Source organism: Helianthus annuus, chromosome 10 (genome assembly GCF_002127325.2).
Source record: "Helianthus annuus cultivar XRQ/B chromosome 10, HanXRQr2.0-SUNRISE, whole genome shotgun sequence".
NCBI lineage: Eukaryota > Viridiplantae > Streptophyta > Magnoliopsida > Asterales > Asteraceae > Helianthus > Helianthus annuus.
Genome location: NC_035442.2, coordinates 111,809,339 through 111,881,427, shown reverse-complemented (window position 1 = coordinate 111,881,427; position 72,089 = coordinate 111,809,339). Strand labels below are relative to the sequence as shown.

General features: G+C 39.0%; 2 protein-coding genes and 1 long non-coding RNA gene across 3 annotated transcripts; 1 reads left to right on the top strand and 2 right to left on the bottom strand.

Moving 5' to 3' along the window:
• Positions 1-4,062: 4,062 nt before the first annotated feature.
• LOC110882113 (transcription factor mef2A-like) lies at positions 4,063-7,501 on the top strand. Its single transcript, XM_022130199.1, has 3 exons — positions 4,063-4,371; positions 6,569-6,798; positions 7,048-7,501. Exons 1-3 carry the CDS (start codon positions 4,063-4,065, stop codon positions 7,499-7,501), a joined length of 993 nt encoding a protein of 330 aa, XP_021985891.1.
• Positions 7,502-49,898: 42,397 nt separating this feature from the next.
• On the bottom strand, positions 49,899-50,828 carry LOC110882115. Its single transcript, XM_022130201.1, has one exon. It carries the CDS (start codon positions 50,826-50,828, stop codon positions 49,899-49,901), a length of 930 nt encoding a protein of 309 aa, XP_021985893.1.
• Positions 50,829-57,027: 6,199 nt separating this feature from the next.
• LOC110882171 lies at positions 57,028-57,504 on the bottom strand. Its single transcript, XR_002560012.2, has 2 exons — positions 57,368-57,504; positions 57,028-57,116 (listed from the first exon to the last, which is right to left on the bottom strand). It is a non-coding gene; the product is annotated as an uncharacterized LOC110882171 (long non-coding RNA).
• Positions 57,505-72,089: the final 14,585 nt, after the last annotated feature.

The following is a 72,089-nucleotide window of genomic DNA, read 5'->3' as shown; positions in this document are numbered from 1 at the left end:
CGATATACAAGATGATATCGGTAGCATCCGGGAGTACATGGCGAGGCAAGGGGGTGGAGGTGATGGTAGTGATGAAGACATGGAGTAGGAGGCTTGGAGGAACAAGGGGCTGGCTGGTGATGAGCCCACAGGTTTGAATGCCCTTCTTATCTATCAAACAATTCATGGCCTGCGTGCCATTTGTCGAACAATTTACTTTCCCTAACTATTTTTTATCTTTATTTTGTTTTACTTTATGTTTGGATAATGCTTGACAATGGTAATTTTAGGATGGTTTGTGCTTGGTTGGTTGGTATTGAGTGATTAAACAGGTGCAATGCAAGGGTTAGAGTGCTAAACATTAGCACTTGCAGCCCCAGGATGGAGAAACCGGGAGACAAAACCTAATTTTTTGGGCTAACAGACTGTCCACACGGGGACATGTCCAGCCGACACGCCCCCGTGTCCATCTCCCAGTTCTGCTGTTTGGCTACTGACCTGCAATTTTTTGCCAGACACGAGGTCGTGTTCAGCCGACACGCCCCGTGTTCAGCTTCTGTAAGTTATCGTTACTGGCAGTTCACCACGGGGTCGTGTCCAATGGGCACGGGGCCATGTCCAGACTGCCAGTAACACAAATCTTTGCTTTTTAACCCACTTTTATACATTCTAATCAACCAAAAACCTTATTTTTGGACACATTGAGGACAATGTGTAATTTAAGTGTGGGGGGATGCTAAAACCTTGAAATTTTGCGAAATCCTAAACACAAGCCTTACACAAAACTCTATTGGAACCGCTAAACACCCCAAATTTTTTCAAAAACTTTTTCATTTTTTATTTACTTGTCTTAGTTTAAGTTGGGAATAACAAGTTCTAAAAAGGTTATATTTTTACAAGTTTACAACCGATAGCGTCGTGATAAAAAAGGAACCAACATAAGAAAATTATGAAACGGTATAACAAGTCTAGTTTAAAATTCGATTATATATGCTTGGTCACATTAAAAACCCATTCCCACAAAAGTGAGTTTTGAGCCTTTATTGAGCATAAAAATACACATATTTAGATTAAATGCTCATTTTTTGTTTCTTGTGTGAATAGCCGCTCGGTCCTTACAAATCTAGAACTTGCCACGACGATACATTCCCGGTCCTTACCAACTTAAACCCAAGTAAGTAAATGATGGAGGCATTAGGACTAACCATTTTTTCTTTCAAAACCATTATTTTTCAGTTTTTTTTACCTACCCAAAATCCCCCTAGATAGCCCCTTTGAGCCTAAACCTTTCATTTCATTACCCCAAAAATTTTTTTTTTTACCCACCAAAAACTTTTTTATTTATTTTTTTTAGTAACAAGTTCGCTTTTTCGTAAACTCACCTTTTTATGTGACGATGAAAAAAAAATATATATATATATACGATGAAGTCAAAAACAAACAAAAGCTATAAAAGCTTGTTTGGAGAAATACTTCAAAATAAAAAAAGTCACTAAAAACAAGGTACTTCACGAAAACCGACGCTTGTTACGATTTTCGCCCTTTTTACTAACCACTAACCAACCACCCACCTTTAAACCCAAGCCTTCACCCAAAAAGTCCTCTTGATATTTACAAAGGTAAAAAGTTAAAAAGGAGGAGGATTGATTGCTTGGCAAGCCTATGGAAGACGTGAGTTCCGTGCCGCTCTCGAGTGATTCACTAAATATACACCTTCGGCCGAGTGTTGAGTGATCTCCCGTGAGGTATGTGAACTTGTATATAAATGGAATTTTAATAAGGCATGCTATGCCCAAATAAGTAATTCATCTTATGAAAAGTTCAAAATAAATCATAACGAATAGGATTGTAAATAAATAAAAATAAATCCTATAAAAACCTTGGATTCCCGACACTCTAGGACAAGCTAAAAAACTTCTCTTCTACCTATTCCATTTGGGAGTGTAAGCCACATTTAAAGAGTTTTGCTTGAGGACAAGCAAAAGTTCAAGTGTGGGGGTATTTGATGTGTGTAAAATGCAACATATAAATCACATCAATTAAGGCATAAAACTAACCCTTTTTAAGTACTAATGTTGGAAAAAGAGTGTTTTTGTCTTCCTTTTGTATTTTCAGGATGAAATGAGCTCAAAATCACAAAAGAAGCAAAAAGACAGCTAATTCTACCATAAATACAAGAAAAGGAACAAAAGTGGACTGCCCGGACCCTCAACGGCATCTCCCAAGGCAAAAGAGAAGAAACAGAGTCTGAACACGCCCCGTGTCTAGCGAACACGGGGGCGTGCCCAGGAAGCAGCAGAAAAGACAAACCAGTAGAAGCTTCCATTGCCCACCACGGGGCCGTGTCCAGCGGGCACGGGGGCGTGGTGAAAGTACAGCAGGCGCATTAATTGTAATTCGCAATTACAATTAATGAGGAGAGAGAGTGTCAGGCGGGCACGGGGCCGTGTCCAGCGGACACAGGGCCGTGTCCAGCCTTCTGTTCAGCCTATAAATAGAGGAGCTTGGCTTCATTCTCTCTCATCCCTTGGCACACCACCTCTCTCACACCTCATCCACCACCCACCACCACCATAACACCATCATCCACCACCATCATCCATTGTCCATCGTAGAGTGTGTGAGTCGTCTCGGGATCCAAGATTGATCGTAAGAGTTCTTAACAATCAAGGCCATGTTTGCCTAAGTCTCTTACATCACTTGGTGAAGACAAGTGTTTAGTATAATACTTTTTATTTTTAATCTTTTGCACTTTTTATTTGGTTTTGTATTAATGACTTTAATAACTAGTTACTTATGTTGAAGGTGATCTTTCCTTATCGTTTGTCCGTGGTGTCTTGGCATTATTTTACTGTCTATATAAAATAAAAGATTTTCACCATTCATATCTCCACGGTCTATATGGAGGTATGTTGGCTACCTGGTCGGGGGTTAAGGGAACGGTTTGGTAAGGGTCTTGCCCTTGTTCAGCGTTTAGAGGTCCTGCTTGGGACCTGGGTCAAATTTAGTAGGATCTCCTTCAATGCCCATAGGTATTGGATGGCGGGGATCCAAACTCTTTGACCCCCTCATAAGTTAACTACTATTAATACTATAACCCGGCTACTTAGGACTGTATCCCTGCTGACTCAGACTACTTAGCCGAGGGTAACGTCACCGCCAAAAGCGGGGCCTACCACAATTTGCATTAATAACTTAATTCATTATCTTTCAATAATCCGACCCTTTAGGATTGTATCCTTGCTGACTCAAACTACTGGGTTGAGGGTAACGTCGCCTTCAAAAGAGGGGCATACTACAATAACTAAGATAATCTCTTAAATAAGTGCAAAAGTGCGAAAATAATCAAAGGTTATACTAATACACGTGTCGGATCCAAGTGATTCATCTTGTCTATCTGTTTTTATTTTATTTTTATTTTCAGCATTTAGTTAGTTTTTATTTTTCTTAGTTTAAAACATTTTTCTAACCTTTTTGATTTGATTAGACGTTGAGGATAAACCGGTATTAAAAGCTCTTGTGTCCTTGGACGACCTCGGTATCTTACCAACACTATACTACGTCCACGATGGGTGCACTTGCCCATATGTGTGTTTAGTGTTAGTGAATATCGTGTTTTATAAATTTAAACTTTTCCCTCTTCTTATTTAGAATCATGTGTGGACGAGGACATGGACGTGGTCACATCGCTATGACTCAGGCTGAGTTGACAAATCTGATTAACACCCGTGTGGCTGAGGCATTAGCAGCCTATCAAGCTAGTACGATATGTGCCAAATCTTCTTTATTCTTGTGTCGCGTACATAACTCTTACCCTTGTGTTGTATTTCCTTTCGTCCATTAGGTCAGCAAGCGAATCAGAATCAAAACCATCTGCATGCTTGCACTTTCAAGACGTTATGGATTGTAAGCCACAGACCTTCAGTGGGACTGAAGGGGCTACTTCGATGGTTCGAGAAAGCTGAGTCAGTGTTCGCTATGTGTAACTGTCCCGTGGGGGACCAGGTGAAGTATGCTACTGGCACTTTGGAGGATGGTGCCTTAGCTTGGTGGAATGCCCAGGTGCAGATGTTGGGTATCGAGATGGCTAATGCAACGACTTGGGATGATTTTAAGGAGTTGATGCGGGAAGAGTACTATCCTCGTGATGAGGTTCGGAAGCTAGAGAACGAGTACTACGATTTGAAGATGGAAGGATTCGAGATCGAGGTTTACACGAAACGATCTCATGAACTAGCAATTTTGTGCCCTAACCTGTCTCGACCTCCACATCGACGAATTGAGTTGTATCTCAAGGGCTTAGCACCAGCTGTAAAGGGGTATGTCACTGCTGCAAACCTTAACAATCTACCTCAGATCATCCGTTTAGCACCCAAGATCACTGACCAAGAGGTCTGATGTGTGCAAAATGCAACATATAAATTACATCAAATATGGCATAAAACTAACCCTTTTTTAGTACTAATGTTGGAAAAAGTGTGTTTTTGTCTTTCTTTGTATTTTCAGGATTAAATGAGCTCAAATGAACAAAAGAAGCTAAAAGGCAGCTAAATATAACATAAATACAAGAAAAGGAATAAACGTGGCATGCCCGATCCCTCGACAGCATCTCCCCAAGCAAAAACAAGAGAACAGAAGGCTGAACACGCCCCGTGCTCACTGAGCACGGGGGCGTACCCAAGTGTCTGCAGAAAAGACAAAGTTGTAGAAGCTTCTATCAACCACCACGGGGGCGTGCCCAGCGGACACGGGGCCGTGGTCAACTCTAAGATTCGCAGAATCTGAGGAAATCTTGATAGTATAGATATGCTTCTGCACACGAGGTCGTGCCCAGCGGACAGGGGGGCGTGGTCAACTAATGCAGACAAACTGCAATTAATGAAGAAAGAGAAGATGGGTGGACACAGGGCCGTGCCCAATGGACACGTGTCCGGGCTTCTGTGCAGGCTATAAATAAGGGTGCTTGGCTCACATGCAAACCATCCCTTGGCAAACCACCTCTCTCCCATTTCACCCACACTCCACCACCACCACACACCATCATCCACACACCATCATCCACCACCATCATCCATCATCCATCATAGAGTGTGTGTAGTAGTCTCAGGATCCAAGATTGATCATAAGAGTTCTTGACAATCAAAGGCCATGTTTGCCTAAGTCTCTTACATCACTTGGTGAAGACAAGTGTCTAGTGTAATACTTTTTATTTTTAATCTTTTCGCACTTTTTATTTGGTTATGTATTAATGACTTTAATAACTTGTTTCTTATGTTGAAGGTGAGTCTTCCTTATCGTTTGTCTGTGGTGTCTTGGCATTATTTTACTGTCTATATAAAATAAAAGATTTTCACCATTCATATCTCTACGGTCTATATGGAGGTATGTTGGCTACCTGGTCGGGGGTTAAGGGAACAGTTTGGTAAGAGTCTTGCCTTGTTCAGGATATAGATCCTGCAAGGACCTGGGTCAACTTTAGTAGGACCTCCTTCAATACCCACTAGTATTGGATGGCGGGGGTCCGAACTCCTTGACCCCCTCATATGTAAAATACTATTAAAACTTTAACCCGACTACTTAGGACTGTATCCCTGCTGAGTCCGACTACTTAGCTGAGGGTAACGTCACCTCCAGAAGAGCGGCCTACCACAATATGCATTAATAACTTAATTAATTATCTTTCAATAATCCAACCCTTTAGGATTGTATCCTTGCTGACTCAAACTACTGGGTTGAGGGTAACGTCACCTTCAGAAGAGGGGCCTACTACAATAACTAAGATAATCTCTTAAAAAGTGCAAAAGTGCGGAAATAATCAAAGGTTACACTAAACACGAGTCGGATCCAAGTGATTCATCTTGTCTATCTGTTTTTTATTTTATTTTATTTTTCAGCATTTTAGTTAGTTTTATTTTTCTAGATTAAAAACCTTTTTCTAAACTTTTGATTTGATTAGACGTGGAGGATAAACCGGTATTAAAAGCTCTTGTGTCCTTGGACGACCTCGGTATCTTACCAACACTATACTACGCTCACGATGGGTGCACTTGCCCATATGTGTGTTTAGTGTTAGTAAATATTGTGTTTTATAAATTTAAAACTTGGCTAAAAAGTGTTAAAGGGCTTAAAATATACATTAAAAACTATATGACACTTCACAGTCATCAAGGTCGAACGTGGCTCATTGCCGCCACGTGTTTCTGCTACCACCTCTGCTGCTACAGCTACCACACCTGCTAGTGATAACAAGCGTAAGTGGAACGATGCTGACAAAGCAACCAGTGCAAGTCAATCTCAGAAGAAGCCTGACAACAACAACACCCGTAGTTTTAGCCAGTCGTCCTCTGTCAATCAGAATCAGAACCACAACCAGACTTCCGGTTATACAGGGAAACAGCCGAAGTGCAATAAGTGTGGTTACCATCACTATGGTCAGTGTAGTCGAGCATATCAAAGGTGTGACAAGCTGGGTCACATGGCGAAAGATTGTAGAGCTCCACACCCCAAGCAACAACAACAGCAATCTCAGCAACAGCAGTAGAGGCAGCAACCCTATCAGAATCGGGGCGACAATAGGGGATGCTATCAGTGCGGCAGTGAAGGGAACTTCAAGAAGGATTGCCCACAATTGAACCAAAATGCCAACAACAACAATGGGGGTAACCGCCAGAACAACAACAATGCTAGGAATAATAACAATGGGAATAACGGTGGGAATGGCGCTCGCGGTAGGGCGTTCACTATTGGGGCAGGCGATGCAAGGAACGATGGCAATGTCGTGACCGATACGTTCTCTGTTAATGGTATTATTGCTTCTGTGTTATTTGACTCTGGTGCCGACTGGAGTTATGTGTCTTTGGGGTTCAGTCGTCTGCTAGGGTTGACTCCCGTGTCTTTCGTGAATAAGCATGTAGTGGAATTAGCTGATGGCAAGTCGATAGAAGCCACACATGTATTCTTAGGGTGTAAACTCGATCTTCTAGGTTAAGTGTTCGACATTGACCCTCTTCCCATCACTCTTGGTAGTTTTGATATAGTCATTGGTATGGACTGGTTGTCCAAACACAGAGCAGACATACTTTACAAGGAGAAGATCGTGTGTGTACCACTCCTTGGCGGGGAATCGTTATCTGTTCAGGGTCATCGAAGCGGTGCAACCGTCAACATCATTTCATCCATGAAAGCCCAGAAATGTTTGCGAAAGGGCTACCCTGGTATTCTAGCACTTGTTACTGACACCTTTTCTAAAGAGAAGAAAATCGAAGATCTACCAGTCGTTCGAGAGTTTCCTGATGTTTTTCCCGAGGAACTTCCAGGCTTACCTCCGCATCGTCAAGTGGAATTCCAAATTGATCTTACACCAGGAGCAGCTCCGATTGCTCGCGCACCATATCGTCTTGCACCTGGGGAGTTGCAAGAGTTGTCAAACCAACTTCAAGAACTGTTGGATAGGGGTAGGGTTGTGCAATGGTTCAGAACCGGACCGAACCGAACCAAACCGGAACCGAATCGAAACCGTTAATTGCTAAATTTAAGAACCGGAACTGGACCGTATTATAACGGTTCCGATTCGGTTCCGAACCGGTTAAACGGTTCTCGTGTAAACGGTTCTCGCGGGAGCCGGTTGACTATTAAATCGTAAAATTAACAATTCAATAAAAACGAATCAAACCATTTAAAACATTAACTAAGAGTTGCAACATTCAAATTTCAAACCAACCAAAATAAAAGTAGCAAAACAACAATAAAAAATTTCAAGCCATAAAACAAACTCTAAATAAAACTATTACAACCATCGTGTTAACAATTAAAACAAACATCTTCAAACTTTATTCGATCTTCATCCTCTCAATCTTCTCATAAACTTCTAAATGAAACAAAGTGTTAGCAATAAAAAAATAAACGAATAATGCATCTACTATATTTGGTTCACGTGAATAGATTGATCAGTACTGCATTTACTGTATTTACCAAGCGATACACTATTTATATACACATTTACAATTTGATCAACATTGATTTGATTATTTTTGTTCAATTTTTATTTTCACATACAGAAAACTATATGTATCAGAAAGCAAACATTTAGAAAGAAAATATATGCAATCATAAAAAAAGGTCATGTAGAATAGCTTACCTGTATTTGCAGGGTGTTGATGGAGATAAACTTGTGTGATAGCAATTAGGGTTAGGGTTGAGAGATGGAGAAGAATTAGAAGATGAAAGATGAGATCGTGGAATGAATATAAGAGGAGGGAATAAGAATTAGGATGGTCGTATGATGTTGAAAAAGCCCATTAATAAAATAGAGTTTTAAATATTTATAATCCCAACTGGTTCTAGCGGTTCTTTAACCGGAACCGTGGTTTTAACCAGAACCGACCTGGGAACCATTTTTACCCAAATTTAAGATCCAGAACCAGACCCTATATACAAAAATACGGTTTAGATCTAGCGGTTCCGGTTCGGTTCCCCGGTTCTGGCGGTTCTGAACCGTATACTGCTCAGCCCTAGATAGGGGTTTTATCCGACCCAGTTCTTCGCCTTGGGGAGCCCCAGTTCTGTTTGTGAAGAAGAAGGACGGATCCTTTCGCATGTGTATTGATTATCGCGAACTCAATAAGGTGACGGTCAAGAATCGTTATCCTCTGCCACGTATCGACGACCTATTCGACCAGTTGCAAGGGTCGAGCTTCTACTCGAAGATTGATCTAAGATCGGGCTATCATCAGATGAGAGTCCGAGAGGAGGATGTCCCAAAAACAGCCTTTCGCACGCGTTATGGTCATTACGAGTTTCTGGACATGCCATTCGGGTTAACCAACGCACCAGCGGTGTTCATGGATCTCATGAACCGCGTATGTAAACCATATCTCGACGACTTTGTTATTGTGTTTATCGAGGACATTCTGATCTATTCTAAGAGCAAGGAGGATCACGAACGACATTTACGCCTTATCTTGGAGCTTCTGAGGAAGGAGCAGTTGTACGCCAAGTTTTCTAAGTGTGACTTCTGGATTCGAGAAGTACATTTCCTCGGACACATCATTAACGAAATGAGGATACATGTGGATCCTGCTAAGATTGACTCAATCAGGAATTAGGCAGCACCAAAGAATCCTTCGGAGGTGCGACAATTCCTTGGTCTCGCTGGGTACTATCGAAGATTCATCGAGGGTTTTTCGAAGATCGCTCAACCCCTCACTGCTCTAACTCAGAAGGGTGTAGTTTATACCTGGGGGACGAAACAGGAAGACGCTTTTCAACTTTTGAAGCAAAAGCTTTGCAGTGCATCGATTTTGTCTTTACCTGAGGGTACCGAAGATTTTGTAGTGTATTGTGACGCCTCTATCCAAGGTCTCGGTTACGTGTTGATGCAACGCGAGAAAGTTATAGCTTATGCCTCTCGGCAGTTGAAGGTCTATGAAAAGAATTACACGACTCACGACTTGGAGTTGGGAGTCGTGGTGTTTGCGCTCAAAACCTGGAGGCATTACTTGCATGGTACTAAATGCACTATTTATATCGACCACAAGAGCCTTCAGCATATTTTCGACCAGAAGGAATTGAATATGCGACAGCGTCGCTGGGTAGAACTCTTAAACGACTACGATTGTGCAATCAAGTATCATCCAGGGAAGGCTAACGTTGTAGCAGACGCCCTTAGTCGAAAGGAAACGAAACCCAAACGTGTTCGCGCCTTGCAGCTTACCATTCACTCAAACCTCCCAAATCAGATACGTTCTGCACAAACTGAAGCATTGAAAGAGGAAAACATTGAAGCAGAATACTTAAGGGACATGGAAAAACGACTTGTAGAGAGATTTCGTGATCCGCATTTCATATCCGATTTGTGGCAACGGTTTTCAATAAAACGTTAAGGTTGGATAATACACTCACTTCTATCACTTAAGTCCCATCATACTACCGGTTGTTACTTGTAGGGCAACGGGGTTATTAGTTGATAACGCTATTAGGTTTGGCACCCTCACGACGTACCTGGAAAGGACGGGCGTGAAGTAATAACTTTAAATCATGACCAATGTTTGATAGAGCATTGGGGAAGGGCAAAAAGGGCCGTCTGCGGTATCGAGTTATTATCAACTTAACAAATCATATCACACTACTTGGTATTAAACGGATAAAGCAAGCTGTGAACTCACCAGCCTGTCTGATACACTTTTTCTGCATGCTTGCAGGGCCTTAGGTACACGGTTATGGAACTTGCTGTCTGGGAAGCTGGAGTGCTCATGGGTCGTGGCATTTGGAAAACTTCTCAATCTTGCATTGTTAAACACTTTATTTAAACAAACTATTATGCTTCCGCTAAACATGTTGATTTTACTAAATGGTGTTTGAATGATGCATTTACATTTAATGAAAGGTTTTATTTTATCCTATATGTATATGGTTCAATGTGATTAGTGGCTAGATCCTGGTACGTCACACGCCTCGAGGGGGTTTCCGCTTGTGGTATTTTTTGGGGTGTGACAATAAGGATTCTCTAGAATTTCCCTAATGTATTGATCGTTATCATAGTAGGGATCTAGAGGGTCCAAGTCTGGGTAAGCTGCTAGGTTTGGCATGGGTTCATCTTCTGGTATTGGGTAGCGTTGTTGGTAATCCCTATGGTCATCCAACCACGGGTCGTAGTCTCGGTCTAAAGGATTGGGTGCTGGTACTCTAGGTATCTCAGTGGGGTCAAAATCAGGCATTGGGATTTGATTTTCTGAGTTGACTTCAATTTCCATTGGTTATGTGGGAAACAGTGGTAAGGGCTGGGGTGCTATGAGTTGCTCTAAATTAGGGTCTGCAGCTGTAGTTGCTAAAATATGGAAATTTGCTAGACTCCTATTGAGCATATCCTTGGTGTGAGCATCTGTTTCTCTCTTAACGGCTGCTAAAGCACGCTGTTGTTGTAACTTTTTCATTCTCTTCCTACGTTCATGCGCTCCTCTACTGAACCATCCTCTCTTCTTAGGAGGGAATGGCTCTTCAGACTAAGCCTTAAACATGAATATCTCATCTTCATTGTCAGCTGAATACCCTGAGAAGGTAGGCTATGAAGAGGTGCCTTCGCTCCTAGGTGAGCTGGACAACTGACGGTAAGCGTTGGAAGATCCTTGGTCGCTCATACTATAAACTAACAAATAGTCAAATAACACATAATAATAAAATACAGATATGCACGTAGTTTCGTAGTTAATTTCCTAACATTTTGAATAATATCTTGGTGTCAGCAGAAAATTTCTGTGGCTGAATCAGTGGCTTAGCTCTGATACCACCTTCTGTCGCAACCCCCGTCCCCTGATTACCCAAAAACGGGTGGTCGCGGCCATCTTTCGTGGTATCAGTGTTTATCAATTTGGCAGCGGAATTTGCATCAGGATCGTAGTTAGGAAATATTTTATCAGAGTAAAATACCACGTTTTTATAATATTAAACACATGGGAAAATCTCAAGTTTCAAGTACACACATTTTTATATGGATAAACCCTATTTTATTTAAATAAAAATCTCTTTATTTTAGGTAACTTTATAGCCACTTTTCCAAGTATTCAGTGTTATCCAGCTGGCTTTTATTTGGCTTTCACATTTTGTTACCTGAAACGCGTCTAAAACATTTTGTCAGTGGGAAATACTGGTGAGTGAATCCCAATTTAATGAAGATAAGTAAAAAAAACCGTTGTACAGTATTGAGGGCGATCTCGCAATTACATTTGTTTCCATCTACTTTAATTACCACCCACGGTATTGTCAACCTGACTTGTGGTCATGTTACTACTCACAATGTAGTAACAAATTTTGTATACAAAACCCCAACATACCGACGATAATTGTAGAATACAAATAGTCAATCATTGTTTAATATAATGTTAATCATATGAGGTTTTGTAAAAACAGTTTGCAAAAAGGAGATTACTCACATTGCTGTCTTAGGGTTTTCCTTAAAGATTTCCTGGTGATTATCTATTAATTACACAAATGCACACGCGTTAGTATAATAACCCAATATTTACATTAGTAATACCCTCCCCGAGACGACATTCCAACGACTACGTCGGGCAGAACCACGACAGCTGTCACACCCCGATTTCCACGTGTCTCACCGGTGGGCCCGGTGGGGGATTACCGTGACGTAGTTGGCAACAATATAGTCAAACCACGCAATTATATGAATGCACAGCGGAAGCATAAAGATAAATATAATTCAACCTTTTAAATGTAATATCAAGTGTATTACAGAAGTCGAATTGTATCCACAGGGGATCATAAATAAAATAAAGTATTGTTCAGTCAGATACAGCATCAAGTTTGCGAGACTATTCGTGATGCTAGGAAGCTATTACCAGCCAATTTCGTGTAGTACCTGCACTTAATCTTTTGGGGAAAATACGTCAGTTTACACTGGTAAATACGTTCAACTGACACATTTGAAAATGTTTATTTAAAATTGATTTGAATGCACGAGGCACAAACTCTTTTATAACTTGGGAAAATTATTAAAATCTTGTGAACGAATTACATGTCCTTTTATGCGTTCAGTAGCCCGGATCCTGTCCGGGTTAAAGATTAATAGACACACCACATTGCATAAAACCGTAGTATAAAAACCAACGGCTACGTCTTTTAATAATAATAATGTCGACATAATATACCGGGTGTACGCCTACACCGGGATGTCGAGGTCGTGGCCATTTCGTAAAATGATGCCAAGGATATCCGGGACAACGGTCATTAACCCCCCAAAGGCTTTTAAGTAACAAGACTGTTTAAATGAGCCGATCACATTATTCAATTAACCACCTAAGCGATGGAAGATATGATGCTCAATCAAGCGGTATTAATATACCGTATCCCAAGCCCGTATAAGGGAAAATAAGTTAAAGTATTTACCTTTGCAAGTATATTCCTTAATGGATTACGTCACAGATAGCTTTTACTGGGGCTCCTATTCTGGAACGAAGGTTTTAATTAACCTATTAGAATCCTAACGGGTCTTTATAATGGCCGTAGCCTAGACCGGTTGGTTCCGAAATATAAATACGGTTTAATCGCGCGAAAAGGCGAAAACCGAGAATGGAGTGTGATTCTGACCCAACAAGTTCAGAGACTTGTTTTATATGGGTTTAAGGTTCACACTCTGGATTTCGGGGTCAAAATAATATGGTTTGACCCATATCGGCTAATTTATGAAAACTAGTTTCATAAGCCGAATCGTGCGCGCAATAGGCGCAACGGTTAACCGTAGGTGTCCTACGCTTGTTTCCTAACTTAATATGCCTTAAAGAGGTTGTGGTATCAGTAGGATACCTTCCGTGATGCCCGTAACGAGTTTTAGTTTAATATATCGCCCCGTAGGGGCTTTTCGGTCATTTTAAAGACTTTTAAAGAGCTTTTCGAGTTCTACAGGAAATCTGAGTTTCCCGAACAGTTTATAGAGTCTAAAATACTTTATTTATTATTTAAAATCAGTAGCAACTGGAATCGGGTCAAAAGACCTTGTAGAACTCAAGTTTTGGCCGAAAAGGGCATATTCGGTATTTACCGAACCGTAGCCATAACCGCAGGTTATGAGCAAGGTAAAAATTATTAAAAATCTTTAAAATTCCAAAAATATTATTTTACAACAGTGGGTAAAAGTTTTTGGTGACGAAATCTTGGTTTAGATAGGCGTTATGCTAATTGCGCCGTTTATTACAAAAGTTTACTTTAATTGCGCTTTTTAGCATAACTCTCATTCTAAACCTCGGATTGACGTGAAACTTTAAGGACATGCTTATAATTTAGTAAGCAAGGTTATGGTCCGTTCACGCGTCCAAAATACTCGTTTTATTTTAAAAAGGCCGTTACGGTCAACTTTTAGGCGATTAACGGAAATGCGTAAAAGACTCGGACAAACAATGAACCGGTCACAGAGGGTTATACCATCATGTAACCTGGTCCTAAGAGAGTCCTAAGGCATATCTATACCTCACTAAAACGGGTCAGAACTGAAGTCAATGCAAAAGTCAAACTTTTGCGACATTCGGCTCCGAACCGGGTCAATATAGCAAATGGTCGATTCAAACGAGCGTAGACAAGTTTATATACTTAATATCATGTTTTATAAGTGTCAAAACAGGTTTCATATCATCTGCATTACAATTTATACAAGAATCGCTAATATAGCTTTCTGTTGACTTTTTGTGTGCACGTTTGACTCGACATTTGACATAGTTAGAGTGGTGATCAGGGGAAACCCTTTTAGGGGTTTATTACCCACATAAATACCAACTCATAACTACTTTTGATTCGATAATTCACTGGACCATTCGTGAATTATCGCTATGACAACCGTTAGTTACGACGGTTTGGTTTATAAGCTAAACTAAGCAAAGACAGAACTATGGAAGGTATGGTATACTTACAGAGACTTGTAGTAAGTTTCAGAACAAGAGAAGAGCACTTGAGAGCCTTAGAAATGATCAGAGATGAGTGTTTGAGGTGTGAGTTCACTTATGCACATAACATGCATATTTATAGTGCTCAACATGCCTCTAGATCATTACACATTGGTCTACACTGATCATGGATGATGGGCAGGTGTCCCATGGTGCTATGGGTTGAGTAGGGGGCGCCCATGCCTCATTTATTGGTTGTGTGATCGTTCACTAGCTCAAAAGGCATGAAAATCCAAAGTTTCTGCATCTGGGCGTCCCACGCGGCCCGCATGGAGGATCCATGCATTTTGTACGCGGGCCGCCTGATGTTTAAAAATCAGGCGCGTATCTTAGGGGGCTCGCGGCCCGCCTTCACTTAACCCAGAACATAACGCGGGTCGCGAGAGGTTATATTTTCAGGTTTTTTAAATCTTTTGTAATCATGACGAAATCCTGGTAATTAATAACGAAATCTTTCGTAATTATTAACCTGACCTTTCGGTTTTGAAGGGGTAACTTTGCGATTTGGCCCTCGATTATTTACAACTAAGGGCCTCGAGTTATTTACCCGCATTGTTAAGTCCCCGGTTAGTTTATTAATTATTCGGAAAGCCTTAACTTTCATTGTTGACGCTTTTAACCCTTCTCATACGAATTCGATCATAACTTTCTCGTTTTAAAACGGAACTTCGCAGAATTTATACAGTATATTCTAGTGAGCGTATAATACTGTTACAAAGCCTCGGGAGCGTTAAAGGGTCACTCAGAGGTATAATTAAACATGTTGACACAGTTAACCCCTATAGCTTGTAATCTCTCACTTTCTTCCGCGTTTCGCTTCCGTACGATCCATGATTTATTCGTTTGAAGGTACAAGCACCACTTAGGGTTACTATACAGTATATTTACCCTTGTTTGACATTTATAACCCTCGAATTTATATACTTTCAAGGTTTGTCAATATTAGTCCTTTATTTAATATCAATGCCACGTGTAAACAAATGACACGTGTTAACACATCATTGGACACAAAAATTCGAGGTGTAACATCCTCACCCCCTTAAAATAAATCTCGACCCGAGATTTACTCAAGTAAATAAGGGTATTTTTCTTTCATTGTGGCTTCGACTTCCCACGTATATTCGGGACCTCTACGAGCATCCCATTTGACCTTTACAATCGGTACGTGTTTTCTTCGAAGCTTTTTCAGGTGTCGATCTTCAATCGACAAAGGCTTCTCTACAAACTTTAAGCTCTCATCTATATGCACATCTGTGTGTGGGATCACCAATGATTCATCGGCAAAGCACTTCTTGAGATTGCAGATGTGGAACACATTGTGAATTCCATTGAGCTCTTCAGGCAAGTTCAACTTATAGGCAACTGACCCGACACGTTCAATGACCTCAAAAGGTCCTATGTATCTCGGACTCAGTTTGCCTTTCTTGCCGAAACGCATCACCCCCTTCCAGGGTGATACCTTTAGCAACACTTTTTCACCTACCTCAAAGTGAAAATCTTTACGCTTCGGATCAGCGTAACTTTTCTGCCTATCACGGGCAGCCTTGAGACGTTCCCGAATCTGGACAATCTTGTCCGTTGTCTGGAAAACTATCTCCGGTCCTGATAATTGGACCTCTCCCACTTCCGCCCAACAAACAGGCGATCTACATTTCCTGCCGTATAATGCCTCGAAAGGCGCAGCCTTTATGCTGGTATGGTAGCTGTTATTGTAGGAGAATTCGATTAGGGGTAGGTTCTTATCCCAGTTACCACCTAAATCGATCGCACATGCACGAAGCATGTCTTCTAACGTTTGGATAGTACGCTCACTCTGACCGTCCGTCTGTGGGTGGTAAGCCGTACTGAAGTTCAAACGCGTGCCCAAAGATTGCTGGAAACTCTTCCAGAAATGAGACGTGTATCTAGTATCCCTGTCGGAGATAATAGACACAGGTATGCCGTGTAAGGCTACAATCTTATCAACATAATGTTGGGCTAGCATATCGGAGCTATACGTCTCCTTGATGGGTAGAAAATGAGCTGATTTAGTCAGCCTATCGACTATGACCCATATTGTGTCGTTTCCTTTCCTTGTTTTGGGTAACTTGGTTATGAAGTCCATAGTTACGCATTCCCACTTCCACTCGGGAAGTTCAGGCTGTTGTAGCAAGCCAGACGGCTTTTGGTGCTCGGCTTTGACTTGAGCACAAGTCAAGCACTTTGCTACATGGGCGGCTACAGACTTTTTCAAGCCTATCCACCAATAGTTTGCCTTTAAGTCTTGATACATTTTATCTGCTCCTGGATGGACCGAATATTTGGAACTATGGGCTTCCTGGAGGATAACATCTCGTAGTCCTCCATAAATCGGAACCCATATTCGTCCGTTTAATCTAAGGATCCCATCCTTGCTAAGAGTCAACTGTTCTACAGTTACTCCTAACTTTTCCTTAGGATAATTAGCTTCCAACACAGCCTCTCGCTGTGCAGCTAATATCCTCTCAATCAAATTGTTCTTGACTTCAATGCTCTTGGCATTGATTCGAATAGGTTTTACCCTTTCTTTCCTGCTCAGGGCATCAGCGACTACATTCGCTTTGCCGGGATGGTACCTGATCTCACAATCATAATCATTCAATCTTTCCATCCAACGGCGTTGCCTCATGTTCAACTCTTTCTGGTTGAACAGATGTTGAAGGCTTTTGTGATCAGAATAAATCACAAATTTAATACCATAGAGGTAATGCCTCCACAATTTCAATGCAAATACAACGACACCCAACTCCAAGTCATGGGTGGTGTAATTCTTTTCGTGCACCTTTAATTGTCGTGAAGCGTAGGCAATAACCTTGCCCTTCTGCATAAGCACACACCCCATGCCTGTGTGTGATGCATCGCAGTAAACTACGAATTCTTCTGTACCCTCAGGTAAAGTCAACACAGGTGCGTTGCTCAGCTTTTGCTTCAGGATTTCGAAGGATTCTTGCTGCTTTGGGCCCCAAATGAACTTTTCTTTCTTCTTGGTTAGGGAGGTTAAGGGCGCAGCAATCCTCGAAAAATTCTCAATAAATCTCCTGTAGTATCCTGCTAACCCCAGGAAACTACGATTTTCGGTAGGCGTCTTTGGCTCTTGCCAGTTCATGACTGCCTCCACCTTAGCGGGATCCACCTGGATACCACGCTCACTTACAACGTGACCCAAAAATTGAACCTCTCGTAGCCAGAATTCGCATTTAGAGAATTTGGCGTAGAGTTTCTCACGTTGTAGCAACTCGAGAATACAAGGAGGTGATTCTCGTGGTCAGCTTGGCTTTTGGAATGTATAAGGATATCGTCGATGAAGACTATGACAAATTTGTCCAAGTACGGCTTGCAGACGCGATTCATGAGATCCATGAACGCAGCCGGTGCATTTGTGAGCCCAAAAGGCATCACTAGGAACTCGTAATGACCGTAGCGAGTCCTAAATGATGTCTTGTGCACGTCTTCATCTCTGACCTTTAGCTGATGATAGCCCGACCTTAAGTCGATCTTCGAAAAGTAGCTCGCTCCTTGCAGCTGATCGAACAGATCGTCGATCCTTGGCAAAGGATACCTATTCTTTATGGTAACTTTGTTCAGCTCACGGTAATCGATGCACAACCGCATCGATCCGTCCTTCTTCTTTACAAATAGGACAGGTGCTCCCCAGGGAGACGAACTAGGTCTGATAAAACCTTTTGCCAACAGTTCATCCAACTGGGTCCTTAATTCCTTCATTTCCGTCGGAGCAAGCCTGTAAGGCGCTCTAGCTATAGGAGCTGCTCCAGGTATGATATCTATTTTGAATTCCACTTGTCTATCTGGTGGTAAACCAGGTAGTTCTTTGGGGAAAACCTCAGAATATTCAGAAATAACAGGAAGGTCTTCTATCTTCGGCTTGGGCTCTACAATTATCACCTGAGCCATGTAAATGGCACAGCCTCTGTTCAAGCATCTAGAAGCCTTGAGCATAGATACGTCCTCGGGTAATCCATACTGCGTGTCTCCTCGAATGGTAAGCGATTCACCACTCGGAGTCTTTAGCACAATATGCCTTCTGTTGCAAATGATTTGGGCCTGATTGCGGGATAACCAGTCCATGCCCAGAACAATGTCAAAACCCGCCAGTTTGAAGGGAAGTAGAGATAGAGGAAAAGAGTGGTTCTTAATGGACATTTCACATCCCTCTAGAACAGTGGAGACGGTTTCTATCGTGCCGTCTGCTAACTCTACCTCGTATTTCACATCTAGGGTTTTGATAGGCATATTCAATAGTTTGCAAAATTTTTGGTCTACAAAGGATTTATCAGCGCCTGAATCGAAAAGTACTCTTGCAAATATATTATTTACGAGAAAAGTACCTGTAAGTACATTGTCGTTCAGCACAGCCTCCTTTGCATCCATACGGAAGACTCTCGCATTTGTCTTCTTGTTCTCTTCTGGTTTCCTGGCATTCTTAGGACAGTTACTCTTGATATGCCCCTTTTCGTTGCAACCATAGCATGTTGCATCCTTGATTTTCTTGCAGTCCACCGTCTTATGGTCCTTGGACTTGCATAGTCCACAGGCAAAAGACTTTGGCTGGGACTGTGAATTCGACCCAAACCTACATTTTCCAGAATGGGGTTTCTGGCAGATTTTGCATTTGGGCCTTTCTCCAGCTTGGCCATCTTTCTTTGCTTCCGCCCCTCTTTTGCCATCACCGTTTCCACGGTGTTTCTTTCCTGACCTTCGTGAGGTATCATCCTCACGTTTCCTCTTTTCTGCCTCCTTGCAACTTAGCGTCCTCAGACGGACAACATCTAAGGTGAGAGACAAGGAGAGGTCAGTTACTGACCTGAAGGTCGTCGGTCGAGAGGCCTTCATGCTAGCCTTTATCGCAGGCTCTAATCCCCCAATGAAACGAGCGATTCTTCTGGACTCTGGTGTCACAAGGTACGGAACCAGGCGAGACATCGTATTGAAGCTCGTCAAGTAGGCCTGGCAGTCCAGGTTTGTCATTACCAATGACACAAAATCAGACTCGATCTTCTCCACCTCATGCTGAGGGCAGTAGTTTTCTTTAATGAGAGCAATAAATTCCTCCCATGTCATCTTGTATAGAGCAGACTTACCCGATGCTTGTACCAACGCTCTCCACCATGCTAGGGCCTCGCCCTTAAATGATTGTGACACAAACTTCACCACATCCTTCTCCGCACACCCACTGATGTCCACAATAGTGTCCATCTCATCCAGCCAGGTGATACAATCAACAACACCCTTTTCCCCTGTGAATTCCCGGGGTTTACAAGACACGAAGTACTTGTAGGTGCAACCCTTGGCACCGGATGCATCAGTATATTCTCGATCACGATGAATACTATTCTCAGCGGACGAGTGATTATCGTCATCTTTCTTGGGTTTGGAGAGTGGTTTGGATTGTGACTTTGGTTTGGAGGGTGGTTTTGATACGGTTCTGCTATGAGACTCGGTGTATTGGCGATCAAGAGCTGCCTGAACAGCGTTGTCAATCAGAGCCTTTAGCTGTGCGCCTGTCAGATGCACTTGCGCATTATCGTAGTCATCTTCGTTTGTATGGCTGTTTTCTCCGTTGGGATCCACCATTGTAACTTGTATCTGTTACAGAAGATAACAAAATTTTATTTAGGAGTTTATTATAGGATTGTCTTTTATGACAATTTGTTAATCATGGTAACAGAGACCATATCTGATTAACTTATTACTCACTTAGTTTTAGGATCTGAATATATCCTATTTTAGCTATAACAATAATATCGGCGGCGTAAAGCCTAATCACGAGGATGTTTTATAATATTAGCCGAGATTTCAGAGAATCAAAGGCATAGAAGTTTGAACCGTAGTTATTTCACCCCTTTCTGACAGGGAGTCATAGACCACCACTGTCTTTTGTCATTATAAGACAATTATTATGGCCCATAGGCACTACATCACTAATGGATGTTTTAATATGGTTGGCCCGTAGGCACTACATCACTAATGGATGTTTTAATAAGGTTGGCCCGTAGGCACTACATCACTAATGGATGTTTTAATAAGGTTGGCCCGTAGGCACTACATAACTAATGGATGTTTTAGTAAGGTTGGCCCGTAGGCACTACATCACTAATGGATGTTTTAATAATTTGATCACCTTTATTGATGATCTAACCCATGATTTACAAATCATTTAGTTGGGTTTTTGAAATCCTATAAAGGATTATGGTGTAGGAATGACGTGTGCGATTTTGACGAACCACATCTGCCATGATTGTTAACATGCTTACAGAGGTTAACAGGGAATCAGAATCTTTTCAATTAGGTCTTACCATCTTGGCCGGATCTTAAAAGACACCTGGCTAGGTTTCACTCTAAGATTCTTTATTTAGGCAGATCAATTTAAAAGGAATGGTTTTGATTTATTTCATGTATAGTGATAACAAAATGAAATTCATAATATAACATTCCATAATTTTAATACGATTACATACCGCCCTAAACGGGTCTTTTAAATAGTACATACCTCCATAGAGGTTTAAAATAAGTGACAAGTCCACGCAGGGACTAATACAAGATAAGTGTCCATGCAAGGACTAAAAGATAAGTCCACGTAGGACTAAAACACGATAAGTGTCCACGCAGGGACTTATTTCAAAGTAGAAATTACATTAGTACAACTATTAAGGGCTAGTGGTCACATTTCTTCTTTTTGCCCTTTAGTAGGTTCGCCAAGCCTTTGAGAAATCCTCGGTGGCTCTTTTTCTCTTCCTCGAACTCTCTCTCCACATGATCCAGTCGGTGGAGTATCTCTTCATGCTCAGGAGGAGAGAAACGTGGTTGTGGCGCTTGTTGTGGAACTGGAGGTCTGGGAGGTATTGGATACCCATGAGCTGAGTAGTCCGGTGCTCCCATGTTCCCATGAGCTCCGTCAGGATAGTGTGCGTTATACTTGGCCGACACCACATATGGGTCGCGCTCATAATTGTAGTTGTAATGCGCTTGTGATGACGGTTCGAACGGGTTGTAGGCCGTTGGACCCGTGTAAGCAGGTATGGGTTGGTCATACCCAAATGGTGGCGAATTTGGTGCAGCTGGTGCGGAGTTCGCCTCCTGTATAGGACTTGAAGGTCCTTCTTCTTGTAGTGGCGGATAGTGGCTACTACTAGAGTGTCGAGGGGTGCTGAAGTGGAAATCCCCTCCTCCTCGTGTGGACATACGAGCATTTGTCCTCCTACGCCTTGGCGGATCAGGCATTACTGGCTGTACCGGTGGCGGAGGTGGTGGCGTAACTGCCACGAAGCGTGAATCCTCGGAAGGATCTTGCGGATGTCGCGGTTGTTGTGATGTCTGCTGAGGTGGTGTGTAGTACCACTCATGTCGGTCAAACAACGCTTGAAAGCTATCTGGTCCCTGATAGGGTGTGCCATGGAAGGATGACCCATCAGAGACTTCTATTGGGTGCGTGGGCGTACCACGAGCAGGTTCTGTCGGATTAGTATCTTCGTCCATATGATCTTCGGAGAAATGATCTTGTGGCCCTAATGGAACAAAACCTGAAGGTTCCTGGATGTAGTCAGCTGGATTGAACTGACCTCTGAAGTATGGAGTAGGGTCATCATAATTTCGATGCGATACCGAACGTTGTAGAGGTATGAAGGAGGGTTGCGGGTTGTTGGGGTCATTTTCTGAGTTTGGCCCGAATGAGTGCCGGTACGACGGCGTCGAGCTGTGCGAGGTGGAATGCCTCGCAGGTTCATAAAGGTCTCTTCGCCTCTGCGGTTATTCACTCCTTGTAGTTGAAGGAGCTCGCGTACCTGAAGGCCCGGCTTCGTGATCGTGGTGAGTAACGATCTCTCCTCTGCCTCTTCTCCCCCTTCCTCTTCCTCGGAATATCACTGGCGGCATATTTCCTGCTTTATAAAACTTTAAATACCAATAATAAAAGAAAAGACAAAATTGGAATAACAATTCGAATTTGTCCTAAGTTCTTGTCTAGACTCAAGTATGTGCAATTGTGTCACTGAGATTAAACACATTAGGATAGTGTTTAATTCACTCAATGTTGGCTCTGATACCAACCTGTCACACCCCGATTTCCACGTGTCTCACCGGTGGGCCCGGTTGGGGATTACCGTGACGTAGTTGGCAACAATATAGTCAAACCACACAATTATATGAATGCACAGCGGAAGCATAAAGATAAATATAATTCAACCTTTTGAATGTAATATCAAGTGTATTACAGAAGTCGAATTGTATCCACAGGGGATCATAAATAAAATAAAGTATTGTTCAGTCAGATACAGCATCAAGTTTGCGAGACTATTCGTGATGCTAGGAAGCTATTACCAGCCAATTTCGTGTAGTACCTGCACTTAATCTTTTGGGGAAAATACGTCAGTTTACACTGGTAAATACGTTCAACTGACACATTTGAAAATGTTTATTTAAAATTGATTTGAATGCACGAGGCACAAACTCTTTTATAACTTGGGAAAATTATTAAAATCTTGTGAACGAATTACATGTCCTTTTATGCGTTCAGTAGCCCGGATCCTGTCCGGGTTAAAGATTAATAGACACACCACATTGCGTAAAACCGTAGTATAAAAACCAACGGCTACGTCTTTTAATAATAATAATGTCGACATAATATACCGGGTGTACGCCTACACCGGGATGTCGAGGTCGTGGCCATTTCGTAAAATGATGCCAAGGATATCCGGGACAACGGTCATTAACCCCCCAAAGGCTTTTAAGTAACAAGACTGTTTAAATGAGCCGATCACATTATTCAATTAACCACCTAAGCGATGGAAGATATGATGCTCAATCAAGCGGTATTAATATACCGTATCCCAAGCCCGTATAAGGGAAAATAAGTTAAAGTATTTACCTTTGCAAGTATATTCCTTAATGGATTACGTCACAGATAGCTTTTACTGGGGCTCCTATTCTGGAACGAAGGTTTTAATTAACCTATTAGAATCCTAACGGGTCTTTATATTGGCCGTAGCCTAGACCGGTTGGTTCCGAAATATAAATACGGTTTAATCGCGCGAAAAGGCGAAAACCGAGAATGGAGTGTGATTCTGACCCAACAAGTTCAGAGACTTGTTTTATATGGGTTTAGGTTCACACTCTGGATTTCGGGGTCAAAATAATATGGTTTGACCCATATCGGCTAATTTATGAAAACTAGTTTCATAAGCCGAATCGTGCGCGCAATAGGCGCAACGGTTAACCGTAGGTGTCCTACGCTTGTTTCCTAAGTTAATATGCCTTAAAGAGGTTGTGGTATCAGTAGGATACCTTCCGTGATGCCCGTAACGAATTTTAGTTTAATATATCGCCCCGTAGGGGCTTTTCGGTCATTTTAAAGACTTTTAAAGAGCTTTTCGAGTTCTACAGGAAATCTGAGTTTCCCGAACAGTTTATAGAGTCTAAAATACTTTATTTATTATTTAAAATCAGTAGCAACTGGAATCGGGTCAAAAGACCTTGTAGAACTCAAGTTTTGGCCGAAAAGGGCATATTCGGTATTTACCGAACCGTAGCCATAACCGCAGGTTATGAGCAAGGTAAAAATTATTAAAAATCTTTAAAATTCCAAAAATATTATTTTACAACAGTGGGTAAAAGTTTTTGGTGACGAAATCTTGGTTTAGATAGGCGTTATGCTAATTGCGCCGTTTATTACAAAAGTTTACTTTAATTGCGCTTTTTAGCATAACTCTCATTCTAAACCTCGGATTGACGTGAAACTTTAAGGACATGCTTATAATTTAGTAAGCAAGGTTATGGTCCGTTCACGCGTCCGAAATACTCGTTTTATTTTAAAAACGCCGTTACGGTCAACTTTTAGGCGATTAACGGAAATGCGTAAAAGACTCGGACAAACAATGAACCGGTCACAGAGGGTTATACCATCATGTAACCTGGTCCTAAGAGAGTCCTAAGGCATATCTATACCTCACTAAAACGGGTCAGAACTGAAGTCAATGCAAAAGTCAAACTTTTGCGGCATTCGGCTCCGAACCGGGTCAATATAGCAAATGGTCGATTCAAACAAGCGTAGACAAGTTTATATACTTAATATCATGTTTTATAAGTGTCAAAACAGGTTTCATATCATCTGCATTACAATTTATACAAGAATCGCTAATATAGCTTTCTGTTGACTTTTTGTGTGCACGTTTGACTCGACATTTGACATAGTTAGAGTGGTGATCAGGGGAAACCCTTTTAGGGGTTTATTACCCACATAAATACCAACTCATAACTACTTTTGATTCGACAATTCACTGGACCATTCGTGAATTATCGCTATGACAACCGTTAGTTACGACGGTTTGGTTTATAAGCTAAACTAAGCAAAGACAGAACTATGGAAGGTATGGTATACTTACAGAGACTTGTAGTAAGTTTCAGAACAAGAGAAGAGCACTTGAGAGCCTTAGAAATGATCAGAGATGAGTGTTTGAGGTGTGAGTTCACTTATGCACATAACATGCCTATTTATAGTGCTCAACATGCCTCTAGATCATTACACATTGGTCTACACTGATCATGGATGATGGGCAGGTGTCCCATGGTGCTATGGGTTGAGTAGGGGGCGCCCATGCCTCATTTATTGGTTGTGTGATCGTTCACTAGCTCAAAAGGCATGAAAATCCAAAGTTTCTGCATCTGGGCGTCCCACGCGGCCCGCATGGAGGATCCATGCATTTTGTACGCGGGCCGCCTGATGTTTAAAAATCAGGCGCGTATCTTAGGGGGCTCGCGGCCCGCCTTCACTTAACCCAGAACATAACGCGGGTCGCGAGAGGTTAGATTTTCAGGTTTTTTAAATCTTTTGTAATCATGACGAAATCCTGGTAATTAATAACGAAATCTTTCGTAATTATTAACCTGACCTTTCGGTTTTGAAGGGGTAACTTTGCGATTTGGCCCTCGATTATTTACAACTAAGGGCCTCGAGTTATTTACCCGCATTGTTAAGTCCCCGGTTAGTTTATTAATTATTCGGAAAGCCTTAACTTTCATTGTTGACGCTTTTAACCCTTCTCATACGAATTCGATCATAACTTTCTCGTTTTAAAACGGAACTTCGCAGAATTTATACAGTATATTCTAGTGAGCGTATAATACTGTTACAAAGCCTCGGGAGCGTTAAAGGGTCACTCAGAGGTATAATTAAACATGTTGACACAGTTAACCCCTGTAGCTTGTAATCTCTCACTTTCTTCCGCGTTTCGCTTCCGTACGATCCATGATTTATTCGTTTGAAGGTACAAGCACCACTTAGGGTTACTATACAGTATATTTACCCTTGTTTGACATTTATAACCCTCGAATTTATATACTTTCAAGGTTTGTCAATATTAGTCCTTTATTTAATATCAATGCCACGTGTAAACAAATGACACGTGTTAACACATCATTGGACACAAAAATTCGAGGTGTTACAACAGCCGTTACGGAACCCTAGAACAATCGGGCAGTGTATCTAATACGTAACCGGGGTTATGATACTTACAACGAGGCAGGGCTTCGCTAATTAGTGGGTATAATATCCGATTATAGAGTTTACACTACAGAATTTTAGAAAGAATTCGAGGAAATGAGCGACGGACAATGACTGCCGAAGCTCCCAATTTATAGGAGCAGATTTGGGGTTCCTCGCGGCCCGTGTAGGAAACGGCAAGGGGCTTCGCGGCCCGCGACGTAGGCTGGGTAGGTCCTAGCCTGGCCCAGTCATTGATCTAGCTTTGACACGCGTTTGACACATGGCAGCACCGGGATGCACCCTGGTGACGAGCTGTCGCGCCCCGTGTAGGATCCCTAAGGGGTCTTTGCGGCCCGCCAGGGACCATTAATTTTTGTTTTTATTTAATTTTAATAAAAATAAAGGTATTCGGGGTATGTTTTCGTATACGGGGTATGTTTTACGACATATAGGGATATTTTAAATATTTTATGGGTGTCGGAAAAATTTTGGAGGGTTGTTATAGAAGAAGGGCAAGGAATTGTGCCATCGACATAACCAAATAGGTTGTTTGTAACAAGAAACGGTTGAATTAAGGCTTTCTAATATCCATTATTGGTTGCGGATAATGTAAAGCCAAACTTGTGGGTGGTTTTATTGGCCTGAAAGAAAGCTGCAATAAGTGCCATGCTTGGGATGTGGGTGATTATGAATAGCGTCGTGAAAAGTGCCGTGAATAGTGGCGATGAACAGTGACGTGAATAGTATGCTAAATAGTGTCGTGAATAGTGCTAGTGCGCTAATCAATTCCTAATAAGTTTTCGAAAAGTTTTAACATATTTACACACTGAAAATTAGTCACCAATAATTTCCTATATAAAAAGGTTTTCAAAACTGAATATCAGTCCCTAATTTGTCTGTCTTGAAAATATTAATAACTTGTATTCAGTCCCTAATATGTTCCAGATATATTGGAGACAAAATATTAGTCTCCAACATAGATGTGTCATTTTTCATTATAGAGGGAACATATTTGAGACTAAAATTTAGTTGTCAATAATCGTCCTTCGAAAACGTTATACCATGCAAACATAGTTGCGACTGAAATTCAGTCTCAAATAAGGTGTTTAGATATTAGAGACTGATTTCTAGTAACTAATATATGGTGTATAGAAATCAGTCCCTAATATTATCAGTGACTGATAAATCAGTCTCAAATATTATGTATTGGAGACTGATATATCAGTCCCTAGTAATTTAGTATCTAATGGTCACTTTTCTTGTAGTGTAATTAGAATAATTGTGATTGTATTATTGATTGTGTAAATAAGCCTAGGATACATGGGGATATATATATATATAATAAATATAAATACACTCTAATCCCTGATCTATAAAGTTTGTGACTAATACATATTGACTAATAAATAGATAGTTTTAAATAAAACTGCATAGAACATTGAATAAAGAATATAAAAATCTGTAATTAAAGTTAATAGTTATAAAACTAAAAATGTGAACGTGATTGATGTGAAAAATATAGTCTATGAAAACTAACTAATTTAACCCTAAACTAGACACTCTAAGTTTTATATTTATAACTAAGACTCTCTAAAACCTAGACCACACAACCGACAAGTGTACCGGTCAATGTAGTAAAGCTAAAGTAAGTTCGAGTATCGAACCCATTAGACTCGATTACTAATAACCAAACTGACCCGACTAATTTGTTTTGTTGTTTGGTTGGTTGGAGGGGGGGGGGGGTTCTAACAAACTACTAAAATTAATTAAATTAATAACTAAACTAACTAAGACACGAACTAAAGCTGAAGATGTAATCAGATGATGGGAGACACACTACCTAGGTCAGACTCCTACACATGTTTGATACTTTCTATCGGTTATGAAACTATTTATGGAAACCGGGATCTTAAAATACTAAACTTATAGGATAACCTAAAGGACCCTCGACCCTTCTCGAGAAGAAACCTATGGAAACCTATAAGTTGTTAAACTACCGGTTTATAGGACTCCCTCACAGGCTATCCTATTGTAATAATGAAGTACCCTTAGACACTCTACCTCACTGCCCGAAAGTCTAGGGAAACTAAGATTTATAATCGAACCCAGCTAGCAAACAGAGACCGTGAATTAGGGGATCTTCTCATGGAGAATCTAACCTAGAAACCTAATCACTCGAGACTAACTGACAACCTCTCATCTCACAGCTATTGAACCTGGTAGAACACTTAATCCTATTACTCATGCATAATTAACCGTAAACTAATCGCTAACACATAGTCTACGACCTAACTTGCATTCATACATAGAAGACATCCACAAAACGCAAGTGAAATATGTGATAAAGTTCAAATAAGATCAAGTACGCATATACGTTAAATCACTGAAACCAAAGCACACAAAACACACAAGACATGATAAAATACAAAACCAATGGTAAAAACGACACAAAACGACTCGAAATATTATACAAACTATACACAGAAACAGATGTAATTTGCATTACATTGGTAATTCATAAATCATAGTATGGTTGATTCCAAATTCATGATGACATAGATGAATAAAATAAATGTGGCCATAGTATAAGAAGCTTCCAATGACATTTTAAATATCTTATCATTCAGATTTCCAAATTGCAACCTTTATGAACCTTTCTTCAGTAGCACAAACTCTGAGCATACTGGTTGTATTGAAAGGCATGGTAACTTCACTTGTAGAAGATACACCTACCAAACCAGCGGTTCATTTGGTGTAACCTCATCAACAAGACACACAACCACTTCTTTCGGTCTTAACCCTTTGTATTCCATAACTGCAGCTACGTCTCTAACCATGGTCTCACAAATTATGGCTTCACCTCTGCCAGTTACAGAGATGGCACAGGCACAAAACTTATTGTCATATTTCCCTGCACCAATAATCAGTGTGTAACCTTCCTACCATTTTGTTAACCAAACCACCCGTTGAAGTTGCAGCCACAAACTTGCCAAGACTGTCTACAACCACACATCCAACAGTTCCAAGTTTCATTTTCTCATTCATTCAATTAGCTCATACGAAACAGACCCTTAAAGTTGGTGCCCTGAACATGCCCTCAACACAACCTCATTCTACAAAAGATAACAACCTTATATCATTTCAAATACCTAATATCAAAGAACAATTTATCAAAACACATAATAAACAATTTACCCATGGTAGCAAATCAACATTCTTCTCAAAAAAATCTAATACGCTTACACTACTTAAATCATGCAACCACCAGTCTAAGACATAAGTTTTGCTTAATGTAACTTGTAAAAAAAGCCCTCAAACATATAAGAAAGTGTGAACGGCATGTCTTACAACACAAAATTAAATAATTTCGCTATTGGCTAAAAATTTTAAATATATATTTAATTACCTTTTTGAATCTTGTTATTGAGTAAGTAGGTATGGTGGTTGTTGTTGTTATTGAGTAAGTGGAAATTCATATACCTCAGAACAAATTTATTCATAGGCTATCACAATTTGCAAGAACACTTTATTTACTTAAGTCTGAGTCTACGCAATTAAGTCACATATTCTTAATTTACTTAAGTTGCAACGATCTTTTTGTTATTTTTGGGTAAGCAAGCACTGCATGCATGTGGTGTGGGTATAGAACCACACGTCAATGCTATTTGTAAACACACATAATTACTCATGTTATCAAAATATGCATATAATTAGTTGATGAATATATGATCAAAGTGACATCATAGCATATGAAGTTCCACCACCACAAGATTGTAGAGTACGTTGTGTTATAAATTATGATTATATGCCTTGTTGCTGTAACTCTAACGAATGTTCCGGAAGTGAAGATGGTTATTATAAAAGATATAAGCTTAGGAAAAGTTGTGGTTATAAGAGAAAATAAGTGTGATAAGACTTTTGTAAATGCAAGAGAAGTTGTTATACTAAAAAACATAGCTGAGAGTATTATAGAATATGTGCGTTTTTATTCCATAATACTATTAGTTATGTTTTTTATCACCCACATTTTTCACTTAGAACAACAAGTTTTCCTTGGCTTACATTTTTTATTGGTGTACAAGAGGCGAAAATGGTAGAAATCACCTACGGTAAGACCAGGTTTATCGTATATAATGTTGGTCAAAAACTATATAATAATAATGAGTATTATATTATATTATATTATACATATTAATTTCTACTTACCAGGAATAGTAAAACAAAATTTTTATGTTATTATATTCAATTTTTTTTTCAATTTCATCTCTTATACATTAAATTATATATATTTTTATTCAATTTAATTTTTATTTAATTCAATATTTTTTCCTATAACTCGTGTTCAGTATTTTTCTAGCTAAATACGTGATAAATATATATTTTTATTGACGTGTCTGTATAAATTTTGTTTAAAAAAGAGTTTTATTTAACATAATTTAGTGGTGAACTGAACCGATACTCACATAAGTTCTTCTATTGTTTGTTATTATCGGATCCGATATTGATATTCTTTTTTTATATGATTCTCTATTGACATAGGTACCGGTGTTATTATTGGAACGGGTAACGGTATTCTTTTTTATAGTTTTCAATGTAAAACATATTTATTTGTGCATATCATCATCGACTTTAAACCGAAAGCCGGTACAATAGTGATACGAGCCAAACCAGTAACGAGCAAATTCCCACCACATCGCGCACAAAATATATAAATCTAGAACCAAGTTGAATAGTAACATCTGTTTTTAAGATATTATATAAAAAGTTTTTATGTTCCATTTTCACCCATTATACCTTAACTAATATATGATTCTAACCAATTTTGTTTTTTTTATTAAATTTGATTTTTCCTCTGATAACTTGCGTTCATTATCTTTTTGTTTTTAAAGATGAATACGTGACTTTGTTTAATATATTTTTCTCGGTGTTCATGTATGAACTTTGTTGAAAAAAAACATGACCTTAAGCCAAGTGTTAGTATCATAGACATAACGATATTGTCATGAAACCACCTGATACCGGTCGAATTCCCACCGCATCGCGTGAGGAAATCGTAAATATAATATACACATACATATTATTTATTATCTTAAAATCAAATATCGGTTATATTTATGAAATTGGTCCTCCTTTTCATTTCTTTCTTTTTTTCATATAAGGCCCCTCCTGCCTTTTCTATATGTTGTTCATTTGTTTCTTTTTTCAATATAGGTTTTACTTTTTAGAGTTTGTAAACGATAAACAACATATAAAAAAGTTTGCTTAACGTATGTTCATTAAAAAAACTTTATACTCATTGAAAAGGCATATCATACTTTAACTATAAATTTTTCTGCCAAAGATTATATAATTACCGTTAACTACTAGACATTTTCCCAATGTTATTCAACATGCATAAACCATTAAACAGAAGGCAAGCAATAATTCATTCATTTGATATTTACACGGATCCCAAACATTAACGTTATGAACTCAAATTGGTTTATGTTTTACTTGGAATCCTTAATTTCAATTTTCCGTAGTATACGCGTCGCAACGCGCATGGACGAAGCTACTAGTTGTAATAATTAATTTGATTTAAGGAGCTCAAATCGAAATACAAAATAAAGAGTATGGTTAAAACATTACATACATTTAAGAAACCCTAAAAACAAAAACGAACAAGACATGGTATAGTGTGGACGTATTTTTTCGTTTATAAATGATACAAATCGAAAATAAGTTGTTTTAGTGTCTATCACTTAGAATATGATCATAGCATTTACATCCCTCCCACTAAATATAGTGAGTGTGTTCTTTATATTACAAAGAATGATTGTAAGTAGCAGAGTGGATGAGAGAAAATGTAATAATAAATATATAAAAAGTATTATTTAATTGAGATGAAGAAAGAAAATCTAGTGACTGGAGGGTATGGTTTGAAGGTAGCAGGGGCTTCATTGCGTCATGTATGCGTCATATCAACCAAAGGGCTCTATCGCCTCTTCTCAATAGCTAGTATGGTATGAGATGGATCCTTTTCCCATACACACAATACCTCACTATAATTCACTATTGCTTTGGTTGGCTATCAATAACGTCCCCCTCCCAATAGCTAGCATGGTATAGGGAAGGGGCGTTATTGAGGGAAAAATGCTGAGGTGGTTAGGGCAGACGCCCTATACCAAGCCTAATATAGAGTACAAAATGATAGAAGGGATGTGAATGCTCTAAAGTAGTATGTTTTATAAAATAATCAAGCTTAGTTTTATTACATCCATCTCAAAGTTACTATTCAAAACTATGATTCGATCACAAAGTAATTATTATAATGAAGATCAGTTTCAGGGCACTTATTCTTTAATGTATATTAATTATTAGGTAATCATCTTTATAATGCAATAAAAAGCATCCTAAGATATTTCAAAACTCAACTTTCTTTTTGAGGAAGGTGTTTCAATCACTTTAAAATTATGTCAATTCTAATATTAAATTAGTATTTTGTAATAATTTCTTTATAATAACGCAAAGTAAACTCACTCTCAACATCAGTTTAGTATTTTTATGATTATTTAATGATTATGACAATGTTCTTTTACATTATGAAGTAGTAAGTTACAATAAATTTATAATTGGTTATAAACATTTTAAAAATTATATTTTAACTTTGCAAAAGGTTCGTATACTTCTGATGTGATGTGACATAAATAACATGAACGCTAATTAGGTTTAAAAATCGAGGGACCATAATTTTGAAGAATCTCAATTATATTATAATATAAGATAGATGAAAAATAAGTCTTAGGCCACCCGTAATGGGGCATGGTTTTTAAAAAAAATTCAAAAAAAAAAAAAAAACGCCCCAAAACGCCGTCCCCTACTACGCCCAGCGTTGTCCGGCGTTATTTTCGAAAAAAAATGAGAAATAAAACGCTGTGCACCCATTTGACCGGCCAATCAGAATTCCCCAACGGCTAGATAACGGCTAGTTGGATTTATTTATTTTTTTAACCTTTTACCTATATATATATATAAACTCATTCATTTTCAACCAAAACTATCTCAAAAACTCTCTAAAAAAACACAACCATTTTATAAAAAACTTGATGGATTCTCCTAGTTCTTCATCCATGGTAAATTTCTACTACAACGAATATTTTGTGGATGGCGATGGTTCCACCGATGAGGAGGTTGAGCAAGAGGCGGTTACGAGTGCTTCTCAACTAGTGGTGAGATATGTCAAGCATTGTCGTCGCCCCCAAGCAGAAAAAAATAAAAGAGGTTATATTCAACGAGACCGACGCGCGGCACACGATCGTTTGATGAAAGATTATTTTGATGAGGCGTCGACATTTTCGAACGAAATGTTTAGGCGTCGTTTCCGAATGAGTAAGCGGTTGTTTTTACGCATAGTCGACGACTTGGAAGCCAACTACGATTATTTTAAACAAAAAGCGGATGCGAGAGGGGCACTTGGATTTACCAGTATCCAAAAGTGTACGTCGGCGTTACGAATCCTTGCTTATGGAAACACTACCGACATCAACGACGAGTATCTAAAAATGGCGGAGAAAAAACGCGAGACAGCTTGGAGCATTTTTGTCGCGGTACAATTCCTACACTTTACTTTTTTTTTTAAAACGACGAGTATGTTTGCAATTTTTTTTTGAAGCTTATGTTTGTCTATGTTTTTTTATAAATGTATAATTGATGTGTACGGTGCGCGTTATCTTAGAACGCCCACATGGGACGACCTTCAAAAGATCTACGAGGTACATAATGCTGAGTATGGTTTGCCTGGTATGATCGGGAGCATAGATTGCATGCATTGGCTGTCACACCCTGGCTTTGCGGAAGCGTGGGTTTATTTGGTGTGACTTCTTAATACTATATCTTAATCACAACAAAGCTATATGAAAGTAAAACCATGCAGATCATCCATTGGTTCATGTTTTAAAATAAAAGTACCACAACATAGTTTTAAAATATCGACACATGCAACGAAATTACAACATAAAAATATAAAAACATTGTTTGGAAGACAAACATGAAACAGACGTAGTTTAAGAACTGTGACTCGTTCAGGTAAAAGACACAACCCCTAAACTTGGATGACCCCATAACTCTTACGCAACGTGAAAACGTAGCATACCGTCCCAGATCCTTAATTCCCTGAAATATATGTAAGTTGGAAAAATCAACAAAAATGTTTAGCGAGTTCATGTGTAAGTGAGTATGTAAAACCTTTGTAATATGAAAATCCCTGGTATGTAGCAAATAAGGAAATAAAGAGATCACCAATGGTTTGCAAGGCCATTGATATGTGTGAAGTGCAGTAGGAAGACTCAAACCTAGCAGATTTTTGCGTCGGGTACCAAGTCACCCCGAGGTCCGTACTGTTGGGCCTGGGGCTGGGCTCGCTACACCCAGATAGATCTACCGCTAAAGACCCTCGGTCCTACAATGAGGATTAATGGCCTCCAGTTCCCGCCTACCCACTCACATGATCTAAGTAGTAACCCTCCTTACGCTAACCATACCATGTAAAAAGTATTCGTAATCCTAGTAACATGTATTTCACCCCCGGAGTATAAAAACTGAAAACAGTTAAGAGAAAAGGGGGACATGAACTCACTGAAGTGCGTCTCGAAATAGAAATCTCCCAGTCAACCTGCTGCGTGACGACCTACACGTACTAACTTCTATTAGACGGACGGCCGTGCCTTGGCTTAAGCTTTAAGTTTTTAGGAAATAGTTAGACAACTATTTCGTATTTATACTTCTTAATTATTTGGTGATTATATTCCTTCCCAAGGATGGGGGTTTTAATATATGCGCGTTTTGTAATTCCGAAAATATATTATTAAGTCTCACTTAATAAAATATATTTTAGTTCATTTGTCTAAAATATTCTATCTCCAAAAATATAGATATTTTTCCCAAAAATATTATATTTTATTCCATACTATTTCCAAAACAATACTTTTATCAAAATACGCATTTACGAGTATTTCCTGAAAATACATATGTTACATTTGAAGTTCGGGTGGTAATAATAATACCGGTGTAACTTAAATTTCTATTGTGAAGGCGTTAGTATTATTTTGGAATCGTTACTGTTCAGTGTATTCCAGTAATATTATTTTTACTCTAAAAATCATATTTATGTAGTTCACAAAATAATCATAAAATTCTCACAAGTGTTACTATGAAAAATATATATTCTAAACATATATTTAACAAGTTTCATTTACGAAAATTCCACCTCCGACACTTGGAAATTTTGTAATAAAAATCATGGCGAATTTTATTTGGGAAAACAAGTTAAAAATATATTCACAACACTTGTTACAAAAATATTTCCAAGTGTTATATTTCTGGAAAAATTTCGCCAGAGTTTCCTCTATAACTGGAGGTGGCCACGCTTACTAGCGTATCATTTTCTTTTCAAAATTCAATCAACAATTTTCCCATCATCAACAAACAATATTCAAACATTAAACTAGTCAAAACCAGTATAAATCGCAAACACATGAACTTGTAAGTTGTAAAAATACGTAGTAATCTTCCAACCTTTTTAGTAGATCTTTCTATCTTTAAAAATAAAATCGGTTTATTGAAAACTTTATTTTTAAAGAAGATGTAACTTTACAACTTCTTAGTCAAAATTACGAAAATATTTCTTTGTTAAATCCTTTCGTTACACAAGTGTCTACACACTTGTTTGTTCACAAAAATGCTTTTGTTTCAAGAAAGATCCGGCTTTTAAACATGATTTGCATCTTACACTTGGTTCTTTGGAAATACCACTTGTAGATCTTTAGATCTACTAGTTTAGAACTCCATTTTACAAGAAAACTATTTTTACACAAGTTCATGTTTATGTATGAAAGGGTTCGTCATCTTGTAACTTTCCTACTTAACATAATGCTAGTTCATGTTCCATGAACATGATCTAGCGTGGTTAGATGACGATCCGTTCCACTACTAGCAACCAACAACATAAAACAACCATAACTAAACAAGATTCATGAGTTTTACACCATTATTTACTCTTTAACCACCTTGTTCATCTTTCTTACAAGACTTTAAGTTTTAATCTTAAGTGTTCATGATTTTTATCCGTTAAATTTCTTATTAACCACCTTAGACAAGATCAAGAGGGTGTTTAGAATCACTTACAACTAGCTCAAGGCTAGGGAAGAACCAAAGCGAAAACTAGGTGGATAAAAGCGATGTAGAGAGGTCCTTGTGATTCCGTAAGCACCGGGTCTCCTCGTATGATCTCTTGCACCTTGGATTGTATGTGGTTTAGCAAGATCAAAGTTGGAAAGTGATGGTTGTTGTGTGTGAGCTCTCAGCTGAGAGTGATGAGAGGGAGAGAGATGGGTGCCAAATTTTGTGTAAGTGTTGGAATAAATGAATGTGATGGATGGTCTTATGGTCTTATTTATAGACCATTTATATGTATTACCCAATAAGCAATATGTCAACAAGATATTAGACAACTTAAATAAAATAATCATAAAATTTGTGGAGTGTATCTCACATGGGGACCGATTCGGTCAAGGGGGGGTATTTAGTTGGAATTTAACCAAATAGTTAGATGATAGTTTGTTTAGTTAGGTGTTAAATTAGTTACTAGTGTGTAGTGTTTTGTAACTGGTGTTAGGGTGTTCGGGGACCCTAACTAGCTAAGAAAAGGAAAAATAATGTCATTGTCAATATTTTTATGTTCCGGGTAAAGTCCGGTTGTTCAGTTGGATACTGATCCGTTAAAGTGCTTAATAAGCATTTAAAGTGTCTTTAATATTATTTTTAGTGACACAATGAATTCCCGACACTTTGGAAAGTGTCTAGTGTGATTTTCCCATGTTTTTGCACTTTACTAGTCATATTAAATGCTGAATTTTGTATTAAAGTGCAGGATTTTGTATTTAACACATGTTTTTGGTACATCCGGTCAATATAACTATCACCTAGTAACGCAGTTCTACAATCCTCACCTCCCTACTAGTGTAGTGAACTATTCCTGGCTCATACTGGCCTTAGAGACAGTGTCTGTCTGGTGCTGGCTATGTCAGCACGTTTACTGGGTTATCCGTTCATTGTGCTACTGTGCTATTGTGCATCAAGTTTGTCACTATAGTTTGTATGTAAATAATGGAGTGACAGTTAGTAAAGTATGATGCATATATGTGTATGTATCAGAATCTAACTAGCAGTTTATTCACAATTGTAAGCAAGCACAGTAATTAAGCATTAATTAAATATTAATTAATTCGTACGGATACCTGGTTTGGTGAGGGTTGTCACATTCTCCCCCCGTTAGAAAAATTTCGTCCCGAAATTTTAGGCTCTGCTTCTAGTTGCAGGGGTCTTGGGAAATAAGTGGGGGTACTTTTCTTTCATTCGGTCCTCACGCTCCCAGGTGTATTCTGGACCGTGTCTTGCATTCCAAAGAACCTTGACGACTTTGACACTGCTCCTGCGGGTTTTGTTCACCTTCCAATCCGTAACCTCAACAGGTTCTTCAACAAAATGGAGCGTGTGGTTAATATGAATCTCGTCTGCGGGAATGACAATAGTATCTTGCGTTGGACTCTTTTTCAGATTTGATATATGAAATATATCGTGGACACTGTTCAGCTCGGCAGGTAAATCCAACTTGTATGCTACTAACCCAATTCTTTCCAGAATCTTGAATGGACCAATATACCGCGGATTCAACTTTCCACGCTTCCCGAAGCGTGCCACACCCTTCCAGGGTGATACTTTCAACAAAACCATGTCGCCTACCTCAAACTCTAGAGGTTTCCTTCTTCGGTCCGCATAGCATTTTTGTCGATCGCGAGCTGCCTTGATGCGATCTCGGGTCTATGCGATCTTATCTGTGGTTTCCTGGACCACATCAGGACCAACCAATTGTCTATCACCTGCATCAGACCAACAGAGCGGTGATCTGCACTTGCGGCCATATAGAGCTTCAAATGGCGCGGCACCAATACTGGTGTGGTAGCTGTTGTTGTACGAAAATTCGACCAATGGTAAGTGCTTATCCCAGCTACCACCCAAATCCATAACACATGCTCTCAGCATATCCTTCAATGTATGAATAGTCCGTTCGCTTTTTCCATCGGTCTGTGGGTGAAATGCAGTGCTCAGATTCATTTGTGAGCCAAAGCTTCTTGGAAAGACTGCCAAATCCTTGACACAAACCTTCCGTCTCTATCAGAGATGATCGAGAGAGGCACTCCATGACGTGCAATGATTTCTCTCATGTAAATTTCAGCTAATTTGCTCGTGTTGTCTTTCTCTCTGATGGGTAAGAAGTGCGCAGATTTAGTTAATCGGTCCACTATTACCCAAATAGTGTCATGACCTCTTGGCGTTCTTGGCAACTTTGTTATGAAGTCTATTGAAATTTGTTCCCATTTCCACTTGGGAATCTCAGGTTGTTGCAGAAGTCCTGAAGGCTTCTAGTATTCAGCTTTTACTTTGGCGCACGTTAAACACTTGCTAACATAAACAACAATATCGCCTTTCATCCTAGGCCACCAATAATAATCTTTAAGATCCTGGTACATCTTATCGCTCCTGGATGGATAGAGTACCGTGATTTGTGAGCTTCATCAAAAATAACTTTTCTTAAACCACCAAACAGAGGAACCCAAATCCTTTTCATGAAGCATAACGTTGCTTCCTCGTTTGGTATTAACTGCTTCTCCATCCCACGGAGATATTCCTCTTCAAGGTTTCTTTCCTTAAGTGCTTCTTTCTGCGCGGCACGAATGCGCAGAGAAAGATCTGTTTGGATAATCATCTCCAAAGCCCTAACCCTTATGGGCTTGATCCTTTCTTTTCGACTTAGGGCATCGGCGACCACATTCGACTTCCCTGGATGGTACTTGATCTCGCAGTCGTAATTGTTTAACAACTCAACCCAACATCTTTGTCTCATATTCAGCTCTTTCTGGTTGAATATGTGCTGCAGACTCTTATGATCTGTGAAGATTGTACACTTCGTACCATATAGATAATGTCTCCAGATCTTCAATGCAAATATCACTGCGCCTAGTTCCAAGTCATGCGTGGTATAGTTCTTTTCATGTACTTTCAATTGGCGCGAAGTGTAAGCTATAACTTTCTGGAGTTGCATCAACACGCAACCCAAGCCTTGACGTGAAGCGTCACAATATACCACAAAATCTTCTGTACCCTCTGGTAGTGCTAAGATTGGCGCATTGCAGAGCTTGTCTTTTAACAGCTGAAACGCTTCTTCCTGTTTGATTCCCCAATCAAACTTTTTATCTTTCTGCGTGAGGAGTGTCAGTGGTTGAGCGATTTTTGAAAAATCCTCAATGAACCTTCGATAGTAGCCAGCCAAACCTAAGAATTGACGAATCTCGGTTGGCGTCGTTGGGGTTTCCCAATTCTTTATCGCCTCGATCTTGGTGGGGTCCACATGAATCCCATCCCCATTCACTACATGCCCAAGGAATTGGACTTCGCGCAACCAAAATTCGCACTTCGAGAATTTGGCATATAACTGTTCCTTTTTTTTAGCAACTCCAGAATGGCTCTTAAATGCTTTTCGTGTTCAGCCTTCGTCTTTGAATAAATCAAAATATCGTCGATAAACATAATCACGAACTTGTCGAGATACGGTTTGCAGACTCGGTTCATTAAATCCATAAAAACTACAGGTGCGTTTGTCAACCCAAAAGACATTACCAGAAACTCGTAATGTCCATAACGAGTTCTAAAGGCTGTCTTCGGGATACTTTCCTCTTGTATCCTTAGCTGATGGTATCCAGATCGGAGATCGATCTTTGAATAAAAGCTTGAACCTTGCAGTTGGTCAAATAGATCATCAATCCTTGGCAGAGGATATCTATTCTTGATGGTCAACTTGTTCAACTCTCGGTAGTCAATGCACATACGAAAACTACCGTCCTTCTTCTTGACAAACAGGACCGGAGCTCCCCAAGGTGAGAAGCTTGGTCTGATGAATCCTTTGTCTTGCAACTCCTGAAGTTGTGTCGACAATTCCTGCATCTCAGAAGGGGCAAGTCGATAGGGTGCCTTAGCCACAGGCGCGGCGCCTGGAACTAAGTCGATGCGGAACTCCACTTGCCTCTAGGGTGGCAATCCTGGCAAGTCCTCTGGAAAGACTTCAGGATATTCCCTCACGACAGGGATGTCTCCGATCTTTGGTTCAGCAGCTTTCTTATCCACGATGTGTGCCAGGAAGGTAGCACATCCCTTCTGTAAACACTTACGGGCTTTCAGGCAGCTGATGATTCTTAAAGGCGTATCTCGCTTCTCCCCATGAACCACAATTGTTTCAACATCTTCGGTTGGGATGCGAATGATCTTTTCGTGGTAGACAATCTCAGCCTTGTTGCTTGACAACCAATCCATTCCTACTACCACATCGAAGCTTCCCAACTTGACCGGTAGTAGATCCAAGGCAAACTCACGCTCTCCCAACTCGATCATACAACCTCTGACCACTTCATTGGCTTCTACTAACTTCCCATTCGCCAATTCGATTGAGTACGGGATATCTAATTTCCTAGCGGCTAACCCAAGCATATTCTTAAATTCTAACGACACGAAGCTATAATCGGCACCAGTATCAAACAAAATGGATGCAAAGCGTTGGTTTATAGGGAACGTACCAGTAACAACATTGAGATCCTGGCGCGCTTCCCTCGCCTCGATGTTAAAGACTCTTCCCCGTGCTTGGTTCAATTCCTGGCAGTTTCTCTTAAAGTGTCCAATGTCACCACAGTTAAAACAGCTAAGTTTCTGCCCGTTTCCACCTCCATTCCCAGCTTGATTGTTGTTTTGATTTCGATTCACATTACCAGCTTGATTCGCGTTATTGCCTCGGTTTCCATTTCCTCCATTATTTCCTTGTGCACGATTTCCATTACCTCCTCGATTATTGTTCCTATTTCCAAAACCTCCTTGGCCACCCCGGCCAGCATTAGCCCCGCAGTTATCCTTCAAATGTCCAACTTTTCCACAAGCTTCGCATACTTTTGGCCCACACCGGCCAGAATGGTGACGCTGACAAGTGTTACACTTGGGGTGTGTACCCATATAACCCTTTCCTTTCTTTCCAGCACCAGTTGCAGCTTGGACCGGTGTGCTTGATTCTCCCTTCTTGCCATCACCGCTTGTACCCTGTTTGAAGTTCGAGAACTTCCTTTTGTTCTCGCCAGATGACTCTACCTGAGTCTCTCTCTTTTTCTGCTCAACATTCGAAAACTTGTTTAAGCGGACGGCTTCCTTAGTAAGAGCCACGCTCAGATCGATGGCCTCTGTGATTGTTGCAGGCTTGGAAGTAGTGACCATACTCATGATCTGAGGAGCTAAACCCCAAATAAAGCGCTCGATTCGCTTAAATTCCGGTGTAACCATATAGGGTACCACATGAGACAGGTCGTGGAATCTCTGAACATACTCCGCGATTTTGGGACCTTCCATTTTCAAGTGCTAGAATTCCGTTTCCAGCTTCTGAATCTCCGCACGTGAACAGTACTTCCTTCGCATGAGCTCCTTCAGCTCAGTCCATGTCATCGCATAAGCTGCGGCTTCACCAAGAGTCTGTACTTGTAAGTTCCACCAGGACAGGGCTCCGTCCAAAAATAGCCCAGAAATGTAAGTAACTTGTTGGTCTGGAGTGCACTTGCTCATTCGGAGAATAGATTCCGTCTTCTCGGCCCATCTGACAAAAGCAACAGCACCTCCGGTTCCGTCAAAGTTTACAGGCTTGCAATCAAGGAACTACTTGTAAGTGCACCCTGTACATACATTAGAATATACAAATGGTATTAGCGAACGTGCTAAAAATGTCCAAATGTATTGTAGTATGTCTCAACGACTTAACATTACCATGAGGCGGATTGTTATTGCCGTTGTTGTTCGAATTACTTCCGCTGGTTCCTCCTTGTGAGGCTGCATGCTGCGCAATGGCGGCCGCGATGATTCCTTGAAGTTCTGCCTTGTTGGCAGGCATACGCGTCTGGCGTCTTAGAGGCATCTTCTAAAAAGATGGTTCATGTTGGTCAGGTCATAGTAAGTAAAGTGTACGTACATAGCAAAAATATCAACACATAACATCTCATGTTATAAATAAATCAAACACATAACATCTCATGTTATAGAACATAAACAATCATTCAAACATCACATATGATGAGAATACTGCGATTGCACTGTTATAAATCGAGACCATAATGTAAGGTTTACAAGTACACAACTGTATCATACAACATCCATGACTAAGGGCCACATCGCCCTAGTCCAAAACTATCACATCAATGTCCACAATAACCAATATACAAAACATCAAAAGTCATAATCATCCAAAATGCGGTCTCCAAAAGTTGTATAGTTTGCGCAATCGCCGTCCTCTCATCAAAAGTCTACCCGCGTCGTACAAAAAGGCCTAAGCTGATGGCGGTGGAGGAGGGGGAAAATGAGAAAAGAGCAAACGGCGCATATGAAGCCAATCCTCCTCCATAGCGCGATGAGAACGCATCAAGTAAGCTATATGCTGCTCAGGAGTCCAAAAACGAGCGGCAGAATCTGGTGAAAGTGGACGTGGAGGGTGAGATACTGAAGGTGGAGTCTGGCACTGGCACGGGAGTCGCTGAGCTCTCTCCAGCTCCTGCACGCGACGGGTCAGCGCCTCCTGCTGTATCATGAAAGATCTGAGAATATCCTCTGTAGAATACCCCACGTGGTAAGGATGATAAGGATCAGATGGTGGCATAATGGGTGGCGAAGTCCAGAGGAACGGCTCACCAGATGGAGCGAAGGATGGAACAGCAAACGGTGCAACACTGGGAACAGCAGTATGATGAGAAACCTGGGGTACAAACTGGTCTCCTCCTGACATGAAAGGTATATGACCAAAAGGCTGACGAGATGAACCCTCCCCAGGACGTGGTGGAGGTATGTCCTGAAGAAATGTGACAGGTAAGTCGGTGCGGTGAACGTCTGTAGTATGTGTGGGAATCAAAGGAACATCAACAGGAACTGTAACAGGGGCTAGAACAGGGGCTACAGGTGGTGTAACAGGTACCACGAAAGGTGGGAAATCATCATCATCGTCTATCCACCCGTTGCGGGTGTGCGCGTATCTGGGATCAATATAGGTCGCGAAAGGTGCACGGTCGAACATCACTGGCATGGGATCAGGATGTGGAGCGACAACAGGATCAGTAGGAATGTCAGCAACATGAGGAGCATCAACATGAGCATCAATGGCAACATGATCATCCACCAACTGTGGAACAACAACAGGATGATCATCAACAGGTACATCATCAACCAAAGGAGCAACAGCAGGTGCATCGGCATGCTCAGGGTCATGCTCTAACGCGGGGTCAGGAGCAACTACTGGCTCGGGGGCCATAGCAGACTCCGGATCAACAAACTCCATGTCAAAGTCAGCTGGATCAACAAACACAGGATCGACAGGGGCTACGGGATCCTCCATGGGCTGATCTAAATGAATAAACTCGATGTCATGATCAGGATCAAAGCCAGGTGGGAAAACAGGATCTGAATCATCATCAATATCATGATCGAACTCAAAACTAGGTGCAGGTGCAGCGGATGACGCCATATCAGGGTCTGTGTCGTGCGAATGGTGCTGCACTCCCTGCGTGTGCGAAGGTGTAGATGCCACAGACTCAAAGGAGTCTGGGACTGGCGAATGAATGGGAGCCTCCTCCGCAGGAGCATCAGCAAGAAGTAGAATATCACCAGCAGCAATATGGGCCTCGCCTTCAAAGTCATCCTCCTCAAATAGATCGACGTCGTCGTCAGAGACTACGCCGAGGGGCATATCAACAATAGGGTAAGCGACAAGGGGCACAGGAGCAGGGATCACCGCGAGTGGCAAATCCCCAACGATATGGCCATCAGCAGGCTCTGCTACGACATCGGGCAGCGCAAAGGGCTGGAAGTCATCATCGTCCGTGCTGGTAGTATCTGAAGTATACACCTCGTGCTTTGATAAAACTATGTCGTCTGATACTATGGCCATGGGGTCTGTAGTGTCCGACTCTCCAGTACCAGATGAAGGCATGACGTCTGTAACACAAGCACACATATGCACATACAATCAATCATATAATCAAATAAACATGTTAGTCACCAATAAATAAGCAAGCATTTCTTCCTAGTCCCACTAGTCTAACCTCCCAGCCTCCTAGACTGAATCTCCTAGTCTCTCAAACTACCCTCCCAGTCTCTCAGACTGAACTTCCTAGTCCCACTAGATTAATCTCCCAGCCTCCCAGACTGAACCTCCTAGTCCCACTAGATTAACCTCCCAGCCTCCCAGACTGACTCCCTAGTCCCACTAGACTAACCTCCCAGCCTCTCAGACTCACTCCCTGGCCTCTCAGACCAGGACTTTCCCAATCTCTCAGATTGGCCCCTCAGACTATATGACTGACCCATAAATTTTGGAAAAAGTGTTCATACTTTTTGTTTGTAAAAAAAATATTTTGTACTCTGGATCTGGACGTAGTGTATGCAATGTAAAAATGTTATCGTGAGAGCCCTAGTGATCATAGTCTAGACTCGAGAAGGAATCCTAGTTCGCTATGATCAAAGCTCTGATACCAAGCTGTCACACCCTGGCTTTGCGGAAGCGTGGGTTTATTTGGTGTGACTTCTTAATACCATAGCTTAATCACAACAAAGCTATATGAAAGTAAAACCATGCAGATCATCCATTGGTTCATGTTTTAAAATAAAAGTACCACAACATAGTTTTAAAATGTCAACACATGCAATGGAATTACAACATAACAATATAAAAACATTGTTCGGAAGACAAACATGAAACAAACGTAGTTTAAGAACTGTGACTCGTCCAGGTAAAAGTCACAACCCCTAAACTTGGATGACCCCATAACTCTTACGCAGCGTGAAAACGTAGCATACCGTCCCAGATCCTTAATTCCCTGAAATATATGTAAGTTGGAAAAATCAACAAAAATGTTTAGCGAGTTCATGTGTAAGTGAGTATGTAAAACCTTTGTAATATGAAAATCCCTGGTATGTAGCAAATAAGGAAATAAAGAGATCACCAATGGTTTGCAAGGCCATTGATATGTGTGAAGTGCAGTAGGAAGACTCAAACCTAGCAGATTTTTGCGTCGGGTACCAAGTCACCCCGAGGTCCGTACTGTTGGGCCTGGGGCTGGGCTCGCTACACCCAGATAGATCTACCGCTAAAGACCCTCGGTCCTACAATGAGGATTAATGGCCTCCAATTCCCGCCTACCCACTCACATGATCTAAGTAGTAACCCTCCTTACGCTAACCATACCATGTAAAAAGTATTCGTAATCATAGTTACATGTATTTCACCCCCGGAGTATAAAAACTGAAAACAGTTAAGAGAAAAGGGGGACATGAACTCACTGAAGTGCGTCTCGAAATAGAAATCTCCCAGTCAACCTGCTGCATGACGACCTACACGTACTAACTTCTATTAAACGGACGGCCGTGCCTTGGCTTAAGCTTTAAGTTTTGGGAAATAGTTAGACAACTATTTCGTATTTACACTTCTTAATTATTTGGTGATTATATTCCTTCCCAAGGATGGGGGTTTTAATACATGCGCGTTTTGTAATTCCGAAAATATATTATTAAGTCTCACTTAATAAAATATATTTTAGTTCATTTGTCTAAAATATTCTATCTCCAAAAATATAGATATTTTTCCCAAAAATATTATATTTTATTCCATACTATTTCCAAAACAATACTTTTATCAAAATACGCATTTACGAGTATTTCCTGAAAATACATATGTTACATTTGAAGTTCGGGTGGTAATAATAATACCGGTGTAACTTAAATTTCTATTGTGATGGCGTTAGTATTATTTTGGAGTCGTTACTGTTCAGTGTATTCCAGTAATATTATTTTTACTCTAAAAATCATATTTATGTAGTTCACAAAATAATCATAAAATTCTCACAAGTGTTACTATGAAAAATATATATTCTAAACATATATTTAACAAGTTTCATTTATGAAAATTCCACCTCCGACACTTGGAAGTTTTGTAATAAAAATCATGGCGAATTTTATTTGGGAAAACAAGTTAAAAATATATTCACAACACTTGTTACAAAAATATTTCCAAGTGTTATATTTCTGGAAAAATTTCGCCAGAGTTTCTTCTATAACTGGAGGTGGCCACGCTTACTAGCGTATCATTTTCTTTTCAAAATTCAATCAACAATTTTCCCATCATCAACAAACAATATTCAAACATTAAACTAGTCAAAACCAGTATAAATCGCAAACACATGAACTTGTAAGTTGTAAAAATACGTAGTAATCTTCCAACCTTTTTAGTAGATCTTTCTATCTTTAAAAATAAAATCGGTTTATTGAAAACTTTATTTTTAAAGAAGATGTAACTTTACAACTTCTTAGTCAAAATTACGAAAATATTTCTTTGTTAAATCCTTTCGTTACACAAGTGTCTACACACTTGTTTGTTCACAAAAATGCTTTTGTTTCAAGAAAGATCCGGCTTTTAAACATGATTTGCATCTTACACGTGGTTCTTTGGAAATACCACTTGTAGATCTTTAGATCTACTAGTTTAGAACTCCATTTTACAAGAAAAACTATTTTTACACAAGTTCATGTTTATGTATGAAAAGGTTCGTCATCTTGTAACTTTCCTACTTAACATAATGCTAGTTCATGTTCCATGAACATGATCTAGCGTGGTTAGATGACGATCCGTTCCACTATTAGCAACCAACAACATAAAATAACCATAACTAAACAAGATTCATGAGTTTTACACCATTATTTACTCTTTAACCACCTTGTTCATCTTTCTTACAAGACTTTAAGTTTTGATCTTAAGTGTTCATGATTTTTATCCATTAAATTTCTTATTAACCACCTTAGACAAGATCAAGAGGGTGTTTAGAATCACTTACAACTAGCTCAAGGCTAGGGAAGAATTGAAAGCGAAAACTAGGTGGATAAAAGCGATGTAGAGAGGTCCTTGTGATTCCGTAAGCACCAGGTCTCCTCGTATGATCTCTTTCACCTTGGATTGTATGTGGTTTAGCAAGATCAAAGTTGGAAAGTGATGGTGGGTGTGAGTGAGCTCTCGGCCGAGAGTGGTGAGAGGGAGAGAGATGGGTGCCAAATTTTGTTTAAGTGTTGGAATGAATAAATGTGATGGATGGTCTTATGGTCTTATTTATAGACCATTTATATGTATTACCCAATAAGCAATATGTCAACAAGATATTAGACAACTCAAATAAAATAATCATAAAATTTGTAGAGTGTGTCCCACATAGGGACCGATTCGGTCAAGGGGGGGGGGGGTATTTAGTTGGAATTTAACCAAATAGTTAGATGATAGTTTGTTTAGTTAGGTGTTAAATTAGTTACTAGTGTGTAGTGTTTTGTAACGGGTGTTAGGGTGTTCGGGGACCTAACTAGCTCAGAAAAGGAAAAATAATGTCATTGTCAATATTTTTATGTTCCGGGTAAAGTCCGGTTGTTCAGTTGGATACTGATCCGTTAAAGTGCTTAATAAGCATTTAAAGTGTCTTTAATATTATTTTTAGTGACACAATGAATTCCCGACACTTTGGAAAGTGTCTAGTGTGATTTTCCCATGTTTTTGCACTTTACTAGTCTTATTAAATGCTGAATTTTGTATTAAAGTGCAGGATTTTGTATTTAACATATGTTTTTGGCACATCCGGTCACTATAACTATCACCTAGTAACGCAGTTCTACAATCCTCACCTCCCTACACTCCCTACTAGAGTAGTGAACTGTTCCCGGCTCATACTGGCCTTAGAGACAGTGTCTGTCTGGTGCTGGCTATGTCAGCACGTTTACTTGGTTATCCGTTCATTGTGCTATTGTGCATCAAGTTTGTCACTATAGTTTGTATGTAAATAATGGAGTGACAGTTAGCAAGTATGATGCATGTATGTGTATGTATCAGAATTCAAGTAGCAGTTTATCCACAATTGTAAGCAAGCACAGTAATTAAGCATTAATTAAATATTAATTAATTCGTACGGATACCTGGTTTGGTGAGGGTTGTCACATTGGCGTTGGGATAACTGCCCGACTGCATGGCGAGGCCAACACACACGGGGTGACCAAAAAGGACCCACTATTATTCTTCAGGCGGTTGCTTCACCGTACCATTCCCAATTAATGGTTGATTTGGTACACCGTGCATGGTCGGTTCGGTATGTACCACCTGAGGGAGAGGAAGAAACGGAGGACGAGGAAGACGAAGTTGGCGAGGGTGAAGAAAGCGAAGACGAAAGCTAGTGTTTTTTTTTAATTTAATCGGATTTTAATTTTTTTATTTCTAGTATTGTATTTTTTTTAATTTAATGAAGTATTTAAAGTTTAAAAAAAATAATAATTGTGAAATGATTGCATGGGCGTTATTGGAATAATGCCCCACTACACCACTTTTGCAATAATGCCCCATGCTGACTGGGATGACACGTGTCGAATAATGCCCCATGATGGGGGCATTATTTTGTTTTACCACTACACATGGTCTTAGAATAACTTCAAAATAAATTCTATACAAAATTTTTTTGGGTAACTTACATGCCCATTAATTATACTTATAAATTTACATTCTTGTGCATCATGTGACTTAAACTCTTGATCTTTTGAAAATGGATAAATTTTTCATAGAATTTGATACCGTTAAACTATAAACCTTTTGATAATAAATTACATGCATAATGGTTTTTATGGGCTCCTTTGAATGCCTTGTGGTGCACAATCAAGAAAATGGAGTCAAATTGTACATATCTTGAGTCATAACCAGAATTCATTATTGACATAAAGTATAAAGTATGGAGAAAACATAAGGGACTTATATTCTTTATAGAAAAAAGTTCCAAAATTAAGCATATTTCATACGGGGATGGGAGCTTCTACACATGGACCTAGGCATAACAATGGGGCATCAAATTCTATAAAGAGTAAAGTACAACTTGTGTTCATGTGGTTTACACTGTCCTGTATGTTGAGCTTCTAACTTCTTTTTTACTCTTCTGAGTGCCCGTGGTTTACGCTTTTATGCACTATGAGTCTTTCCATTACATTCAACGGAATATTTCGTTTAAAAGTCAACGAAGACCGTTAGCAGGGGTTATTATCATCTTTTCACCCAAATCCCCCAATTGTGTCCCCCCAAATCGCAACACTCTAGCTCGGTTGAGTCCCTTATTATCGTCAATCCCCTTCTCCGTTCACCACACTTGCAAGGCGTCTTCTCCGGTTTCTGATCCTGATCTCAGGTTCCGATCCTCATCTTCGGCTTTTGATCCTCGTCTCGGTTGAAGTTCATCACTAATCGTCAAGGTATCAAGTTCATCTCATGCTTCATTGTTTACACGCATCACCATCTCCGACCACCAATCATCAACATCGGTCAGCCATGCCTTCGGTAGATGTTAATGTCATTGTTGAAACACAATGTGTCAGAGGTAAGTGTTCAATCTTGCCTATATCTTGTAACGTAAAATTAACCATAATTTAATCACCACTTTGTTGGTAAATCAAAGTTTAAACGCAACAATAAACAAACGAGATTTGTGAGAACAACTCACGACTCTTTTAATATTAATCAAACAAAACACTGAACCAAGAATTACAATATTCCTACACCTACACCTATATTGATACTAAAACTATCCTTGCTAAACAAGTTAACCCAATTAAACTCAAACTCTAAAACCAATTATCCTAAACCAATACCAACTCTAATACTTAATATATCAATTAATAAAATAACTAGATAACTATTTGAATATAAACTACTAATTATCTCTAACTATTTCAATAATCTTTCATATATCAATATTAATTCTTCATTCACCCCCTTAATCTTGATATGGACACGTTGTTCTTCAAAATAGTGACGGATCATATTCTTTAGCCAAGTTTGCTACTTCTTCCTTTGACTCCTTCTTGGGACACTCACTTGCATAATATCCATACTCATTGCAATTAAAACATCTTATTTTACTTTTGTCCCAGTTTCCTCCAGACCGGCCACCTCGACCTCTTCCATTACCGCGACCTCTTCCACGGTTACTTTGATTTGACGAGCCCCTTCCACAACATTTATAAACGACCTCATCTTTCTTGACCTCCTCTTTCTTTGAACCCTCTTCTCCATCAGATTTAGTTAATAATAAATTGCTTTCATTATCATTTGCTCTCTCGTTTTGTAATCTGATGCGTTCCTCATAGGATTTCAACCTGCCTATCGCTTCTTCGAATGGCATGGTCTCGATATCCGAATACTGCTCAATGGAGGCAACAATCTGAAGATACTTATTTGGTACCGAATCCAACAACTTTCGAATGATTACTTCATCTTCAAAACTCGACCCAAGAATGCTAAACTTTGAGACAAACCCACTTAACTTACCAGGGAATTCTTCAATCATGTATGTCTCCTTCATGCGAAGTTGCTCGAGTTCTCTCTTTAAAGTAGCTAGTCGAGCCTTTTGAACCCTGTCAGCACCAAGAAATCTTACCCGTAAAGCCTCCCATATGTCCTTCGCTTGCCGATTCTTAGCAACTTGAAGAAGTATATCATCCGGTAGTGCTTGAAGGAGAACCGCCCTAGCAACTTTGTTTTTCTTCTCGTCCACAGCATCACCTGTCACCGGATCAATCACCTCCCATAATCCTTGAGCATCTAATACTAACTCCATTAAAATAGTCCAAGTATTGTAATTCTTTGATGTCAATCGAGGAACTTGAAACGAAGTATTGCTGTTATCTTGTACCTGAACAATCCGTGTATTAACTGGTTGTTCTCCTGCCATCTTTCAACTATGATTACTTTGATCCGAAGAACCGTAAGTTCTTTTCAAAAAACCGGTTACAACTCACACCGGTTGCGATTGAATCTGAGTTAGTAGCGGGTTTCTATAACCGTAGAAACTTTGACCAACTTGTCTTTGACTGATCTTGACGGATCCGATCACACCTTGACCGATTTACAAGATTTTACACCTTCTTGATTATGCGCATGGATCTCGTCGGATTCGAACACACCTTTATTGAATTACAAGATTTTACGCCTACTCTGATCACTTGAAACGGAGTGATTAACGTCTTCGGTTTCAACGAGATTGGCTGCTCCACACAACCCAAAATGGTCTCGTCTTCTTTTACTGATCTGGATCGGAATTAACTCGGTTCCGATTCTTCTTCACGGGTTAGGTCTTCGATTGATTTCTTGTTCCACCAGTTCTCTAACTGCAAATCTCGTTGTACGGGCGTTTGATATTTGTTGCTGCTGATCACTTTTGGTTGATAACTTGCTGTCGATCACAATAAAAAAACAATCTGCGTTTTTTTATTATTGTTCTTTAAACATCCAAGATGAAAAGGTGATGTCACCACTCACCAAATTAATTCCCACCATTAACTAATTATTTTGCTTCAATATAATTCACACACAAAGCTATGCAAAATAAAATCACAATGAAGGATTAAAGACAATGACACTGCTGTTGTGTTTTTTTCTTTACAATCAACTTTCCTCTCCGTCACCTAATTGTCGTGAACTTACTTCTTCTTAGTTCTTTTCAACTGATCGATTTCTTCCTTGCTCTGATACCAATTGTTGGTAAATCTGAGTTTAAACGCAGCAATAAACACACGAGATTTGTGAGAACACCTCACGACTCTTTTAATATTAATCAAACGAAACATTGAACCAAGAATTACAATATTCCTACACCTATATTTATACTAAAACTATCCTTGCTAAACAAGTTAACCCAATTAAACTCAAACTCTAAAACCAATTATCCTAAACCAATACTAACTCTAATACTTAATATATCAATTAATAAAATAACTAGATAACTATTTGAATTCAAACTACTAAAATAACTAGATAACTATTTAAATAATAAGGTTTTGGAACAGTGCGACCTTCGACGTCATCTTTCAATAAGGCCGGGGTGATAGAATCCAGTAGGGTGCTTTGATGGTTAACTATATATTTTTTGACTAAGTAGATCAGGTTTTTGTAATGATCTATTGTAGCTGGTTTATTTATTTATTTATTTATTTTTTGTAATGATGTATACTAGTTTAAAAACCCGCGAGCTTCGCGGTTTGGTAAAAGAAAATTTCTTCATTAATACCGCTGACATTAAATATTTTGATTTTATACACGGTAAAAGACAACTAAATATATTAGATTACGACAACAAATTGAAATACATGAATATGCAACGATCACAATTCGTTGAAAATCTCTTTATAAACCACATTAGTTGTTTTATCTGTAGGTTTCCCGTCGTTGTTAAGTATTAATAGTTTGACCTCATCTCGTGTTTTCACCCTTGTTATAGGAAAGTTATCCACATTTTAATTTTAACAAAACGGTAAATAAAAATATAGATACCTCAGTAAGAAAAAAAACATTGCTAATACACCTAAACCAACATTCACTCCCTCAGTTTTATGTTCTTCAACATTCATGGTGCTACAATTATGTTCACTATTCAGCAAATCAAGAGTAAATTACAAGTTTTGTCCTTTATGTTTACATCAAATTGCAGTCGCTGTCCTTTTGGCCAAAAGTTTGCAGGCGGTGTCCTTAACCTTCCAAAATCTTACACGTTTTGTCCTTTAGGCCAAACCTGGTTAGAAATCTCAGTTAATTTTTGTCATGTGCATTGCACATGAGGGTACAATCGTCTTTTTCTCTCTTAACTCTTTCTATTTCCCCCTTTATAACACTAAACTCTCACATTGGCAGCACATTTCAAGCACACAATTCTGGATATAAACAGGTGGGGATTTATAAAACCTTTTCATGTGATCATGAACCAGCATCCCAGTTGATAGATGCCCGAACTGGGCACACGTTTTGAGCAAGAAATCGTATGACTGAAGGTGTACAGAAACATGGGATTTGTGCATTTGTGTAATGAAGTGCCATGCTTGTTGGGTTTTGCCTTGTTTGGATAAAGAAATTAAGTGGATGTTTTCTATATGGCCTTGATGAAGTAGAGGGTGTTTTGGTGTGGTGGGTTTTAGTGACACTTTGGATGGGAGAAATTTGGGGGTTTTCTCATATAATTCATCGTGTAACCACCGGACGAATAACCGGCCAGTGGAAAACCAGCCGAAGAATAAAGATATTCAACCGGAGGATAACCAGTCGTCGGATAAGGATAAACTGCCAGAATATACGAATCTTGTTGATCGGAGTAACTAAAATTACCGTACTGGAGATGATTCGCCGGCGACGAGCCACCTTTCTCGGAGTGCAAATGAAGCGATTCATCATCATCGGAATCCGAATTAGAGTTAAAGTGAAGATGAGAGGAGCCGGAATTCGAACGCCGGTGCGTAATGGTGGACATTGATTGAAGTGAAGTGGTGGAATGTTAAAGAGTATTTGTGGGGAAGACGAAGGTGTCTGCTGCAAGTATGAATCAAATAAGGGTTGTTTTGCTTTGCTACTGTAAGTTGAAATAAGGGTTTTGTTTTGCAACTGTAAGTTGAAGTTGGGTGTTTTGTTTTTTTTGTTTTTTGGGTGGGTGATTTGGGTTTGGTTGTGATTGTTGTTGTTGTGAAGATGATTGGATGGATTATGTCTTCCATTGTTACCAAGCTTCATTTGTTGTTTGGAGAGAGAAAGAGTGTTGAGGGAGAGAGAAAGGTACTGGCTTTGTATATGCAATTTTCATTTTTTTTTATTTTTAAATTAAATAGGTGAAATTACAATAGTACCCTCATGTGCATTGCACATGACATGAATTAACTGAGATTTCTAACTAGGTTTGGCCTAAAGGACAAAACGTGCAAGATTTTGGAAGGTTAAGGACACCGCTTGTAAACTTTTGGCCAAAAGGACAGCGCCTGCAATTTGATGTAAACATAAAGGACAAAAATTGTAATTTACTCGCAAATCAATTTGATTCTGATCACCATATTGGTCTTGCTATAACTAATCATGCACGTCCAAAATAAACACAACCATAATCAAACTCCTATGCCAGTTTTAACTTTAGATCCATATTAGAAAGCAAACATCCTTATCCTACTACTCGGTTTCTAAATGAGAGTAACGGAATGATAAACGAAGTTGGCTTTAACATTGGAACGGGTGTAATATTCAAATCATAACACTTTGAACCAAAGTTTAGCTATCTTAATTCCAAACGTACAATGCTCAACCATTCTTTTCTTCCTGCAACTCAACCACCGATTGCAGAAAAGTAGCACAAAAACACTTGAAAGCGAAGTACAACTTTAAGAAACTCATATAATAACTTTATAAATAGGTTGTAACATAAATAAATTTACATATAAAAAGGTGGTGTGCAGGTGTACTAATTTCATCTACAAAAATTGTAATTATTTTGAGAACTTGGTGAAAGTAGCAAACTTAATGAAGCACATCTACACAACCTATTGCGTTAATGCTTTTGGAAAAGAAGCAAAAAGATGGGAAGAAAGAATATTTAGGGATTAGGAGCCCAATACTCAGTTGTGAAGGAAAATTACTTATTTCTAATTGTCATTCATAAAGTTAACCATAAATGCTTAAAATGCTATATCATAGGACCATTTATCTATAGCAACATGATTTTTTTTAACGGCAAACAAACTTTTTATTCATCACCCTAGGAATACACAATTTGCAAAGTACCAGCAAGTTACTTGTACAGAGCAAAGGCTCACCCCAAGCAAAACCAAAATACATACTGTTTTACATATTAGGAAAAACTAAAAGACACCCACTTTTCCCATGTCAAACCGCAGTCCCTAGAACAATGCTTGATCTATAAGAAGCTCAAGGTTTGAAGCTCTCCAAACATCACGTCTACGTTGGCTCTTCTCCCGACAAATATTGTGTCATTTCGTGCTTTCCAAATGACCCAACATGAGGTCAAGAAGATCAACTGCATCAATTTATTTTTGTCATAGAAAACAATTAAGCCACTTGCATAGAACATACCTGGGTCGTGCTGACGTACATCTTGGGACCCAAAAAAATAAACTGAAGCCGAGAGCATGAGGTTTTCTTTCTTTGATGCCTAAGAGTCGAGTCACAAAATCATAGGGCCCACTGTAAAGGAACTTGAAACTCCAAGAAATATTGCAAGTCTTCTACACCAGGCTTGTGTGCACGATTGAGAGAAAAAAAAGGTCCTGTCACCATAAACTCGAGCTACAAAAATTATTATGTTTGAAAAACTTACAACGTCATAACCACTTCCATGGACCCCACTAAGAAGATAAGTAATTGGTACAAAGTTGAAAAGCATTGCCTCAGGATCAGTGCCAGCCGTTTGAAGTCACTTTGAATAATTGTCTGAAAATACATCCCCTTCTCTTTTACACTCGATAACTGTAATGCCCTGTTCCAATGTTAACCATACATAAGCTTTTTTACACATTTTCCTAACTTTTTATGTGTAACTTAGTGCGCCAAATAGCGGCCGGTAGCTAGTACTTTGCTATTGGGTGAGCAATGAATGTGACATGTTCCCTTTTAACTTAATTTCTTGATTTGACCCGTTTAAGATAAAAGAAAAGTACAAAACCAAAGTCGACCAATTCAGAAGTAAACGGGTCAGATTTTAAAGCAGCCACCTCTAGTTATAACTTATAACGCTATAACGATAATATTGTAAGATCATTACCAGCAGTGTTATAAGCATGTAGCATTGTTGTATATGCAACATCCAGACCACCACGTGTCATCTTCATTTTCGAAGAACAAAGATTCTGCTTTGTAATTTTTTCCTTAAAATGAGACTAATGTCATTTTGCTTATGATCAAAATGTGAAATAAAGACGCAATTTTTAACGCACGTGTAAAAAATACGTAAAAGAATTTAAGTTGAAATCACATGTTAAACTATAAAGTGAATGTATAATAAAGTTATACTAAAAGCATAAAAGAATAAGCCTAACTGGACATAGTTATATTCAACTCCACCATTTCTCAAAAAAAAAAAAAAAAAAAAAAAAAAAAAACTTGGAGCTTCAGCGTATATTATATTAACATCTGATATAAAGCTAATTGTTATCACATTCCCTATGCTCATATAGCTCCTACAAAACTCTGTCACTTATAAAAAATATATGCGAACTAACCTAAAATAGTGCAAAATTCTGACCCAAAACAATGCAGAATTTCAACCATAACAGTCCATAGTTTTGACCCATAGTATAAAATGTTTGAGCTATGTCTGAATACATAATACTAATATATTTAATAACATATATTTATTACATCCAAACACACTAAAATTCTAGGATTTACATCCACATTCTTTGTATATATATAGGTCTCACATTTATCACTTCTTAGCGGGTCTAGAAAACGGGTGGGTCAAAACGTTCTTTGTATAATCTCTATCTATTAAACCTCATCATTTTCTTATATAGTAGACAACTCACTAAGTACCAATTATTATATTTCAAATCTCTTTTCATTAACTTTTATATCTCATATCTAGTCACACCTCATTGTGATTATAGAATAGATATATAAACCAGTCTATTACCCCCAACCTTTCATGACCCGTTCTGAGTCTTCTGATCACAACGACCCGAACCGACTACAACATGTTTATCCAGATGTCTATAATTTCTGTATTAGTCAATTTCGTTGAACCTTAGGATGTTTTAGAATGGTTTGTTTTTACTCGAACAGAGTTTGGTTGAAACTAATTATGACCGAACTCATATATTGTTGCCCCTTCTGAACGGATCCTTGGAAATGTCTTGAGGGTTGTTCCATTAACCAAATCTACTATATTAGCAAGAAAAAATTTAACTATACCCACACTTTTAGCGACTACAGTCTACAATTAGAAGTTAAGCTACATAAGATAATTGTACTCACCATAAAACAACTTCATTGCTTTCCTAGAGACTTGCCCTGTGCTAGACCCATCATAATTCCACTTTGGGAGCTTATTTGAATTATCCACTGGACCTGCAAGAGTAGCCCACAAAAAATCTAAACACTTGTTTTAATCAAATTCAAATTCCATTTTAGTTACCGGTTGAGCAGAAGGTTCCCTCTCAACCTTAGCCAAATTCTTGAAATACGGATCCGAAAGTGCCTGATATAATTATGCAAAATAAATACCTTTTAAAAAAAATGAAATCTATCGCTAAAAATTTTAAAAATATCATATTTACCCAACAATAAAATTAAATATCAAATACACCCATTTCATTAAATCCGATTTTTATAATATTAATATAAAGTAAGGGTATATATGTGATGTCATAATTATAAAAGTCAATATATTTAATATTATAACTTTGTGTTGGGTAGATGTGATATTAAAAAATAAAGTAAAGATATTACCTCCTCAGCAGTAGGACGATCTTTAGGCTCAAACGCAAGCATTCTTTCTAGTAAACGAAGAGCAAGAGGAACTGCATTCGGAAACTTCTATGAAAAAGGGATCGGTTTTTTCTTCCTCATGCTGCTTAAGTATCTCCGGTCATTCTCATTTCTTATCTGATCGGATTACATCAACATTAATAATGCAAAAATAAATATAATATATCTATGTATGTGTATTGTAAGGCAAACAAACAGAACCTGGCTATCTCTTCAGGTAACGGGGTCCCCAAAAGATCGGTCATGAGGTCCAACTAATGTACCACATTTTTCCCCGGAAAAAGTGGCTTTCCGGTTAAAAGTTCTGCAAAAATACAACCAATACTCCACATATCTATAGCCGGTGTGTACTACACAAAAACCATCAATTTAATCCAAGTGTTTCTAGCCGGGAACCAATACCGAATCAAAAGTATCACCAAAATAGATTAAATTTAAAGAAAAAATCCAACATTACATACTGCCTCGTTTACCTTAGAGAAAACGGGTCAAACATACACTTAATTGGTCATTGCTTTCAACTTTCAAATGCATGTGTTGACACCCATAAAGAGGCCCAAACTAAGTCCCTAACAGAAAAACCATTCAAAACATATTATAACCTAAACACAACTCACAAATCGTGTTATTTAACCACTTGGATTATTTATAATCCGATATTTATTTCTAGCTATGTCGATCGACCAAGCTAGCCCCGTATTGAGTTTGACACAAACATATGTCAACTCGTTACCCAACCCCCAGAACCAAGCTTAAGCTCACCTTTACCTGAATCGAGCTCAACACATGAACAACCCGAGTTCAAAAACTGAAAGTATTAATCAGTTGATACGCAAAGTGTCAAATACCCTAATAAGCAAACATACCCATATGTATTGAGCTGATTTGCACTATTCTTCAGAAAATACCCGACCAGTTCCCCTAAAAGAAAAAAAAACACTTTATTTTTAAGCTTTAAGTCGACGTGAACATTTAAGGTATGAATAACGTTCCTGACCAGTTCCCCTGATAAAAAAATTACACCTTATGTCAAACATAACCTGACTCGACCCATTTGTAATAAAATGGGTCACTATTATTGTTTATTGAAACTGAAGTTACTTCGTAAATTAGCATAATAAATAAAATCACAAAAATCTTAAAATTTGAGAGAAGTCAAAGTTTGAATTCTATATGAATAAATTTTGATTGGTTGGTTCACAAATGATGGAAATTATGTACCATATTCTTTTTCTTTAGCTTTAGCTTTGGGTGGCTATGAAAGTAACAGATACACCTGACTCCTGTGATGGGCAACATTTAATAGAAAACAATCTTCTTGAGGGCTTGTCTAACAGGTTTATAGACTGCTTAGTGGGTCTGGTATAATTTTAATATATGATTAGAAATATTAGTTGGTGATCTTTTGTCTTGCATATGAATAAGGTGTGATTTTTTTTATTAATTATTAGTTATGCTATATTTTTCATACTACTCTTCAGAAACAATCTGAATAAGGTGAGTTACTGTCTTAACAAAAATATTTGGTCAAACTTTACTAACTTCCCACTTAGTGTAGTCAAACACCATACTCATCAACATATTACATACCAAAAAGCAATGCAAAAAATTTATCCAAACCTCGAGATGTTGTGAGCTTCAAAACTCAAACCAACAGTAGTTGCATCTAAGCCAGTCAACCATCCCTACAAACAAAAAACATCCAATCACAAACAATGCAAATAAAATCTCACCACTATTCTCGCTATACCTTGCGCAGATTCGCTTGAGGCGAGTAAGTATATTCGTGAGTCAACAAATTAATCACAGCAGTAATCTTATCATGATCTCCGGTCATTGTCAAATTCTTCACAATTCCTTCAACCTAACCAAATACCACAAAACTCACCAACACTATCCAAAACTAAACAATAACTAATAAAATGAACACATCATACTGCAAATCCAATCAAAACAACCAAAAATGACCCCTAACCTCAATATGATGTAAGTTCAACCAATAATATGATGTAAAGCCATTGAAACTGTAATCATCAAATAATACATACCTGGTATAAAGAAGTGGGTATTTAGTACCAGCACAACACCGTCTATGATCATCGACCTTCTTGCCATCCGGCTTTACTAATAGAGGAAAGCAAGACCAGTTTGTGTTTGTAACAAATTAAGATCGTAGACACAACAAAAGTCTAGGTAGGCTACTTTAGTAACTAAGCCTATTTTTTTAACATTCATTTTTTCGTAAAAAAGTTAACTTATATGCATTAAACACATACCTTAACTCAGGCAAGCTTGGCAGCAAGCCCAGACCTGACAAATAGTATTCCCACTACCGGCTATGATCATCAACCTTCTCGCCATATAGCTGTGAATAAGATGTCTAAAAAACGGTAAGTATATATTTTAAGATTAACAATAGTTGCTCTGAACATTGGAGAAGAAACTGTCATGACATGTAAATTGGGTCATTCAATACCTCTAAATTCATAGACATCAAAATAAACCTAGATCTAATCTCTTTAATTAACATAACCTAGATCTAATCTCTTTAACATAACCTCAATATGATGTAAGTTCAACCAATAATATGATGTAAAGCCATTGAAACTGTAATCATCAAATAATACATACCTGGTATAAAGAAGTGGGTATTTAGTACCAGCACAACACCGTCTATGATCATCGACCTTCTTGCCATCCGGCTTTACTAATAGAGGAAAGCAAGACCAGTTTGTGTTTGTAACAAATTAAGATCGTAGACACAACAAAAGTCTAGGTAGGCTACTGTAGTAACTAAGCCTATTTTTTTAACATTCATTTTTTCGTAAAAAGTTAACTTATATGCATTAAACACATGCCTTAAATCAGGCAAGCTTGGCAGCAAGCCCAGACCTGACAAATAGCATTCCCACTACCGGCACAATACCGGCTATGATCATCGACCTTCTCGCCATCTAGCTGTGAATAAGATGTGTAAAAAACGGTAAATATATATTTTTTTTTACTTTCTAGTTGTGTAAAAAAAAACAAAAACACAATGTAAAAAATCAAAAGATCTTGCTTCAAAGATTAACAATAGTTGCTCTGAACATTGGAGAAGAAACTGTCATGACATGTAAATTGGGTCATTCAATACCTCTAAATTCATACACATCAAAATAAACCTAGATCTAATCTCTTTAATTAACATAACCAGATCTAAAAATGAACAGAATAAATCTAATCTCTTTAACACAAGCTCGTTGACCTTGAAATCATACCAATTACCGTTATTTTTCGATGACTGATAACAAATAAACATAGATTAAAAACGGATCATGAAAGAATGTTAGGTTTAGAGCAGTCTAGATCGAGAAACAACTTGACCTGTATGTATATAAGATGCAATGGATGCGATTTCTGAATCGGTGTAAACAGGTGCGATGCAATGGAGGATTTTGGGTTTTCTCAATGGAACGGTTGAAAGAAGCATCCATCTGATTTTTAGGGTTTGAGTAGGAAGGAAAAATAAGAAGGAGAAATAAGATGCATCGTATGAGAGACGTGGGAGAGGAGAAAAAGATTGAAACTTCATTAATGCAAATTGGAAAGAAGATTTGATTACCTGATGCTTCCATGAATCGATTGCTGCCAAATAAATTCCATTATACTGCAATCGACAATCTGAAATAAGAATCCCAGATTCTCAAAGAATGATACGGAGCTGGCGATTTTAGGGTTTGGCACAGAACGATGGAGATTTCATTAGGGTTTGGCAAAGAACGATGGAGATTTCATATTTTTAGAAACCTTGAACTGATTGAATTTTTAGAAATCTTGAATTAATTGAAGAGAGAGTGTGGATGAAGGTAAAGAGGGGAAAAGCCAATTGCCGCTCAAAAAGAATTCTCTGGCTTATAAGCCATGCCACCTCATTAAAATGATTGGCCAAGAATAGGCCATGTGGCAAAGATGAATTCTTTGAGTATAGTAGATAGATGTGATGTGCACAAAATGCAACATATAAATTACATCAATTGTGGCATAAAACTAACCCTTTTTTAGTACTAATGTTGGAAAAAGTGTGCTTTTGTCTTCCTTTTGTATTTTCAGGATTAAATGAGCTCAAAATAACAAAAGAAGCAAAAAGACAGCAAACTCTAACATAAATACAAGAAAAGGAACAAAAGTGGCATGCCCGACCTCCCGACAACATCTTCCCAAGCAAAATAAAGAAGACAGAAGACTGAACACACCCCGTGCTCAGTGAGCACGGGGCCGTGCCCAACTGCCAGCAGAAAAGACAAACTCATAGAAGCTTCTGTTGCCCACCACGGGGCCGTGCCCAGCGGACACGGGGGCGTGGTCAACTTTCTGCAGGCGCATTTATTGTAATTGCGAATTACAATTAATGAAGAGAGAGAGTCAGATGGACACGGGGCCGTGTCCAGCGGACACGAGGCCGTGCCCGAGCTTCTGTTCAGCCTATAAATAGGAGTGTTTGGAGCTCTTGCAACTCATCCCTTGGCACACCACCTCTCTCACACTTCACCCACCACCCACCACCACCATAACACCATCATCCACCACCATCATCCATTGTCAATCATAGAGTGTGTGAGTCGTCTCGGGATCCAAGATTGATCGTAAGAGTTCTTGACAATCAAAGGCCATGTTTGCCTAAGTCTCTTACATTACTTGGTGAAGACAAGTGTCTAGTGTAATACTTTTTATTTTTAATCTTTTGCACTTTTTAATTGGTTTTGTATTAATGACTTTAATTACTAGTTTCTTATGTTGAAGGTGATTCTTCCTTATCGTTTGTCCGTGGTGTCTTGGCATTATTTTACTGTCTATATAAAATAAAAGATTTTCACCATTCATATCTCCACGGTCTATATGGAGGTATGTTGGCTACCTGGTCGGGTGTTAAGGGAACGGTTTGGTAAGAGTCTTGCCATTGTTCAGTATATAGATCCTGCAAAGGACCTGGGTCAAATTTAGTAGGACCTCCTTCAATACCCAAAGGTATTGGATGGCGAGGTTCCAAACTCTTTGATCCCCTCATAAGTTAAACTACAACTTTAACCCAGCTACTTAGGATTGTATCCCTGCTGACTCAGACTACTTAGCTGAGGGTAACGTCACCTTCAAAAGAGGGGTCTACCACATTCTGCATTAATAACTTAATTAATTATCTTTCAATAATCCGACCCTTTAGGATTGTATCCTTGCTTACTCAAACTACTGGGTTGAGGGTAACGTCACCTTCAAAAGAGGGGCCTACTACAATAACTAAGATAATCTCTTAAATAAGTGCAAAAGTGCGAAAATAATCAAAGGTTACACTACACACGAGTCGGATCCAAGTGATTCATCTTGTCTATCTGTTTTTATTTTTATTTTATTTTTCAGCATTTTAGTTAGTTTTATTTTCATAGTTTAAAAAAACCTTTTTTCTAACTCTTTTATTTGATTAGACATTGAGGATAAACCGGTACTAAAAGCTCTTGTGTCCTTGGACGACCTCGGTATCTTACCAACACTATACTACGTCCACGATGGGTGCACTTACCCATATGTGTGTTTAGTGTTAGTAAATATCGTGTTTTATAAATTTAAAACTTGGCTAAAAAAGTGTAAAAGGGCTTAAAATATACACCTAAATTATATTACACCTAACGCACATCAAGTTTTTGGCGCCGTTGCCGGGGACACAAGGATTTTAAGAAAGTTAGGAATCAACGGCCTAATCATTTTTTTTATTTTCTTTTTATTTTTTTAGGATTTTCTTAATTTTTCAACTTCTTCAAAACTCAGCACGGGTCGTGCCCGCTGAACACGCCCCGTGCCCAATCATTGGAACTGGCAATCCTGTTTTAAGTCAGACAGTAAGCTGAACACGGGGCCGTGCCCACTCAACACGCCCCCGTGCCCAAGATTCAGTTACTGAAAACATAACCGTAAGATCCCGACGGTTGGTAATTTCTGACACAAAAATGAGTGATAATGATCTTTTTTACTTTCGGCACTCTTATGGTACGTGGTGTCAATTATGTGGAGGCGGTCATAAAGAATTAGAATGTTATTTTCTAAATTATAATCCCCACTATATAGACCCATCGTTTGCCTGTAGCCTTAAGATGGACGAAAGTAAAAATAATCCTTATCTCTCCCTCGAAGGCGCCCAACCAGATATTTTAGGAGAAATGCTTCTTGATGAACTATTTCAACTAGAAGATCTGATTCTTAATTGGTTAGAAGAACTTAAGATGGATTTCCTTAATTCATCTCAAGACAATGACCAAGAAGAAGTGTTGGGATCCCATTCAAACAACCTCGTTACTCCCAATAATACCTTCAACTCTAGCGAAGACTTGGACGATAGTCATCCCTGTGATGATTGTGCCGTGAAGGACTCCCCATCGACTTCGTTCGATGCATACATAGACCCGAGCGATTCGGCATACACCTTCTTTAACAAGAGCCCGAATTCTTTAACAAGAGCCCGAAAAAGGGTTGGACTTGTCCACCTACATTTAGCATAGGAATCACCCTCACCGACAACCTCTTGCGTTCTCGTCTTAATCTAGATCAATTAAGGTGTCTTAGGCACTTTGGGGTTGTTCCATCCAGTAAGGAACCACCCGATCCGGATAAGTTCCTTGAAAATAAGCAAACTATATAAGACAGCTTCCAGACACGGGGCCGTGCCCAGGTCAACACGCCCCCGTGTCCACCCAAAGATTCTCTTCTGATTTTATCAGAATACGAACAAAATGTGTCAGGATTCTGTCTGCACACGGGGCCGTGTCCAGCCGACACGGGTCCGTGTCCAGCGTGATGTCATTTTCTATAAATGCAGCATGATTCCTACTCATTTGGACCACTTCAAAAGACAGAGATTCCTGAGATCTTCACTCATACTATCCTAGGTATGTTCTAAAAGAAGGTTCTCAAGAGCCATCTTGTCTTTTCCACTTTTGTCCATTGCCTTCTTCCTCAATTTTCAATCAACACCTCCATTAAAGTTTGGAAGCTTCATGTAGTGTTTGTAAAGTTCTTATTCAAAGAATCTTGTCTAAAATAAGTTATGCAAACTTTGTTTTAAATTATTTGTGCTTAAAATTAACCTATGAACCAGAAAAATAATTTAAAACTCCAAGATTCCTAGGATTAAAAACTTGCAGACGCCTAGACACGGGGCCGTGTTCATTGAACACGGGGCCGTGTCCGAGGGACTGTTTTGCAAAAATTGAGCTCTTTTCGGTCTGTTTTCCCAGAATGGCGAGCAGAACAAGCGGAACGTCTTCATCGCACTCAAGGAGCAACTGACAGGGGAGGAGGTCATCAACGGCGGAAGACTCTCTTGTAAACTATGTTTACGCCCTAAGAGAGGCTATTGATGAAATGACGGGGGTGGAAGAAGCATTGGTCGACCATATCAACCATCTAACGGTGGGACTGGAAGGGTGTCTCCGGGAGGTCAACCTCTTGCACCAGAGGTTGAACATTCTCGCATCTCCTCCTTTGGTGCCTATAATAACCCAAAGGGCATGGAACGTGGTGCCTGAAGTCATCATACCAACCGAGTGGTATGCCATGCACCCGGGGCCCCCTCGAGACATATTGCAAGGAGTCCTGGTTGGTGTTTCACCTCCTCAGCAAGATGCTGAGGAGAACGAGGCCACCTTTTTCCTCCCAAGAGAAATAGAAGAATGGCTTTAAACCCTCGGCTAAGAGTCCTACTAGCATACCGAGAATCTATTTTCGGGATTTTGGTTCTTAATAAGAAAATAGGACTCCTTATGTAACACCTCGAAAATTCATGTCCAATAAAATAAAGACACGCGTCATGTGAGACAAACGTGTCAGGAACCCGGATCAAATAAAGATGTATGGTAGGATTTATAAGGGGCGACATGTTATTAAATTACCTCTGAGCGACCCAAGGGCGACATGTTATTAAAATACCTCTGATCGACCCAAGTTATAAATCCCAAGATCCTCGAGTCGTCTTGATAAACATCTGATATATATTTAGCCGGTTGTTTCTAAATAAATAAAATTTCCATTTTTGTATGGAAGAATTGAATTCTTTGAATTGTTATTACAACCTTCGGTAGATAAATTTTGGATTAAAGGAATTACACTTGAAATATAATTCATGTCCAACCCTCAAGAAAATCCAAGATGAATTCTTGGAAATTCCGTCATTTCAAGCTTGCCACAAAGATCCAAATGTGAAAGTTCATACAAGGCATGCAAAAGCCTGCCCATATGGTCCCCAACTGCAGAGCATGCATGAGAATTCGTCACTACACAATTGCATGGACAAATTTTGGAAGTTTGCATGATTTTTGGCTTCTGGCCATCGGTTACGGACCGTATGGCTTTAAGCTTACGGTCCGCAAGGAGCATACCTGGGCGCATCAGACCAGGGTCGGTTACGGACCGCAAGGCATTTTGCTTACGTTCCGTAAGGCTGTCGCTGGCAGCAGATTTTGGACAGCTGCCTGTCTTTCAGGTTGCACCGCCTTATTAGCATGGTTTTCGAAATCAGGGGCTTGATAGGCAGTATATAGCCACATAGGGGCACCTGGGATCATCTCACAACATTTGTAGACTTCCTTGGCAAGATCTTGTGCATTGTAGTTCACTATATAAGAAGAAGAAGTTGTGAACTTTGAAACTTGCTCACTTGGAATTTTGTTCAAGACTTCTCTGGAGCTTCTGGATAGCAACCAACCCTTCTTAGGCTCCAAAAGCATACTTAGGACCATTGTAAGTGTTCCTAATCCTCCTTAATTCATTTTAGCTTAGTTAATTAGCTAAAAGTCAAACCATCGTAATTAAGGTTTGACTTCGAGATTAGTCAATAATTATCCAGTCATATCTCGAATTAAAAGTACCTATAAGTAGGTAATTATGTGGGTAACAAACCCTTAAAAGGGTATTTTCAGATTCCCACTCTAACTATGTTAATTGTCGAGTCAAAGCTTACTTTAAAAACTCAACAGAACGCTTTATTCAATATTAATGCATAATTAACAATGTAGGATACATGCAATCTGTTTGATCATTAATATAACTTGGTAACGAATGTAAGAACATGTCTAAATATGTTCAACTCGACAATTTTCAGTTTAGGCTCGGTTTGGAACCGAAAATCGCATAGTTTGACTTATGCTTTGACTTTCAGTTCTGACCCGTTTAAGCCAAGTTTAGGATTGCCTTAGAGCTTTTTTTGGACCTATTTTCATGTTAGTATAACCCTCTGTGATTATACAACTTGGTTCATTAGATAACCGATTCATATGCATGTTTCCGTTAAATGCTTATATGCTGACCATTATGCCCAAATGACCTTAAAATACGATTTTTTGAAAATATAAAAGGGTAGACACCTTAGCTACTGATTTCTAAACTTGCACCTAAAATTTGACATCAGTTTGAGGTATAGATTAAGAGTTATGCTCATTAGCGTAATTAGAAACTTCTTTAGTAATTAAATGGCGTAAATAGCATATAGCCTATCTAAACCCAAATTTTTATACAAAACTTTGTACCTACTGTTATAAAATAATATTTTGGGATTTTTAGAAATTTTTATTTAATTTTAGGCTGAGCATAACTTAGTGTTCTAAGCTTAATTCGGCTAATACCGGTTTTGCCCTTTTGGGCTATAAAATGAGTTTTATAAATCCTATTGACCCCAAACCTTTTTCTACTGATCTAATATGTTAAATAAAGAATTTTGAGCCTTCTAGAATTTTAAAAATATCAGCTTTCTATACCAAACCCGGAAATGGCTCCAAATCGCCTTTTTAAGCATTTTTAACGCATAGTATTTACTAGAACCTTTTTAAGCATATGGGGTTGAAACCTACTGATGTATTCAGTAAATTTTTATATTCTAACAATAGGTAAATATTTTAAAATTAGAATTCCAGTTTTGACCTTTTAGGCCTATGTGAAATTACCAAAATGCCCCTACGGAGCATAGTATGGTTATAAGTAATAAATTTCACATATATATGATACCCTACTGTTATAACTTATTAAATTAAGTATATTTACTGATTTAATCAGACCTGTAACCCAGGTTATTATTTAAACTCTTTTACACCCTTTAAAATGACCAAAATGCCCTTATAAGGCATAGTTTAGGTTTAAAACCATTTGGGGCATAATGGAAGGTATCTTACTGATATCACAACATGTTTATGGCATATTAACTTAGGAAACTAGTATATGACTCTTATGGTTACTCGTTACGCACTTTACGCGTTCGGATCAGCTTATGTAACTAGTTTACCCATTTTAGCCGAAACGGGTTAAACCATATCATTTATGTCTCAAAATCCAGAATGTGATTAAGCTACCCATATTAAACAAGCATGCAAGCTTTTCAGGTCAAAACCACATTCTAAAACGGTCTTCGCCTTATCATGCGTTTAAACCGTAATCTTCATTTAAAACTAACCGGTCTAAGCTTAGACTAAATTAAAAGACCCGTTAGGATTCTAATAGGTTATTAAAACCTTCATTCCAGATATAGGAGCCCAGTAAAAGCTATCTGTACTTGCTGATTTGATACGTCTGGGATTAAATTTATATTTAGCTCAGGTAAATACATTTAACTTATTTTCCCTTATACGGGCTTGGGGTACGATATATAAAATACCGCTTGGTCGGGTAATTGACCTTAACCGGTCGGTGGTTAAGTGTGGTCAAAATGACCTGTTTGAAAATGTTGTTTTGTTTGTTTAACGCCTCTGGGGGTTTAATGACCATGTCCCGGATATCCTTGGCATCATTCAAAGAATGGCCACGACCTTAGCACACGGGTGTAGGCGTACACCCGTAGTGCATTTAAATCAATAAAGTATAATCGTCGGTACGAGAGAAGTCTCGCGGCAGAACTATACTAAGTGGTGTGTCTATTAATCTTTAACCCGGCACGACCCGGACAACTGAACGCATAACAAACATGTAATTCTTTTACAAGATTATAAGCAAATAATTATCCCAAGTTATAAAAAGTTTTGTGCCGCGGGCATTCAAATCAATTTTAAACATTTTCAAAATGAGTCAGTTAAATTGTATTTACCAGTGTAAACTGACGTATTTTCCAAAAAGGCTAAGTGCAGGTACTACGCGTAATAGGCTGGCCACTCCTTAGCATCAATAAAAGTCTCGCAAGCTTAGGATGCAAGAAGTCTGTTGAATAAAAGTTTCCTCTTTGTTTGATCCGCCTGTGGATCTATTTCAACTGTTGTGATACTTGATATTACAATTTTATTTGGTTGAAATAAATCTATCTTTTGCTTCCGCCGTGCATTTATATTTTGTATTATTTGACTATGACGATATCAACTACGTCACTAATCCCCCACCGGGCCCACCGATGACACGTGGAATATAGGGGTGTGACACCTTATGATGATTTTATGTATCACTAGACCTATCTAAATTAGGACTTTTAACTTTTTATTTCTTCTTTGTTTTTAATTTCCTAGGACTATGTAATTCTCTTTATGACGGTTTTTAATGAAATGATGGTTTTAAGGTTTGGATGATGTTGTAATGAATAAAACACACTCAGGAAGGTGAAGGATAACAAGGGAAATGAGAAACATCGCCCCATGCACGAAAACAGGGCCATCCGACAACAATTTCTTCATTACAGTAAGCTCAGCACGGGCCGTGTCCGCCCAACACGGCCCCGTGCTGCACACTCTGCAGAAAATTGCCCAGTTCAGGTAACTGGACACGGGCCGTGTTCGCTGAACACGCCCCCGTGTCCAGGCTTCTGTTTCTTTTCCTTAATTTCTGTCACTGGAACCTGAACACGGGGCCGTGCCCGGTCACCATGGGGCCGTGTCCAGGATGCCAGTAACATAAAATTTTGCTTTTAACACCATTTTACACATCCAATCAACCTAAAAACATATTTTTGGGACACATTGAGGACAATGTGTAATTTAAGTGTGGGGGGGATGCTAAAACCTTGAATCTTGCAAGTCCTAATAACAAGCCTTACACAAAACTCTATTGGAACCGCTAATCATCCCAAATTTTTTCAAAAAAAAATTCATTTTTTTACTTGTCTAAGTTTAAGTTGGGAATTCAAGTTCTAACAAGGTTATATTTTTACAAGTTTACAACCGATAGTGTCGTGATAAAAAGAACTAACATAAGAAAATTATGAAAAGGCATGACAAACTTAGTTAAAATTTGATTATATATACTTGATCACATAAAAACCCTTTCCCACAAAAGTGAGTTTTGAGCCTTTAATCGAGCATACAAATACATATCTTTACACTAAATGCTCATTTTTCGTTTCTTGTGTGAATAGCCGCTTGGTTCGTACGACTCTAGAACTTGCCACGACGATACATTCCCGGTCCTTACCAACTTAAACCCGAGTAAGTAAATGATGGAGGCATTAGGACTAACCCTTTTTCTTTCTACACCATTATTTTTCATTTTTTTTACCACCTACCCAAAATCCCCCTAGTTAACCCCTTTGAGCCTAAACCTTTTCATTTCTTAACCCAAAACAATCACCCTTTTTACCCACCAAAACCTTTTTATTTTTAACCCTTTCTTTAGTAACAACGTTCGGTTTTCTAATGACTCTTCCAAATATATATATATATATATATATATATATATATATATATATATATATATATATATATATATATATAAATATTTTGATGAAACCAAATAAACAAACAAGTTCATCAAAAATAACTTTGTTTGAAATAAATGGTTCATCAAAATAAAATAAAAAGTGAAAAATAAAAAGTCTTCCAAAACCGACGTTTGTTACGCTTTTCGCCCTTTTTACTAACCACTAACCCAACCACCCACCTTTAGCCCAAGCCTAACCCTTCACCCAAAAAGTCCTCGTGATATTTACAAGGGTATATAGTTAAAAAGGAGGAGGATTGATTGCTTGGCAAGCTTATGGTAGGAGTAAGTTCCATGCCGCTCTCGAGTGATTCACTAAAAATACACCTTCGGCCGAGTGTTGAGTGATTCCCCGTGAGGTATGTGAACTTGTATATAAATGGAATTTTAAAAGAGGTATGTTATGCCCTAATAAGTAATTTATCTTAAGAAACGGTTTTAATAAATCATGACGAATAGGATCGTAAATAAATAAAAATAAAACCTAAATAAATAATCTTGGAAATCCTGACACTCTATGACAAGCCCAAAACTTCTCTTCTACCCATTCCATTTGGGTGTGTAAGCCACATTATAAAGAGTTTTGCTTGAGGACAAGAAAAGATTTAAGTGTGGGGTATTTGATGTGCACAAAATGCAACATATAAATTACATTAATTGTGGCATAAAACTAACCCTTTTTAGTACTAATGTTGGAAAAAATGTGCTTTTGTCTTCCTTTTGTATTTTCAGGATTAAATGAGCTCAAAATAACAAAAGAAGCAAAAAAGACAGCAAAATCTAACATAAATACAAGAAAAGGAACAAAAGTGGCATGCCCGACCTCCCGACAGCATCTTCCCAAGCAAAACAAAGAAGACAGAAGACTGAACACGCCTCGTGCTCAGTGAGCACGGGGCCGTGCCCAAGTGCCAGCAGAAAAGACAAACTCATAGAAGCTTCGGTTGCCCACCACGGGGCCGTGCCCAGTGGACACGGGGGCATGGTCAACTTCCTGCAGGCACATTTATTGTAATTGCGAATTACAATTAATGAAGAGAGAGAGTCAGATGGACACGGGACCGTGCCCAGCGGACACGGGGCTGTGCCCGAGCTTCTGTTCAGCCTATAAATAGGAGTGTTTAGAGCTCTTGCAACTCATCCCTTGGCACACCACCTCTCTCACACTTCACCCACCACCCACCACCACCATAACACCATCATCCACCACCATCATCCATTGTCCATCATAGAGTGTGTGAGTCGTCTCGGGATCCAAGATTGATCGTAAGAGTTCTTGACAATCAATGGCCATGTTTGCCTAAGTCTCTTACATCACTTGGTGAAGACAAGTGTCTAGTGTAATACTTTTTATTTTTAATCTTTTACACTTTTTAATTGGTTTTGTATTAGTGACTTTAATTACTAGTTTCTTATGTTGAAGGTGATTCTTCCTTATCGTTTATCCGTGGTGTCTTGGCATTATTTTACTGTCTATATAAAATAAAAGATTTTCACCATTCATATCTCCACGGTTTACATGGAGGTATGTTGGCTACCTGGTCGGGGGTTAAGGGAACGGTTTGGTAAGAGTCTTGCCATTGTTCAGTATATAGATCCTACAAAGGACCTGGGTCAAATTTAGTAGGACCTCCTTCAATACCCAAAGGTATTGGATGGCGAGGGTCCAAACTCTTTGATCCCCTCATAAGTTAAACTACTATTAAAACTTTAACCCAGCTACTTAGGACTGTATCCCTGCTGACTCAGACTACTTAGCTGAGGGTAACGTCGCCTTCAAAAGAGGGGCCTACCACATTATGCATTAATAACTTAATTAATTATCTTTCAATAATCCGACTCTTTAGGATTGTATCCTTGCTGACTCAAACTACTGGGTTGAGGGTAACGTCGCCTTCAAAAGAGGGGCCTACTACAATAACTAAGATAATCTCTTAAATAAGTGCAAAAGTGCGAAAATAATCAAAGGTTACACTACACACGAGTCGGATCCAAGTGA

Bases quoted from the DNA above. Each gene is read 5' to 3' on its own strand.
- LOC110882113 (XM_022130199.1), top strand. From the start codon at position 4,063: ATGGCTAATGCAACGACTTGGGATGATTTTAAGGAGTTGATGCGGGAA. The intron at 4,372-6,568 runs GTCTGATGTGTG...GGATGCTATCAG, and splicing joins CCAAGATCACTGACCAAGAG to TGCGGCAGTGAAGGGAACTT. The intron at 6,799-7,047 runs GTTATTTGACTC...GTCCAAACACAG, and splicing joins AATGGTATTATTGCTTCTGT to AGCAGACATACTTTACAAGG.
- LOC110882115 (XM_022130201.1), bottom strand. From the start codon at position 50,828: ATGGCAGGAGAACAACCAGTTAATACACGGATTGTTCAGGTACAAGAT.